The sequence below is a fragment of the Petromyzon marinus genome, unplaced genomic scaffold, assembly GCF_048934315.1.
Source record: "Petromyzon marinus isolate PM22_M1 ecotype Great Lakes invasive population unplaced genomic scaffold, UKy_Petmar_22M1.pri1.0 PM_G_Scaffold_223, whole genome shotgun sequence".
NCBI classification, from domain to species: domain Eukaryota; kingdom Metazoa; phylum Chordata; class Hyperoartia; order Petromyzontiformes; family Petromyzontidae; genus Petromyzon; species Petromyzon marinus.
The window spans coordinates 1-72089 of NW_027422788.1; the positions used below are offsets into that span (position 1 = coordinate 1).

Here is a 72089-nt window from a genome sequence, read left to right on the forward strand (position 1 = left end):
AAACTCGCACGCACGCACGCACAAACAAATAACACGAACAATCCTCTGCATTAGTAATAGGTTTTACCCTTTTGACTGGCACAAAAACTGACACCTTTATTCAAGGCATCGTGTTTGCAATAACCACAACACAAGCAGTCAAAATGCAAACAAAAAAGACAACTCTGATAATAATATTGGCACTGTCCTTGAATTTGATTGGTCCACACCCGAGACGGCTTTTCTTAGAGCCTAATCTCCACTGGCGTTGGACCAGAAGACGCCAAAAGGCGTACAACTCAAAAACAGCGCACCATCAGAGTATTGAGGGCTCGGGGTGAGCATTTACATTATGAGACCTCCTTTGCCAGTAACAAGATATAGTAATAGGTTTTACCTTTTTAACTGGCACAAAAACTGACACCTTTATTCAAGGCATCGTGTTTGCAATAACCACAACACAAGCAGTCAAAATGCAAACAAAAAGACAACTCTGATAATAATATTGGCACTGTCCTTGAATTTGATTGGTCCACACGCGAGACGGCTTTTCTTAGAGCCTAGTCTCCATTGGTGTTGGACCAGAAGACGCCAAAAGGCGTGCAACTCAAAAACAGCGCACCATCAGAGTATCGAGGGCTCGGGGTGAGCATTTACATTATGAGACCTCCTTTGCTATGCATGGGTAGCCAAAGGAACGACAGAGAAATCCAATCACGGCGGCTTTAGGTTCGAAGCCAATTCATGCGCTTTGCCTACTGACACAAATTAGCACGAGGCAGAGGCGATTAAATTTCGATTTGAAGCCTTCGTGACTGCAAGGATTCATCTTCTTTGGTTCTTTCGGTAAAGTCACCATCAATAAAATTCTCACGACGTTTCGGCCATTCTACGTGGTGGTGGTGACTTTACCGAAGGAACCAAAGAAGATGAATCCTTGCAGTCACGAAAGCTTTAAATCGAAATTTAACCTCTACGGGGAGGGATTTCACACAACCTTAAGCACCTGAAGACGGCCTCTTGCGTTGTGGCCGAAACGTCGTGAGAATTTTATCGTGTTATTTTATTATCTTATTATTCTCATTCTACATGGTGGTGACTTTACCGAAAGAACCAGAGGCGACTAGACCGAGAGTGAGCAGACTGAGAGAGTTTGCCGGGCGGACTGATTTCAAGCAATGCTCACATCAGCATCTAACTAGAGATATTTGAGCAGGTGCCACGTGCACTATTTACTTTAAAAATGCTAGCAGTTATGAACACTGTCACAAAAGTAGGCACAGCAACTAGAATATACTTGTAAGAGACCTCTACGTGGATAGCAAGGCTATTTATTATAGTGGAGGGGGGGGGGTATCAAAACTGAAAGTCAGATGACCAGGGCATATTTCCAGGACGCTGACAAGTAAAATACCTTGAAACCCAAAAGATATACCGATGTCTGAAAACTTTAGAGGTGAAAAAATGAGTAGAATATCAAAAAATTAAAACTTCAGAAGGTGCACACGGTTTGAACCATCACCACATGGGGGTCCGCGATTCCAAATGAACTGTAATAATGATAAAAGTACGTGAAAGGAAGACAAGTGTCATTGCATTTGGAATCTCAGAAAAAAACCATAAACAGACCATAGACTATTCTTAGCTCTTTCGGTAAAGTCACGTTGAAGGGAAACAATAAGATAATAAAATATATTTTGTTTAAAATATATTTTATTGTTTCCCTTCAACGTGACTTTACCGAAAGAGCTAAGAATATGAATTACTGCAGTCACGAAAGCTTTAAATCAAAATTTAGACAATAGACTGTACATCAGAACGATTGAAATGAGAACAGAATTATTTCCAGGTATATCAGGGTAGTGTGGAAGGCATCAAAATGAAATGTAAAAAAAAATGTATTGCATGATGATATAAGAAACATTTTTACGCGTTATATATAGGCCTGTAATGTACAAAATATAGTCGCACATGAACACATACACACATATATACAGACGTCTAAAACAAATTGTTATCTTATAAGTCATACCGATAAAATAAACAATTCTAGGTCAAATTTCGATTTAAAGCTTTCGTGACTGCAAGGATGCATCTTCTTTGGTTCTTTCGGTAAAGTCACCACGTAGAATGAGAATAAAATAATCAATTAATAAAACACAATTAAATTCTTACGACGTTTCGGCCACAACACAAGTGGCCCTCTTCAGGTGAAAGGAACAGACCTGTCGTCTGACCTTTATTGTGTTATTTTATTTTATTAATTTATTATTTTATTCTCATTCTACGTGGTGACTTTACCGAAAGAACCAAAGAAGATGAATTCTAGGTCAATAACCAGGAGGTTCTATTGACAAGTCTAAAAGAAACTGCAGGGAAGGTAGGCTTTAAGCCAGCCTTATAAAGGACCGCCATGATAAAACGAATTTTTTATTCTTTGGTTCTTTCGGTAAAGTCACCACCACGTAGAATGAGAATAAAATAATAAATTGATCAAATAAAATAACAAAATAAAATTCTCACGACGTTTCGGCCACAACACAAGCGGCTCCAGCGCTGTCCTCCAGACAGTCTCGTCCCTTCACCTGATGAAGGCCGCTTGTGCTGTGGCCGAAACGTCGTGAGAATTTTATTGTGTTATTTAATTTTATTAATTTATTATTTTATTCTCATTCTACGTGGCGGTGACTTTACCAAAAGAACCAAAGAAGGATGAATCCTTGCAGTCACGAAAGCTTCAAATTGAAACGAATTTTTTGTTCTTTTCCATCAGCTCAAAAGTAATGTTAAAACAAAACCTCTGCTCCTGTCGACGGCGTACACCTCCTTGACGCCGAGCTCGGACAGCGAGCACGACGTATCGAGCAGCTCCGTCTCGCTGGCGTCCCCGAACAGCGCCGTGTGGTGGACGTCAAGCTCGCACTCGTTGCAGATGTCGGGCAGCAGCGCTTGCAGGGCCACGCGCGGGCTCGCCAGAACTACGGTCTTCTTACGCGCTCGCGAGTAGTTCACCATCAGTCGCACCGTTTGCTGAAAAACAAATTAAGTGATGTAATACTCTTTGCTTCTATTCGGTAAAGTCACGTAGGTAAAAAAAATCACGACGTTTCGGCCACAACAACACAAGTCGCCTTCATCAGGTGAAGGGACCGTGCTGTCACGAGGACAGCGTTGGAGTGAAAACAGCCAAGCCCAGGTCGCGTCCTTTAAGCTGTGTGGGAGGAAGCAAAACGCTTTGACAAAGGAATTAGTATAAACATGAGCACGATGTACGTAGGAGGTGCATGGGCCATGACCTGAGCTTGGCTGTTTTCACTCCAACGCTGTCCTCATGACAGCACGGTCCCTTCACCTGATGAAGGCCGCTTGTGTTGTGGCCGAAACGTCGTGATTTTTGTTATTTTATTTTTTACCTACGTGACTTTACCCAATAGAACCAAAGAGTATGGATCCTTGCAGTCACGAAAGCTTCAAATCTAGAATTAAGAGATTTAAGTAGAGGATCGACGAATTGAACGCTGTCGTTAACAAATCCCCTCTTCGTTTACCCTCTTAGGATCCAGCTGTCAACGTTCATCAAATTTCTCCATTTAAAAATGAAATACTGGGCTAGGCTGTGGATTAAGGGGGACTAAAACTGGGTTACACTTGGTCTGAATTACAGTATAAAACCTCACGATGTGCTGTAGTGGAGGTTCAATGGGACAGGAAGCCCACCTCTTCACACAAATAACAATGTTATTGTATTTGTCTCTCAGCCAATGGGGCCTCTGCCTTTGCAGGAAAACTCTGCACCAGTTTCGACCTTGTGGATTGCCCTTTTAAACAAATGCTGTTTCCAGCTGTTGAGAACAGCAGCACCATTAAAGCTATGGTGGATTTAGCAGCAGAAAACAGAAAAACTATACACAAACTCAAGTTTGTGGTGGAGGATCATGGGTAATGAATACATAATACACAGACTGTAAAATTATGTTTTGTCTTTCTGTTCCCCCCCTTGTACTGTGACTCTGTACTGGGCTCATGCTCAGTCCCAACAAAAACCTTTTTGTAATGATGTTTCATCCATTCTGCCTATGGACCTTCCAGACCAATATTTTCCAGCAGTGCAGACAAAGCATGATTTCAGAAAGTAAGCTGGTTTCGAATTTCTGGATCACATCACCAGTATATAACCTGCTTAACAAATGATGCTGTGTAATATTCCATATATCCTGGATGACAGGATGCATGCATTTGTACCCCTGGGGAGAGCCTCTAACTAAGCAAATTCATCGTGTAACTTGTATGATTCACGATAAAGGTTTTTGGGTGAGATCGCGTTATTTATAAATGTGTCGTAAAACCCTCCACCACCCAACATGGCCAAAGCAGTAAACATGTGTCACGTTCACAAAAGACAAAATATTCTAGATTTGAAGCTTTCGTGACTGCAAGGATCCATACTCTTTGGTTCTATTCGGTAAAGTCACGTAGTAGGTAAAAAAATAAAACAACAAAAATCACGACGTTTCGGCCACAACACAAGCAGCCTTCATCAGGTGAAGGGACCAGCCTGTCTAGAGGACAGCGCTGGAGTGAAACACAGCCAAACTTAAAGGTCGTAGTCTGAGCGTGGCTGTGTTTCACTCCAGCGCTGTCCTCGAGACAGGCTGGTCCCTTCACCTGATGAAGGCCGCTTGTGTTGTGGCCGAAACGTCGTGAGAATTTTATTGTTTTATTTTTTTACCTACGTGGTGACTTTACCGAATAGAACCAAAGAGTAAAAGACAATTAGTTCACTACTTTAGCCCATTTGCGCGTAGAAGAGTGAATCCACAACATAATTTACAACATTGTGAATACGACGTTTCGCTGGTGATTAGATCCAGCATCATCGGGCAATTCGCCAGAATGGTGAAGCCCTCTCCGCTTGCTCCCGGTCTTAAATAGAGCAGCAGTAGGGTGACGTCATCATTTAACTCATATCAGGCGCAGCGATTAGAGGTGGATAGGGGGAGGGTATTGTAATTATATAATAGATTGGTAATTATTCAATTGTTATTAATTACTAGTAGTTTCCCCTATAAGGAATTGTAGTTGCAATATATTTAATTTAACAATAAGGGTTACGACACGTTTATAAATAACGCGATCCAACCCAAAAGCCTTTATTATGAATATTGGTCGCGAAAGCCTACGTGTTAAACTTGTAAGATGAAAATAAATGCACCAAAGGTTATCGGTCTGTATCCAGCTATATGCCTCTGTGTCTAGTATACAATAAACAACCATCACAAGATAAAATCTAAGACGTTTTGTCATTTGGTAGAATATCAACTAATGTACCATGGCCTCTGGTACAATTGGGCTTTCACAACATTTACATACTCGCTAAACATTCTAAACTAGCCCCTGATCCTGGTGTACAATGCAAAGCCACCACAGGAGAGAAGATCAAGGCCTTGTTCACTGATCCCCAGGATTAAAGCACCTGCAGTTGCTAAGCATGCTTAAATTACATTTCAGACTAAACAATGCAGAGTAGAATTGGAAATACGTAATAGATTTGGATATCATGGAAAACACATGTCTCTAATTACCAATATCTATCCATATCTCTGTTTAAGAGCATTTCATTATTGTAATTTAATTGTACTTGTGTTGGTGTCAATAAAGTAGGAAATATGGAAACAGTTGCATAAAACTATGACAGTATAGGCTGACCTGGCTATAAATCAAAAGTAAACGCATCTATGCCTCTATGTAAGGAACGAGACAGGAAGACTTCTCCACAAATCTGGATGTCGCCTGATGAAGCTGGTTGTAATTACTGGCAAAACGTCGTACTCAGATTGTAAATGTTGTGGCTTGGCTCCCCAACACACCGGTGTGCTGTACTAGTACACTACACTATACACTACACTATACACTACACTACTATACACTACACTATACACTACTAGACACTACACTATACACTACTATACACTACACTATACACTACACACTACACTATACACTGCTATACACTACACTATACACTACTATACACTACACTATACACTACTATACACTACACTATACACTACACACGAGTGCTGTACTAGTGACGAATCGTCCACGTTCTGTTTACGCGACAGCCCTTACTAGTTGGCTGTGTCGGGTGGTGGCGGGTTTTCACGACACAACATTTATATATTTATACGCGGTCTAACCCAAAAACCTCTATGATGGATATTGGTCGCGAAAGCCTGCTACGTGTTAAACTGACCAACTCCAACTCTGCCTGACCACCACAGTCCTACTCAAATAGTCACACAAAGTGGCTGCATCTTAGCCCTTCGTATTATTCATAAGACTGCCGGTCTCCTTTTACCAATTGAAATCTTACTCCAACCATTCACATATTTCCAAGAGGAAATTTGACTTCCTCATTACTACCAAGTAACGAGGCAGTCAAATTTAAAAGATTTAACAAAAAGCATCGTACGCTTTTCGAAGCAGACTTCAACTTTGCACAGAAGAACGGAACGGTCCAACTCTATCTTCTCAATAAAGCCAAGTATGGCGCGTAAATACTTTGATCTAAAAGCAATCCATCCTTTTCACTGAATGCAAGTGATAAATATAATCACAGCCGGTGAAGTGACGAGAGGGAAATATTTTCCTTTAAAATTAATTAGGTTGCAATGTTTATACAAGTTGCTTAAAAGTAAAACATTTTTAAAATAAGAATGTTTGCATAGCATATTCCACCCATGGATAAGTATTATCATCATCATCCGCATCATCATTCAGTATAAATTTTCTACTGGATGAATGCTAAGTATAGCCTGGTAAAAACATGATCTGCAGGCGAACTGAGCCAAAGCAAAATGTAGTTACTCTTTGTTTTTTTATCAGTAAAGTCACGTATAAATAATAAATAATAAAATAACATAATAGCGTACGACGTTTCGGTTGCAACACAAGCAGCCATCATCAGGTACAGAAGAGCTAAGTTTACGAGAGAGAGGGGAGACACAACCTCAGATGTATACACAGACACCCAAGTAGGGGGGAACTAACACAGATACAACAGGGGACACAGAGAGAGAAGCATACCAGACAAACAGGGTTTAGCAACATTTGGAAACCATATAAAGCAACACAGTCGGTCGGTCAAAACACAATCAACGCGTAGTCCGGTTGATCACGCTATTTCAAAGATTGATAAATTGCAAGTTGTAAACTGGCGGGTAACACCAACCGGTGCATCCAGTGAGGCATGATGTGATAATGGCATTTCATCATGTTTCATTAGTCAAGATACCAAAATCCAACCAAATCCAGTCTCACAAATATTTCCATTCATAAGTAGATTTGACCCGAAGGGGTCAAGGTTTCCCGATGATAACTCATCGCGTGACGGTGTAGTCGGCAGCATGCGTGCAAGGTTCAGAAATGAATCCGGCACATTATCACAAAGGTCAAATCGGAGAGCCATGTATATAACATGGTAATCCACAGATGGACCCTAATACAAAACTGTACAAAATCCTTTTACCTGTAACAACACGTGAGACTTTCTACAAAGTGTCAACAAGCACGACACGGCCGAGGAAATGTGTGAAAGACGCCTAATGCAGAAGCTAACCAATTGAGGCAATGACGTCTAAAATGTACTTAAGGAGAATTTAACTAAAATTGTGTACTGACAATGTACACACATGCTGTGTTAACACACACCCATAGCCACACCTAGCTCAAAGTGTAGTTTCAAACTCTTATAATTCATCTAATAATAGTTATTTGCATGTACGCATGAACCGGGCCACTTTGCTTACACGTCCATTTTTCTAATCAGCTTTGTCACTCCGAGATCTCTACGCAGGTTTCAGCGTGTTTCGACTGTACAAAGTCTTGTCTACGACGAGGCCGCGTCAGCGAATCAACGCTTTACCTCCGGGACAACGGGCTGCATCGGCTTCCTGAGTCGGTCATCAGTGGCGGGCCGAGGCTTTTTAGGAGGAAGGCCGTCACTCCAAGATCTCTACGCAGGTTCCAGCGTGTTTCGACTGTCAAAGTCTTACCTACGACGAGGCCGCGTCAGCGAATCAACGCTTTACCTCCGGGACAACGGGCTGCATCGGCTTCTCCAGTCGGTCATCGCCGGCGGGCCGAGGTTTGAGGAGGGCTGTCCCAGCACCGAGGGCCCCCAGCGGTGTGCTGGGCCCGTACTGTAGAGGCGATGCATCGTCCCTCGATAGCAGCTCCAGGGTGTGGCCGTCAGGGCTCAACCGGTAGGGACCGCAGAGTTCAACCAGGAGGTCCGTCACCGTCCTGCTGCTCACACAGCAACACGTGGGCAGCAGCAGCAGCTCCAAGTCAACGTCAAAGTGTGAGTCGTGCGTAAGGACATTTGTTGTTCCCGACTGAAACCCGACTCGTAATTTAGAAACCAGAAAATTGTTCAAAAGATGCAGCGTGATATTCTTACAGCATGGCTATGAACGCTCGCGGATGCGTTTGTGTCATGTTTACATTCGATGTGTGGAGTGTAATTTAAATTACTGTTTACGGGGCCGTAGCAATGAGTATGGAATGTAAGTAAAAAATTGTACACAATGCATCTTCAAAACACTCACCATCCTAACGTATTACAAGGAGGGGGATCAATCATACGTCTTGTTCACACTCATGGATTTCAAACACGGCTTAACAAGTTAAAACGTGTTGCATGGATACAAAATATACTTTTAATGTTGTATTCAAAATGACCGTAAATGTTTTCCAAGAAATAAAATGGCGTGTTTATTATATCCATAGCGATTATTTGCGCATTTAACAAATCCCAAAAAAAATAACACACCGGCAGATGCAATCACCCAAAAGATGACCACATTACAGACAACTGGAAATAGCTCATTATAAAATTGCTTGCAAAGAGGGCAATTTGACCTCGCGGCCATGAAGATTTATGCTTCGTGAAAATAACACATTTATTTTAATGCATTTAAAACCCGCTGTGTGAGCACAGAAACATTCCACGTGGAGCCAGTTTTACCTGGGATCATTCGCCCACCCACGCAGCACGTCCACCACTCTCATTAAACTCCACTCACCACTCTTATTAAACTCCACTCACCACTCTTATTAAACTCCACTCACCACTCTTATTAAGCGCCACTCACCACTCTTATTAAACTCCACTCACCACTCTCATTAAACTCCACTCACCACTCTCATTAAACTCCACTCACCACTCTTATTAAACTCCACTCACCACTCTTATTAAACTACACTCACCACTCTTATTAAACTCCACTCACCACTCTTATTAAACTCCACTCACCACTCTTATTAAACTCCACTCACCACTCTTATTAAGCTCCACTCACCACTCTTATTAAACTCCACTCACCACTCTCATTAAACTCCACTCACCACTCTCATTAAACTCCACTCATCACTCTTATTAAACTCCACTCACCACTCTTATTAAACTACACTCACCACTCTTATTAAACTCCACTCACCACTCTTATTAAACTCCACTCACCACTCTTATTAAACTCCACTCACCACTCTTATTAAACTCCACTCACCACTCTCATTAAACTCCACTCACCACTCTTATTAAACTCCACTCACCACTCTTATTAAACTCCACTCACCACTCTTATTAAACTCCACTCACCACTCTTATTAAACTCCACTCACCACTCTCATTAAACTCCACTCACCACTCTCATTAAACTCCACTCACCACTCTTATTAAACTCCACTCACCACTCTTATTAAACTACACTCACCACTCTTATTAAACTCCACTCACCACTCTTATTAAACTCCACTCACCACTCTTATTAAACTCCACTCACCACTCTTATTAAACTCCACTCACCACTCTCATTAAACTCCACACACCACTCTCATTAAACTCCACTCACCACTCTTATTAAACTCCACTCACCACTCTTATTAAACTCCACTCACCACTCTTATTAAACTCCACTCACCACTCTTATTAAACTCCACTCACCACTCTTATTAAACTCCACTCACCACTCTTATTAAACTCCACTCACCACTCTTATTAAACTCCACTCACCACTCTCATTAAACTCCACTCACCACTCTTATTAAACTCCACTCACCACTCTTATTAAACTCCACTCACCACTCTTATTAAACTCCACTCACCACTCTTATTAAACTCCACTCACTACTCTTATTAAACTCCACTCACCACTCTTATTAAACTCCACTCACCACTCTTATTAAACTCCACTCACCACTCTCATTAAACTCCACTCACCACTCTTATTAAACTCCACTCACCACTCTTATTAAACTCCACTCACCACTCTTATTAAACTCCACTCACCACTCTTATTAAACTCCACTCACCACTCTCATTAAACTCCACTCACCACTCTCATTAAACTCCACTCACCACTCTTATTAAACTCCACTCACCACTCTTATTAAACTACACTCACCACTCTTATTAAACTCCACTCACCACTCTTATTAAACTCCACTCACCACTCTTATTAAACTCCACTCACCACTCTTATTAAACTCCACTCACCACTCTCATTAAACTCCACACACCACTCTCATTAAACTCCACTCACCACTCTTATTAAACTCCACTCACCACTCTTATTAAACTCCACTCACCACTCTTATTAAACTCCACTCACCACTCTTATTAAACTCCACTCACCACTCTTATTAAACTCCACTCACCACTCTTATTAAACTCCACTCACCACTCTTATTAAACTCCACTCACCACTCTCATTAAACTCCACTCACCACTCTTATTAAACTCCACTCACCACTCTTATTAAACTCCACTCACCACTCTTATTAAACTCCACTCACCACTCTCATTAAACTCCACTCACCACTCTTATTAAACTCCACTCACCACTCTTATTAAACTCCACTCACCACTCTTATTAAACTCCACTCACCACTCTTATTAAACTCCACTCACCACTCTTATTAAACTACACTCACCACTCTTATTAAACTCCACTCACCACTCTTATTAAACTCCACTCACCACTCTCATTAAACTCCACTCACCACTCTTATTAAACTCCACTCACCACTCTTATTAAACTCCACTCACCACTCTTCTTAAACTCCACTCACCACTCTTATTAAACTCCACTCACCACTCTTATTAAACTCCACTCACCACTCTCATTAAACTCCACTCACCACTCTTATTAAACTCCACTCACCACTCTTATTAAACTCCACTCACCACTCTTCTTAAACTCCACTCACCACTCTTATTAAACTCCACTCACCACTCTCATTAAACTCCACTCACCACTCTCATTAAACTCCACTCACCACTCTTATTAAACTCCACTCACCACTCTTATTAAACTACACTCACCACTCTTATTAAACTCCACTCACCACTCTTATTAAACTCCACTCACCACTCTTATTAAACTCCACTCACCACTCTTATTAAACTCCACTCACCACTCTCATTAAACTCCACACACCACTCTCATTAAACTCCACTCACCACTCTTATTAAACTCCACTCACCACTCTTATTAAACTCCACTCACCACTCTTATTAAACTCCACTCACCACTCTTATTAAACTCCACTCACCACTCTTATTAAACTCCACTCACCACTCTTATTAAACTCCACTCACCACTCTTATTAAACTCCACTCACCACTCTCATTAAACTCCACTCACCACTCTTATTAAACTCCACTCACCACTCTTATTAAACTCCACTCACCACTCTTATTAAACTCCACTCACCACTCTCATTAAACTCCACTCACCACTCTTATTAAACTCCACTCACCACTCTTATTAAACTCCACTCACCACTCTCATTAAACTCCACTCACCACTCTCATTAAACTCCACTCATCACTCTTATTAAACTCCACTCACCACTCTTATTAAACTACACTCACCACTCTTATTAAACTCCACTCACCACTCTTATTAAACTCCACTCACCACTCTTATTAAACTCCACTCACCACTCTTATTAAACTCCACTCACCACTCTCATTAAACTCCACTCACCACTCTTATTAAACTCCACTCACCACTCTTATTAAACTCCACTCACCACTCTTATTAAACTCCACTCACCACTCTTATTAAACTCCACTCACCACTCTCATTAAACTCCACTCACCACTCTCATTAAACTCCACTCACCACTCTTATTAAACTCCACTCACCACTCTTATTAAACTACACTCACCACTCTTATTAAACTCCACTCACCACTCTTATTAAACTCCACTCACCACTCTTATTAAACTCCACTCACCACTCTTATTAAACTCCACTCACCACTCTCATTAAACTCCACACACCACTCTCATTAAACTCCACTCACCACTCTTATTAAACTCCACTCACCACTCTTATTAAACTCCACTCACCACTCTTATTAAACTCCACTCACCACTCTTATTAAACTCCACTCACCACTCTTATTAAACTCCACTCACCACTCTTATTAAACTCCACTCACCACTCTTATTAAACTCCACTCACCACTCTCATTAAACTCCACTCACCACTCTTATTAAACTCCACTCACCACTCTTATTAAACTCCACTCACCACTCTTATTAAACTCCACTCACCACTCTTATTAAACTCCACTCACTACTCTTATTAAACTCCACTCACCACTCTTATTAAACTCCACTCACCACTCTTATTAAACTCCACTCACCACTCTCATTAAACTCCACTCACCACTCTTATTAAACTCCACTCACCACTCTTATTAAACTCCACTCACCACTCTTATTAAACTCCACTCACCACTCTTATTAAACTCCACTCACCACTCTCATTAAACTCCACTCACCACTCTCATTAAACTCCACTCACCACTCTTATTAAACTCCACTCACCACTCTTATTAAACTACACTCACCACTCTTATTAAACTCCACTCACCACTCTTATTAAACTCCACTCACCACTCTTATTAAACTCCACTCACCACTCTTATTAAACTCCACTCACCACTCTCATTAAACTCCACACACCACTCTCATTAAACTCCACTCACCACTCTTATTAAACTCCACTCACCACTCTTATTAAACTCCACTCACCACTCTTATTAAACTCCACTCACCACTCTTATTAAACTCCACTCACCACTCTTATTAAACTCCACTCACCACTCTTATTAAACTCCACTCACCACTCTTATTAAACTCCACTCACCACTCTCATTAAACTCCACTCACCACTCTTATTAAACTCCACTCACCACTCTTATTAAACTCCACTCACCACTCTTATTAAACTCCACTCACCACTCTCATTAAACTCCACTCACCACTCTTATTAAACTCCACTCACCACTCTTATTAAACTCCACTCACCACTCTTATTAAACTCCACTCACCACTCTTATTAAACTCCACTCACCACTCTTATTAAACTACACTCACCACTCTTATTAAACTCCACTCACCACTCTTATTAAACTCCACTCACCACTCTCATTAAACTCCACTCACCACTCTTATTAAACTCCACTCACCACTCTTATTAAACTCCACTCACCACTCTTCTTAAACTCCACTCACCACTCTTATTAAACTCCACTCACCACTCTCATTAAACTCCACTCACCACTCTCATTAAACTCCACTCACCACTCTTATTAAACTCCACTCACCACTCTTATTAAACTACACTCACCACTCTTATTAAACTCCACTCACCACTCTTATTAAACTCCACTCACCACTCTTATTAAACTCCACTCACCACTCTTATTAAACTCCACTCACCACTCTCATTAAACTCCACACACCACTCTCATTAAACTCCACTCACCACTCTCATTAAACTCCACTCACCACTCTTATTAAACTCTACTCACCACTCTTATTAAACTCCACTCACCACTCTTATTAAACTCCACTCACCACTCTTATTAAACTCCACTCACTACTCTTATTAAACTCCACTCACCACTCTTATTAAACTCCACTCACCACTCTTATTAAACTCCACTCACCACTCTTATTAAACTCCACTCACCACTCTTATTAAACTCCACTCACCACTCTTATTAAACTCCACTCACTACTCTTATTAAACTCCACTCACCACTCTTATTAAACTCCACTCACCACTCTCATTAAACTCCACTCACCACTCTCATTAAACTCCACTCACCACTCTCATTAAACTCCACTCACCACTCTCATTAAACTCCACTCTCACGCCTTTCCAAATTGACATTTCAATGCTTGTGTAGCACCACAGATGGTACTACGGTACCACGTAGTGTAACACCACAGATGGTACTACGTAGTGTAACACCACATATGGTACTACGTAGTGTAACACCACAGATGGTACTACGTAGTGTAACACCACAGATGGTACTACTAGTGTAACACCACAGATAGTACTACTAGTGTAACACCACAGATGGTACTACGTAGTGTAACACCACAGATGGTACTACGTAGTGTAACACCACAGGTGGTACTACTAGTGTAACACCACAGATGGTACTACGTAGTGTAACACCACAGATAGTACTACTAGTGTAACACCACAGATAGTACTACTAGTGTAACACCACAGATAGTACTACTAGTGTAACACCACAGATAGTACTACTAGTGTAACACCACAGATGGTACTACGTAGTGTAACACCACAGATGGTACTACGTAGTGTAACACCACAGATGGTACTACGTAGTGTAACACCACAGATGGTACTAAGTGGTGTAACACCACAGATGGTAATACGGTACCACGTAGTGTAACACCACAGATGGTACCTCGTAGTGTAACACCACAGATGGTACTACGGTACCTCGTAGTGTAACACCACAGATGGTACTACGGTACCACATAGTGTAACACCACAGATGGTACTAGGGTACCTCGTAGTGTAACATCACAGATGGTACTACGTAGTGTAACACCACAGATGGTACCTCGTAGTGTAACACCACAGATAGTACTACGGTACCACGTAGTGTAACACCACAGATGGTACTACGGTACCAAGTAGTGTAACACCACAGATGGTACTACGGTCCCACGCAGTGTAACACCACAGATGGTACTACGGTACCACGTAGTGTAACACCACAGATGGTACTACGGTACCACGTAGTGTAACACCACAGATGGTACTACGGTACCACGTAGTGTAACACCACAGATGGTACTACGGTACCTCGTACCGTCGGGGTGAAGGGCTACGGGGCTTCTAGGATCCCAGACAGCTGAGCCCCTCACTGGGCAAGGGGCATCAAAGGGGACCTCCCCCAGCCGATCTGGGACCAGTTGAAGACCGAAGCCGAAGACCGGTAGCAGCCAGACAGGACCCTGGGGCCCCTTGCAAGGGCCCCGGGGACGCCGTGCGGGCCGGTGGTGAGACTCTGGGCCGGTGGTGGGACTCTGGGCCGGTGGTGGACTCTGGGCCGGTGGTGGGACTCTGGGCCGGTGGTGGGACTCTGGGCCGCTGGTGGGACTCTGGGGCCAGTGGTGGGACTCTGGGCCGGTGGTGGGACTCTGGGGCCAGTGGTGGGACTCTGGGCCAGTGGTGGGACTCTGGGCCAGTGGTGGGACTCTGGGCCAGTGGTGGGACTCTGGGCCGGTGGTGGGACTCTGGGGCCGGTGGTGGGACTTTGGGCCGGTGGTGGAACTCTGGGCCAGTGGTGGGACTTTGGGCCGGTGGTGGGACTCTGGGGCCGGTGGTGGGACTCTGGGCCAGTGGTGGTGGGACTCTGGGCCAGTGGTGGGACTCTGGGCCGGTGGTGGTGGGACTCTGGGGCACTGGTAGTGGGACTCTGGGCCAGTGGTGGGACTCTGGGGCCAGTGGTGGGACTCTGGGCCAGTGGTGGGACTCTGGGCCGGTGGTGGGACTCTGGGGCTAGTGGTGGGACTCTGGGCCAGTGGTGGACTCTGAGGCCAGTGGTGGGACTCTGGGCCAGTGGTGGGACTCTGGGGCCGCTGGTGGGACTCTGGGGCCAGTGGTTGGACTCTGGGGCCAGTGGTGGGACTCTGGGCCAGTGGTGGGACTCTGAGGTCAGTGGTGGGACTCTGGGGCCGCTGGTGGGACTCTGGGCCTGTGGTAGGACTCTGGGGCCAGTGGTGGGACTCTGGGACTCCCCGGCCCTACGCCCTTATAAGGGCGAGGTCAGAGGAAGCCAGAGTGTAGACCCTGGGTCGGGGTCAGGGGTCAGCCCCCCCTTAGGGTGATCACAGCGGAGGAGCCGAGAGCGTTGCCAGCGTCACGGCACGCCGGGAGTAGGCCGTGTCCCTAGGGCTGTAGCAGCCCATCAGGACTGTCGGGGAGCGCTGTGTTGTAATAAAGGAGTTGTCTATACGAAGGTGTGTCTACGGAACCCATTACGCCTGTGCCAAACTTGGGCGGCCATAAAATGCTTACCCATCCATCGCTTGATCCCCGCAGGAATGGAATGAGTGTGCGTGTGTGTGTAGCGGTTAGCGCTACGCTGCGCTATGAACCTGGCGACCCGGGTTTGATTCCCGCTCACGGCCAACACCGGTGACAATTATCTGAACGGGTCCCGGGCCTCCCCTAGGTCGACTCAGCCTCAAATGAGTACCTGGTGCGGTGGATAAAAACATTGCCACTGGGGAGACAAAGGCGGTCGGGCGTGGTGCTGGCCACCCACCCCCTCGTGTACCGTTCCGGCCTTCATAAGTGCTCACTAACAGCACTTGCCCAACAGTCTGTTAAGGCTACACGGGGGATCTTTGTCTTTGTGTGCTGCTCGCTAACAGCACTTGCCCCTACAGTCTGTTACAGGCTACACGGGGGATCTTTGTCTTTGTGTGCTGCTCGCTAACAGCACTTGCCCCTAAAGCCTGTCACAGGCTACACGGGGGATCTTTGTCTTTGTGTGTGCTCGCTAACAGCACTTGCCCCTACAGTCTGTTACAGGCTACACGGTGGGGGATCTTTGTCTTTGTGTGTGCTCGCTAACAGCACTTGCCCCTACAACTCTGTTACAGGCTACACGGGGGATCTTTGTCTGTTTATCTTTGTGTAAATAATCCAAGTGCACGACAGGCACCTCCCGTCGACTCGGGCCACGTGGTGCACCCCGCCCGGCAGGATGACGTTGAGCTCCACATTGTCCACTGGGGGGCCGTCGCCACCGTCCGGTGGGTCTAAGCTGGGGGTCCCAGTCTGGGACTGGGACCGCATCAGCGGTGGTACCGGCGCACGGGGCTTCATCTTCCTGGCTGCTGCGGAACGACAACAAAATAAAGAGCAGTGGGACGTTGCGCTGCTAGGCCGTTTTAAGGATTTATATTGTTACATCAACAAGGGGGGTTGGGTGTGCAGTCAGGGTTGATGCAGGTACATTCGTTAGGTCAAGGCGAAGCCACTCATTCTCCAACGTCGGTGGACTGGCGTTTTGTTAGGAACAACGAATGATCGGCCACTTAAGAGATCACAAGGCAATGGGGATCAATGCGTCAACATTCAACCCTGACTTAAAACTGCAATTAATCAAGTGATAGGCGTGTGACCGCCCTTACACACATCACTTTCAGATCTCGCATGGCCACGTGCACCTATATTCACAAATTGAAAGGAAATTAATGTATTCATTTAGTGGTTAGCAGCAGTAATGGATGATCATGATGCTTTAAATAAATAAAACATTTCATAAAAACGAAGCAGATGGAACCATTATATTACAAACACAGTAGCTCCATGTGATGCTTATGTAAAACGCAATATCTACGTAAATGCAATTGCCAGTTCAACGTAACACGTTTGCTACTTTGTTGCATGCAATTTCACGTTCACTTAAAATTGGGCAGTGCTCTTTGAATACATCTTGCACTGACTGTGCAAGCCCTGTACCGCCATGAAATTACTACACAGAGAAGTGATATTAAATCACTCTTGACAACAGGATGTTGATGAGTGATTAGCACGTGATGAGTCATTCATTGATCCGTTCATTTTTTTTTAAATCATCTATCAGTATGGTGGGGGGGGGGGGTGTGGTCACTCCGTCAAGTAACCAGTTAACATTATCAAGACACACCTCAGTACATGACTTAAGTGAGTTTAGGGGTGTGATCAGTACGTACGATATAATTTTTGTTTGGGTGAATAATTATCCCGAATGTTTACGATCTGACCACTTACTGCATTCTTGGCGTAATGCAGTAAGAGTGTGAGTGTGTGTATGTGTGTGTATGTATGTGTGTGTCCGGCAAAACAACCCCCTACCTCCTCGCGGTGCCGGACGGGCAACTCTGTCGTGGACAGCGCTGTGGGGGGAGATCCCATTTTGATTGGCTCCTCCCCTCATGGCATATGTGTCCACCACAGGGGCTAAACGGGGGCTCTGGATGGGTGCGAGGGGCTGGGAACCCCTCCACCTTCAATTAATTACCACGAAACCACGAATTAAACTGAAATATGTAACAACTAAGCTTGTAAATTTTGATTTAAAGCTTTCGTGACTGCAGTAATTCATATTCTTAGTTTTTTCGGTAAAGTCACGTTGAAGAGAAACAACAAAATAACAAAATATATATAAAACAATAAAAAATTATCACGACGTTTCGACCATAACTCACACCTGATGATGACCGTTTGAGTTATGGTCGAAACGTCGTGAGAATTTTTTATTGTTTTATATATATTTTGTTATTTTGTTGTTTCTCTTCAACTAAGCTTGTGCCGGAGGCCCCGGGGGGCCAGGCGTCTATGACGTCTCCTGGCCAAACCCCAATTGGCGGAGCCAGGAGATTGAATACCTACCCTCGGGGCTACTCCAGAAACAACGAAAAGCCACTACGGGTGGCCACGTGGAATGTTCGAACGCTCACTGCAGAGGAGAGGCTGCCACTCCTCTGTCGGGAGCTGGACCGGTACCGCCTGGATCTATGCGGCATTCAGGAGGTCCGGTGGACCGGCTCTGGCTCCTGCCACCATGAGGGGTGGACAGTCCTCTACTCGGGGCAGCAGACTGCCAAACAACAGGGTGTGGGTCTTCTTTTGAACAAAAGAATGAAGGGGGCGTGGGAGCGTGGCGGTGAGGTGTGGGAAGCTGTAAGCCCCATGCTACTTTGCGCTCGCCTTCCCATCAACCGGAGGCGAGGAATGGTGGTCGTGGTTACTTATGCCCCCACCGAAGATGAACATCCGTGGAGGGATGCAGGCAAAGCCGATGAGTCAGATGCCTTCTATGACCTCCTGTCACAGGTGCTGGCTAAAGTGGCCCCTCGGGATAGAGTCATCATGTTGGGTGACTTCAATGCCCGAGTTGGTCATGATACTGGCACCTGGTCTGGAGTGATTGGAGGGCATGGGCCAGATCAGCTCAATAACAACGGTAGGAGGCTGCTAGATTTTTGTGCAGCCCATGGGCTTGTAATTACCAACACGCTGTTCCGGCATCGGCGCATCCACACAACATCATGGATGCATGCCGGGTCCAAGCAAGAACATCTGCTGGACTACATAGTGACGGACCAGCGAATGCGAGCCCATGTCCTTGACACCAGGACCTACCGTGGAGCTGATCTGCCCTCTGACCATCGACTAGTCATCTGTAAGATGCGCCTGCCATTCTTCCACTCCGGTGGTGGGTGTACACCCAGGACCCCATTCCAACCTAAAGTGGCCTGGTCTCAGTTATCTGATGAAAGTTGCAAGCGAGAATTTCATCATCGCTTGCGGCTGGGATTGGCATCGTCCCCGACTCCTCCTGATGTCGAGGGTAAATGGGCGAGGTTTAGGACTGTGACTCATGCAGCTGCAATGGCTGCTCTGGGTACGTGGTCCAGACCTCCCCAGACACCCTGGATGACAGAGGAGTTGTTCAGGATGGTTGAGAAAAAGCGACAGGCCCACTGTCATCGGCTACAGAATCCCACGTCAGAGAATGAGGAGGCTTACCGCAGCCTTCGCTCAGAGGTTCGGAGAGCCGTGAGGCGCTGCAAGGATGGGTGGTGGTCGCGGGTTGCTGAGGAGATGGAGTCTGCCTCAGTGGCCCGTGATCACAAATCTCTATTTAACTCCATCAAAAAAGTAACCTGCAGCGCCACACCTATTACCATCATCAGGGGAAAAAACGGTGATCCAATTTCCGACCCCCAGGAACAGGTTCGCAGATTTGCTGAGCATTTCTGTGAGGTTCTGGGGGAGGGAAAATCCCTCAGCCAGGAAAACATCGTGGCACAAAGTGAGGATGACCCTGCTGAGGCTGCGGTGCCTCAAATATTGGATGAAGTCACCCCCTGTGAGTGGCTGGCTGAGGTGCCATCTGCTGAGGAAGTATTGAAGGCGATCCGGAGTCTGAGACCAGGAAAGGCAGCGGGCAGAGATGATCTCCCAAGCAAAATGCTGAGGGAGGGTGGCGTTTGTGCACAGACTGCCCTATATGACATCATAACAACAGTCTGGACCACTGGACGGGTTCCGCAGGATTGGAAGGATGCCCTGGTGGTCCCCCTTTTTAAGAAGGGGGACCGCACAGACTGTAACAACTACAGGGGCATCTCACTCCTCAGTGTGCCGGGAAAGGTCCTGGCAAGGATTATTCAGCATCGCCTTGCCAGGCACGCTGAGGAGAGGCTTGCGGAGCCCCAATGCGGTTTCAGGAAAGGGCGGTCCTGCACAGATGCCATATTTTCTGTCCGTCTGCTACAGCAGAGGTGTAGGGAATTCCAACAAGACCTACATCTCTGCTTTATTGACCTGGTCAAGGCCTATGATACCATCAGTAGGCCTGGGCTCTGGGTCGTTCTTCGTGCTTTTGGAGTACCTGACCCTCTGCTCACGATCATTAAGGACCTTCATGATGGTGAGCGGGCCCGGGTAAAACTACGTGGCCGGGAGTCAGAGCCATTCCCTGTACATCTTGGGGTGCGACAGGGATGTCCTCTGGCTCCCACATTATTTAACATCTATTTTGACCACGTAGTTCGTGAAGCCTTCAATAGCTGTACCGGGGGAATCTCCATATGGTACAGATATAATGGGAGGCTAATCGATGCCCGGGTGCGGTCAAGGGATGGCTCCCTATTGCTCAACCACGTTATGTATGCTGATGATTTGGTAATAGCTGCTCAGTCAGAGGAGGAGTTGGAGACGCTGCTGCTGAGACTGGAGCGTGCCACTAAGAGGTGGGGCCTTACCATCAGCCCCACCAAAACTAAGCACCTGCCTGGGTATTTTGTACCATCGGACACTCCACCCCCACAACTCCCAATCGGTGATGGGGCAGTTGTGGAGAGAGTGGAGAGTTTCCCATACCTGGGCAGTGTGCTTATGACTGGCTCCAGTTTAACAGCAGAGGTCTCACTCCGAATCAGTCGAGCGGCAATATCTTTTCATCGGTTGCGTAACGCTGTGTGGAAGCTACCTGGTCTGTCGCTCCGCACTAAGCTTCAGGTCTTCTCGGCCACGGTCATTCCCTCCCTTCTCTACGCTTGCGAGACGTGGACCCCCCTGGTGGAACATCTTCGCCGGTTAGAAACATTTAGGCTGGCCTGCCTACGATCCATCCTGGGTTTAACCAGACTGGATTGTGTGAGGAGCTCACAAATCCTTGAAAGATCTGGGCAGGGTCCCATCGGTGAGCTCCTCCGGCAGGCAAGGCTGCGATGGCTGGGTCATGTAGCCCGCATGCCCAGCCACCGCATGCCGAAACAGCTTTTGTTTGGCCGGATTGAGGGGGCTGGGCGGGCGCGGCACGGGCTAGAGAAGAGATGGAGTGATGTGGTACAGGAGGACGTGGAGCTGAGTGGACTTGCCGATGACTGGTACCAGCGGTGTCAAGATCGGCCTCTGTGGAGGAGGCTCGTGAAGGATGCTACTGGGCAGTTGGAGGCAGTCGCCCTCCAACAACAATGGAGGGCGGAGGAGCGACGCTCACAACAGCGAGCGGAGCGCCGGGTGGCTAAAGCACAGCAGGTTGGCACAGTAGGGGGCACAGGTGGTGCATCAGCCAATCATCTCAGTCAGTCGACCCGTGGCACCTGGGTCTGCCCCGTGACCTCCTGCCAGCGGGCGTTCGACACTTCACGTGGCCTCAGGGTGCACATAGCCTGGCACAAGCGTCGTGGTGACGTCACCGCCACTTAGTGGCGAATGGCGGTTGTTGTTGTATGTGTGTATGTGAGTGTGTATGTGTGTATGTGAGTGTGTATATGAGTGTGTATGTGAGTGTGTATGTGAGCGTGTATGTGTATATGAGTGTGTATATGAGTGTGTATGTGAGTGTGTATGTGAGTGTGTATGTGAGTGTGTATGTGAGTGTGTGTATGTGTGTGAGTATGTATATGAGTGTGTATGTGAGTGTGTGTGTATGTGAGTGTGTATGTGAGTGTGTATGTGTGTATACAGTCTGTTAAGGTAATATGGGGGATCTTTGTCGTTGTTGTGTATATGAGTGTGTATGTGTATGTATGTGAGTGTGTATGTGTATGTGAGTGTGTGTGTATGTATATGAGTGTGTATATGAGTGTGTATGTGAGTGTGTATGTGTGTATGTATGTGAGTGTGTATGTGAGCGTGTATGTGTATATGAGTGTGTATATGAGTGTGTATGTGAGTGTGTATGTGAGTGTGTATGTGAGTGTGTATATGAGTGTGTATATTAGTGTGTATATGAGTGTGTATGTGTGTATGTATGTGAGTGTGTATGTGTGTATGTATATGTGTGTATGTGAGTGTGTATGTGAGTGTGTATGTGAGTGTGTATATGAGTGTGTATATGAGTGTGAATGTGAGTGTGTATGTGAGTGTGTATGTGAGTGTGTGTGTATATGAGTGTGAATGTGAGTGTGTATGTAAGTGTGTATGTGAGTGTGTATGTGTGTGTGTATATGAGTGTGAATGTGTATATGAGTGTGTATATGAGTGTGAATGTGAGTGTGTATGTGAGTGTGTATGTGAGTGTGTATGTGTGTGTATGAGTGTGAATGTGAGTGTGTATGTGAGTGTGTATGTGTGTGTGTATGTGAGTATGTATGTGAGTGTGTATGTGTATGTGAGTGTGTACATGAGTGTGTATGTGTGTGTGTATGTCAGTGTGTATGTGAGTGTGTATATGAGTGTATATGAGTGTGTATATGAGTGTGTATGAGTGTATGTGAGTGTGTATATAAGTGTGTGAGTGTGTGTGTGTTTGTACAAGGATGTTGCAACCTGCTGTGTACGGTGTACACTGAAGTTATTCTATGTGTAAGCACCTTGGCAGGAGTTTCAAAGGGGGAGGAACAACAACAACAACCTGCTTGCACACACACGGACACACACGGACACACACACGGATACACACACAGACATACACACACAGACACACACACACGGACACACACACACGGACACACACACGGACACACACACACAGACACAATACAACAATGAGTACACACGTGTCAGCCAGAGTGAGCGGACACTGCTCAGATGGATCAACGTTTTCCATCATTAGACCTCCTTTGCCAGTACCAAAATATAATAATAGTGTTTTTTCCCCTTTTTTCTGGCAACAAAACTGAAACCTTTTAACAAGGATTCATGTTACTGCATTAACCACAATACCTGCAGTCAAAATGCAAACAAAACACATACTATGATCATATATGATGCATTGTCCTTGAAACTGATTGGTCCACACCAAGAAAGCCATCCCTTGGTGTGGACCAATCAGTTTCAAGGACAATGCATCATATATTATCATAGTATGTTTTTTTATTATCATAGTATGTGGTTAATGCAGTAACATGAATCCTTGTTAAAAGGTTTCAGTTTTGTTTTGCCGAATCGATTGTTAAAAAGCCACTCGCCATAACAATTACGTCATCCATTGTGATTCACAGCATCTCAATACTACATTGTTCAAGCGTTATGTAACATGCCCGTATTTGTATTCAGCAAGTTATTTAAACATGCGCTTGAGTGTCATAGATTTTACACGTATGTAGAAAATGCAAAGAAATGTGTCAGGCATATTATCACACGTCCTATTAAACCGCTCCCACCGTCTGTGCACACACACGGTGGTGGTGGTACTTTATACTGTAAAACACAGCACTTATAATACACCTTTATAAATGACCGCAGTCGTAAATCGGCCACGTGTATTAACCACGTGGAGCTCATTAACACAGCCACGTTAGCCACGAAAAATCAGACACAGTCGTTCACTCGTAACTTAGAACTTGTAAAATCTATACACGTTACTTTTAAACTACGAATAAGAGTACTGTAATTACGGCAAAAATACATTAGAGGTGCTGTATATCAGAACAATAAATCAAACAATAACACAGCCACGTAAACCACAAACGCCAAAGGCCCCGTTCACCACCACCACAACTTGTGCTAAAATATTCTTGGTTCGTTCGGTAAAGTCACCACGTAGAAGGGAAACAATAAAACAATAAAAATATAAAACAATAAAATAATAAAAATATAAAACAATAAAATTATTATTCTTGGTTCTTTCGGTAAAGTCACATAGAAGGGAAACAATAAAATAATACAAATATAAAATAATACAATTCTCACGACATATCGACTGCAACACAAGCAATCATCATCAGGTGTGAAAACCACAACAAAATATTCTTGCTGTGGTTTTCACACCTGATGATGATTGCTTGTGTTGCAGTCGAAACGTCGTGAGAATTTTGTGTTATATTTTTATTATTTTATAGTTTCCCTTCTACGTGGTGACTTTACCAAAAAGAACCAAGAATAAGAATCCCTGCAGTCACGAAAGCATAAAAATCAAAATGTAACTTGTGCCAAGTTATCAGAGTTACTCATCAATCCGACTTGTTCAACGTATAGCTGCTACGGCTTCAAAGATTATCACAAACAACAATCATTAAACATAAATAAGGGAGCCCAGAACACCCCACCACCACCAACAACCACACCACCATCAACGTATAGCTGCTACGGCTTCAAAGATCGTCACAAACAACAATCATTAAACATAAATAAGGGAGCCCAGAACACCCCACCACCAACAACAACCACACCATCATCAACGTATAGCTGCTACGGCTTCAAAGATTGTCACAAACAACAATCATTAAACATAAATAAGGGAGCCCAGAACACCCCACCACCACCACCAACAACCACAACAACCACACCATCATCACGGACGACATAAACTTGTTTACTTCACACCACGCAACAACTTTACAAACTGTTGTTGTTGTTTACGAATGCGACCTCGCAGAACCGCAAGAGTTTGTGACGCTGTGCAAGCAAGCAGCAGCATCACCATCTATTTATAATTAATATCGTGAACAAAACAAGTACAAACTTCTCCGTCTCTCTCCACTTCCACACTTGCAACCAACCCCACTTCCTCCACGTGCTGCTGCTGCTGCTCACACAGACAGCGACAACAGCAGCAGCGTGCGACAAAAGGTAGCCATTACCACGTGCTGGTGATCACGTGCTGGTGGTGGTGGTGCTGGTCACGTGGTTGTTTGTAGTCGTGGATTTTGTCTTAACGGGGTCTCCAGACAAAACCTTGTAACTCCACAGGCTGCTGGCTGCTGCTGCTGGCTGCTCCCTGGAAGCCGGGAGGCGGGCGGGCGGGGCGGGCGGGAGCGTGAACAGAACTCGACGGCAGTGTGGCCGGGACCTCGGTTACGGTCGGTCTCAGACGGGCCCCGTCACCGCTGCGTAGTCCCGTCGTCGTGTGCGCGAAGGGGCCCACGGAGCGGATGAGCGAGAGAAGGGGAGAGAGAGAGAAGGGGAGAGAGAGATTATGGGAGCTGTGAGAGAGAGAGCGAAGTGGAGTTGATGAGAGCGGCAGGAGGAGGGGGAGGGAAGGGACGAGGAGGGGGCGGTGCCGTAGTGGGCGGGGTCACACTACGGCACCGCCCCCTCCTCGTCCCTAGTGTGACCCCACCCACTACGGCACCGCCCCCTCCTCGTCCCTAGTGTGACCCCGCCCACTACGGCACCGCCCCCTCCTCGTCCCTAGTGTAACCCCGCCCACTACGGCTCCGCCCCTCCTCGTCCCTAGTGTGACCCCGCACACTATGGCTCCGCCCCCTCCTCGTCCCTAGTGTGACCCCGCCCACTACGGCTGAGACTTGAAGCCAACTCGGTGTGTGGGGGTGGGTGGTTACTAAAACAAACATTCAGATTTATTAGTGCAGCAAAGCGCTTCATAAACTCAAGCCGTGTTTAATTTTACCAGGGTAAGGCTCACTGGGCTCTGTTAGATCTGCTTTAATTTATTTCTCTTTCCAGAAGAGATCTGCATATCGTCGCAAATGATGGGTCAACCAAATTGGCTTATCGTGGGTAAATTTGTAAGACGCTAATGCAGGGTGGTTTAAAAAAATGTGGACCCAATTTCAAAGCGGTATATTTCACGATGGCAACAACACGTTACAATTACACAACAAGTTACAAACGTAACAGTAGGGGTCTTCCCCCTTTTTTCTGACAACAAAACTGAAACCTTTTTAACAAGGATTCATGTCTACTGCATTAACCACAATACCTGCGGTCAAAATGCAAACAAAAAACATACTATGATCATATATGATGCATTGTCATTGGTGTGGACCAATCAGTTTCAAGGACAATGCCACATATATTATCATAGTATGTTTTTGTTTGCATTTTGACTGCAGGTATTGTGGTTATGCAGTAGACATGAATCCTTGTTAAAAAGGTTTCAGTTTTGTTGCCAGAAAAAAGGGGAAAAACCCCTATTGTTACATTTTGGTACTGGCAAAGGAGGTCTAATGAAGTTACAAACGCTTTAATGAGTTATCAAGATTTACTAACCATTTTATAAATTCTCTATGTGCCCTCCACCAACATCGAGACGATAGTTGAATTCGTCCCAAACGCCTCTCAAAGCGAAGTCTTCTCTTCCACTGAAGTCACCGCTTGCCGTGATTCTGTTTTTGAGGTCATCCAGATGAGTCGCTGATGGTAGCACCAAAATCACTCTACGGGTCTTTGACGTATCACCACAAGGACAAGTCGCAGGGTGTGGCCGGTGAATGACTGAGGCTAGGGGATGTTTGTGCGCTGGCAGAAGCATCTAGCGGTTATCATTTTAAACTCTATGCCCCGCCGTTTCAAGTGGTATTGCCCGATGACGTTGGATGTAATTACCAGCGTAACGTCACAGTACTAATCAAACTGTAAATGTTGTGGATTCACTCTTCAACCACCACCGGTGTGGGGCTAAAGTAGTGAACTAATTGTCTTTTTTCAACGTGACGCTTTTTTTTGCTGATTGGCCGTGTCGGGTGGTGGAGGGTTACGACACAGTTATAAATAACACCATCTAACCCAGAAAACCTTTATTGTGGATTATTATGAAGAGTTCGTGGTTTGCAGAGATGTAGCGATTTCAAATCGGGTCAATGTATTTGAAACACCCTGCTCTAAAATCCTGACCCGAACCTTAATAACAATACGATTATATTAAAACATTATAGCAATGCATTGATAAAAATTACATATTTACAGTGGTGGTAAATATTCAACATGCAAAAATAATGTGCGGTGCTTCGAAAAGTATTGCATTTGCATCTTCCGGCATAATTATGAAGACAACCTAGACTGGATCAGCCCATCATCTGTCGGGGGTAGATACAATAGGTAACACACTGTGGAGGAGAAGTCAACAGTGGTTGCCTTTATGTGTTTACTTGCCCCCGCCATAGTAACGTCGAATTTCCACCACGTGGCTCAGAGCTCTTAAACGGGAGATGAGCACCGCCTAAATGCTCACTTTGTAAAAAAAATATTTTTGAGATCAGAACGCATCAGTACAAATACAATATTACAGTAGAGTTCACATTGCAGCAGTACACAGACAAGTCACAATCATTCATTGTTATTATTTTATCCAGGCTAGATTGCAGGATTCAATCCATGCAACCTATCTTGGCCACGGATCAGTAACGAAGGGATGGGGAACCTTACGACTTCGGCTGATTGTTGATCCTTCAACAACAGCCTTGTGCCATTGTAATGTTTTTTATTTAACGTAAAGGCATTTATAATGTTTTTTAACTTTATATTTTGAAAAGTAATGTCCGTTTGTGTTGACCCTGCAACCACAGCCTTCCGATTAATTATTAGACGGTTGGCTATTTTATCATTCGTTATTTTACAATAATTAACTTTACTTCTGAACAATCACTTCGCTGTCTCCTGTAAATCGTTCATTGAATGTTTTTGATCTTTTTATTCTGAATCTGCTCGTGTAAAATCGATGTTTTCATTTTATTAAAAAATTTGAGCGATGCATCAATGCGTTTGTTTTTGTCAATTTCCCCGTGTCTAATCGGCACCAGTGATTCTGTCAAATTCGCTTCAGAACGATGGACCCACAAATCAACTTTGGTTACAGCCTGCTTTGTCGAGTCTTAGAAGATGTGCAGTTTGTGGATTAACGCTCCACGATTAATTGGTGATGTACAGTGGGATGATGTATGAAGAAATATTTCATACTGTGGGAATTGCAGGTTAAACTTCACAGACTGTACCCAGTCTTTGGGGGGTAGGGGAGGGAAAATGTCCTTCCTTGTTATAGTAATAGGTTTTACCCTTTTAATTGGCACAAAAACTGACACCTTTATTCAAGGCATCATGTTTGCAATAACCACAACACAAGCAGTCAAAATGCAAACAAAAGCGACAACTCTGATAATAATATGCACTGTCCTTGAATTTGATTGGGTAAAGCTATTACTATATCTTGTTACTGGCAAAGGAGGTCTCATAATGTAAATCTTTCCTTGTTGTTAAACTCCAACCCTCGCTGTGACCCTGTTGAAGCAACGCTGGATGGCGCCCTATTCCCATTGTAGATCCTGAACTCGCGCTGTGCAGAGTGGTCCTGATGTCTTGTGACTCCCAAAATTAATTGACCCCTAACATATTTGTCATTTGCATGTTAAATGTTGGGTTTTAAATAAAGCCTCCCATTACAATATTAAGCTTTAGAGAATTCAATTAAGAACGCGAGACATTTGGACCACCCTGTATCTGTAGCCTGGAATTCCACGTTGCTGATGGTGGCCAGTTTACATTGGTTGGCTTCTCACAAAGTGATGCTCAATATACACAATAAATATGAAAATAATGGAAGATAAAAACATCTCGCATTCTGAAGGATTTCAGCTCAAAGTTCAGCTTTAAATGTGACCTGTTTTGTTGCCAGAAAAAAATGGGAAAACCTATTCTCATATAAATCAGCTAATGAACTGTCATTCCACTGAATTTGTATCTGAGATATAGACAGGGTTTTCATAATAAATTGATGGTGGATAAAACCAGCAAGTGGCAAATTCCGCAACAGGTTACTTTATAAATTTCTATAAATCTCGGAATGAAATGTGCGTGTGTGTTGCGGTTTTTCTGTTTAATTTTTGTTAAAAAAAAGTTACTTATTAACTTTGTACCCAGTGGTGTTGACAAGAATCAATGATCAAAGTTAATGACACACCCACAAATGAAAAGACGGCTGATAAGTTAAAGAGCCAAGCTCCATACTCTTTGGTTCTATTGGGTAAAGTCACGTAGGTAAAAAAATAAAATAACAAGCCAAGCTCCATTGGAAGTCGACAGTGACCAGTCATTTTATTGTCGAGATACGTTACACAAGTGCGCTACTTGGCGGGCTGCAGGCCAACAGTGGCCGTTGAAGATGAGATCAGATTGCTTCATTGATGTTTTGTTTCATCATTAGACCTCCTTTGCCAGTACCAAAATATAATAACAGGGGTTTTCCTCCTTTTTTTCTGGCAACAAAACTGAAACCTTTTTAACAAGGATTCATGTTACTGCATTAACCACACACAATACCTGCAGTCAAAATGCAAACAAAAAAACATACTCTGATAATATATATGTGGCATTGAAGCCTCGACCCAATTGGTGCTCGACCAGATGACGCCAAAAGGCTCAAAAGAAAGCCGTCCCTTGGTGTGGACCAATCAGTTTCAAGGACAATGCATCATCATATATTATCATAGTATGTTTTATTTTTGCATTGAGACTGCAGGTATTGTGGTTAATGCAGTAACATGAATCCTTGCAAAAAGGTTTCAGTTTTGTTGCCAGAAAAAAGGGGGAAAACCCCAATTATTATTATAGTTGTTTTGTTATTACTGGATTGGAGTCTCTCTCGGAGCCATGCCAGCATCACCACAGTTTAAACACTCGCACACAGATCATACATTCGAGATTTTGCCTCTACGGTGCAGTGTTCTTTAGATGGAAGCTTTCAATTTACGTGTGTACAGAATGTGAAAATTCCAGTAGCTAAATATATATTTGTGTGTGTGTGTAAAGAAGGATGACCATTGTGTGGGTGGAAGGCACCTAGCCCTGAAAGACACTGGTAACTGTCAGTCGATAAGGTATGTTACAATATACAGGAGTACTATCTGTATACTTGATGTATACTGCACGTACAAAACCCCTTTTGGCAATGTGCTGTTTGGATGAGGGCCCTCTCCACGCTGTCTGGGTCATGGACACGATTTTGCAGGATGGTAAAGGCAGAGAGTCATAGACGTGGCAGTTTTAGAAGTGCAGCACAATTTATTTTACTTCGCTGTCATCTGCTGCCCACAAAACTCGTCTTTAATAAGTGTCGTTTGTTTTTTATTAACATAAAATAGTCACGTTCCACAAGGTGCTCCAGATGTCTTGTGACCCCCCCCCCACACACTTAATTATCTTCATACGGTATATATTTTATGTAAGGTTTATTTAGAAACAGAAATTAATACGCAAATGAAACACATTTTCCGGGGTCAGTTAATTGGGGGTTATAAGACATCTGGACCGTCCTGTATAGTACACAACAGAGAGTCTGCTGTATTGTCACGTGGCTAAACTCTTAGTACTGGTCCTGATTTAAGATGGTATATACAGCATGGGGCAGTAAAGACACATTTGAGAAAAGCATACTGTATACAGTAGTGTATTGTTAAAGTTAATTAAAATAACATACAGTATATCTCCATATATATAAAAGGCAAAGTTGTGATTGTGTCAGTTTAACACGTAGCAAGCTTTCGCGACCAATATTATTCATAATAAAGGTTTTTTTTTACCCTCCACCACCCGACACGGCCAATCAGCAAATAAATGAGTGAACTAATTGTCTTTTGTCAACGTGACACTTATTTTTTGCTGATTGGCCGTGTCGGGTGGTGGAGGGTTACGACACAGTTATAAATAACGCGATCTAACCCAGAAAACCTTTATTGTGGATTATTATGAAGAGTTCGTGGTTTGCAGAGATGTAGCGATTTCAAATCTGGTCGACCTATTTGAAACACACTGCTCTAAAATCCTGACCCGAACCTTAATAACAATACGATTGATTAAAACATTATAGCAATGCATTGATTAAAATTACATATTTACAGTGGCGGTAAATATTCAACATGCAAAAATAATGTGCGGTGCTTCGAAAAGTATTGTATTTGCATCTTCTGGCATAATTATGAAGACAACCTAGACTGGATCAGCCCATCATCTGTCGGGGGTAGATACAATGAGTAACACACTGTGGAGAAGTCAACAGTGGGGTTACTTGCCCCCGCCATAGTAACGTCGAATTTCCACCACGTGGCTCAGAGCTCTTAAACGGGAGATGAGCACCGTCTAAATGCTCACTTTGGAAAATTTTTATTTTCGAGATCAGAACGCATCAGTACAAATACAATATTACAGTAGAGCTCACATTACAGCAGTACACAGACAAGTCACAATCATTCATTATTATTATTTTATCCAGGCGAGATTACAGGATTTAATCCATGCAACCTATCTTGGCCACGGATCAGTAACTAAGGGATGGGGAACCTTACGATTTCGGCTGATTGTTGATCCTTCTACAACAGCCTTGTGCCATTGTAATGTTTTTTTTTAATGTAAAGGCATTTATAATGTTTTTTAACTATATATTTTTAAAAGTAATGTCCGTTTGTATTGACCCTGCAACCACATCCTTCCGATTAATTATTAGACGGTTGGCTATTTTATCATTCGTTATTTACGATAATTAACTTTACTTCTGAACAATCACTTTGCTGTCTCCTGTAAATCGTTCATTGAATGTTTTTGATCTTTTTATTCTGAATCTGTTCGTGTAAAATCGATGTTTTCATTTCATTAAAAAATTTGAGCGATGCATCAATGCGTTTGTTCTTGTCAATGTCCCCGTGTCTAATCGGCACCAGTGATTCTGTCAAATTCGCTTCAGTACGATGGACCCACAAATCAATTTTGGTTACAGCCTGCTTTGTCGAGTCTTAGAAGATGTGCAGTTTGTGGATTAACGCTCCACGATTAATTGACGATGTACAGTGGAATGATGTATGAAGAAATATTTCATACTGTAGGAATTGCAGGTTTAACTTCACAGACTGTATCCAGTCTTTGGGGGGTAGGGGAGGGCAAATGTCTTTCCTTGTTATAGTAATAGGTTTTACCCTTTTAACTGGCACAAAAACTGACACCTTTATTCAAGGCATCATGTTTGCAATAACCACAACATAAGCAGTCAAAATGCAAACAAAAGCGACAACTCTCATAAAAATATGCACTGTCCTTGAATTTGATTGGGTAAAACCTATTACTATATCTTGTTACTGACAAAGGAGGTCTCATAATGTAAATCTTTCCTTCTTGTTAAACTCCAACCCTCGCTGCGACCCTATTGAAGCAACGCTGGGTGGCACCCTATTCCCATTGTAGATCCTGAACTCGTGCTGTGCAGAGTGGTCCTGATGTCTTGTGACTCCCAAAATTAATTGACCCCGAACATATTTGCATATTAAATGTTGCGTTTTAAATAAAGCCTCCTATTACAATATTAAGCTTTAGAGGAGACATGAGACATTTGGACCACCCTGTATCTGTAGCCTGGAATTCCACGTTGCTGATGGTGGCCAGTTTACATTTTTTGGCTTCTCACAAAGTGATGCTCAATATACACAATAAGTATGAAAATAATGGAAGATAAAAACATCTCACATTCTGAAGGATTTCAGCTCAAAGTTCAGCTTTAAATGTGACCTGTTTTGTTGCCAGAAAAAATGGGAAAACCTATTTTCATATTAATCAGCCAATGAACTGTCATTACACTGAATTTGTATCTGAGATATAGACAGGGTTCTCATAATAAATTGATGGTGGATAAAACCAGCAAGTGGCAAATTCTGCAACAGGTTACTTTATACATTTCTATAGATCTCGGAATGAAATGTGCGTGTGTGTTGCGGTTTTTTCTGTTTAATTTTTGTTTAAAAAAATTGTTACTTATTAACTTTGTACCCAGTGGTGTTGACAAGAATCAATTATCAAAGTTAATGACACACCCACAAATGAAAAGACGGCTGATAAGTTAAAGAGCCAAGCTCCATTGGAAGTGGACAGTGACCAGTCATTTTATTGTTGAGATACGTTACACAAGTGCGTTACTTGGCGGGCTGCAGGCCAACAGTAGCCGTTCAAGATGAGATCAGATTGCTTCATTGATGTTTTGTTCATCATTAGACCTCCTTTGCCAGTACCAAAATATAATAATAGGGTTTTTCCTCTTTTTTTCTGGCAACAAAACTGAAGCCTTTTTAGCAAGGATTCATGTCTGCATTAACCACAATACCTGCAGTCAAAATGCAAACGAAAAAACATACTATGATAATAAATATGTGGCATTGAAGCCTCGACCCAATTGGTGCTCGACCAGATGACGCCAAAAGGCTCAAAAGAAAGCCGTCCCTTGGTGTGGACCAATCAGTTTCAAGGACAATGCATCATCATATATTATCATAGTATGTTTTATTTTTGCATTTTGACTGCAGGTATTGTGGTTAATGCAGTAGACATAAATCCTTGTTCTATGGGAGCCTTTAACATTGAAGTCTATGGGAGCCTTTAGCATTGAAGTCTATGGGAGCCTTTAACATTGAAGTCTATGGGAGCCTTTAATATTGAGGTCTATGGGAGCCTTCAACATTGAAGTCTATGGGAGCCTTTAACAGTGAAGTCTATGGGAGCCTTTAACATTGAAGTCTATGGGTGCCTTTAACATTGAAGTCTGTGGGAGCCTTTAACATTGAAGTCTGTGGGAGCCTTTAACATTGAAGTCTATGGGAGCCTTTAACATTGAAGTCTATGGAAGCCTGTAACATTGACGTCTATGGGAACCTTTAACATTGAAGTCTATGGGAGCCTTTAATATTGAAGTCTATTTGAGCCTGTAACATTGAAGTCTGTGGGAGCCTTTAACATTGAAGTCTATGGGAGCCTTTAACATTGAAGTCTGTGGGAGCCTTTAACATTGAAGTCTATGGGAGCCTTTAACATTGAAGTCTATGGGAGCCTTTAACATTGAAGTCTATGGGAGCCTTTAACACTGAAGTCTATGGGAGCCTTTAACATTGAAGTCTATGGGAGCCTTTAACATTGAAGTCTATGGGAGCCTTTAACATTGAAGTCTATGGGAGCCTTTAACATTGAAGTCTATGGGAGCCTTTAACATTGAAGTCTATTGGAGTCTTTAACATTGAAGTCTATGGGAGTCTTCAACATTGAAGTCTATGGGAGCCTTTAATATTGAAGACTATGGGAGCCTTTAACATTGAAGTCTATGGGAGCCTTTAACATTGAAGTCTATGGGAGCCTTTAACATTGAAGTCTATGGGAGCCTTTAACATTGAAGTCTATGGGAGTGTTCTATGTTGAACTTCTTTCGCTCCGTACGTGGCCAGCCATGCAAACCCACTGGCGGCATTCACAAAACAGACCCAGCTCCCGTACCTCTGATTAGCACGGTTGGCCACGTAGGGTGCGAAAGAAGTTCAGGGCACGTACAGCCCTCGCGACAGGGAGCTTCGAGGCGCGTCGTCAGGGCCGTCATTTGCGACATGGCCGGATAGCTTCTGAAAAACAGCTGCACGGCTCGGTGGGCATCAGGCGGTGAAATAAACAAAAAGAGTCTCCAGTGAGCGGAGAGCGAGAGGAGAGGCGGAGAGGCACGGACGCTCAGGCGCGGCGTTCGGTCTCACCACAGGATGGTGGCGGGCGGCCACACCAACACCGAGCACTCCATGTACACCGCCTCTCCCTCTCTCGCTCTGTACATCCTGTCTGGCTCCGACAGCATCTGCAGGGCGCTGGCTATGTGAGGCTGTCGTCGGGGGGCTGCCGCGTCCCCCCCTACGAGTCGTGGAGGGGGGGGGGGTCATAGAAGGCGATTCGCACAAAGTGGGTTTTTTAAAAATATAAAAAAATCGATTTTCAGAACCCTCTCTCTCTCCCTCTCGCCTGCAAGGTTCTGCGGCTCGCAGTGGTTGTTTCTCGCGTTGGCCTCTCGTCACCGTGGCGGTCACGTGGATTTCTCCCTCCGGGTCCTTCCGGGCGTCTCTCCCCCCGCGCCGCACTCAGAATCGACGTCGCGCGTTTCAAAGCGTTTGGGCCGCAAAACAAAAAAATGTCCGCGCCCGCTGACGACGGCGACGGCCCGGTCGCCGGTGAAAAAGCGCCACGTAGCTCGGTGGGGCCCTTACCTGCCGGTCAAACACAAAAACAAAGTTTTTCGCAGTTTTAGTTTTCCTAACGAGGGGACGCCGGCCCGGCCCCCGGGGGTCGACGTGGGGGGGGTCACGCTGGGGTCGCGGGTCGTGAGCGACAACTCCGTTGTTGTCCGCCCGGCGGTGGGAGTGAGCTCACCGCGGTGCTTCCCGTCTAGGCGGGTGGCACGTGGTGGGGTGAAGTGTGGGACACTTCAAGAGGTTTGGCTGGCGTGGCGGAGGAGTGGGGTCCAACGTGCCCTGCCTAGAGGGGAGCTCCCTACAGCGCTCTGTGCAGTGAAGGACCTCCTCCTTATCCTCCTCCCCCTCCTCCTCCTCGTCCTCCTCATCCTCCTCCTCATCCTCCCCCTCATCCTCCTCCCCCTCCTCCTCCTCCTCCCCCTCCTCCCCCTCCTCCTCATCCTCCTCCCCCTCCTCCCCCTCCTCCTCATCCTCCTCATCCTCCTCCCCCTCCTCCTCCTCATCCTCCTCCCCCTCCTCCTCCTCCTCCTCCCCTTCCTCCTCCCCCTCCTCATCCTCCTCCTCCCTCCTCCTCCTATTCCTCCTTCCGCCAACAGGGGCACGAGCAAGTACTTGCAGTGCTGCACCTTAACAAACTGCGTACTCAACTGGGCCCTGTACATGTGTATGTGTGTGTGTGATGTCGCAACCGTGCACCTTTCCGTCGTGTGTCCGGAGGTTGCTGCTTTGCTGCATACACCTGATGTGAGCTTCTTTGGTACCGTACGTGGCCAGAGATGATAACCGCAGCTGTGGGCGAAAATACAGCAGAGTGTTAGTAGGGTCTCTGTGTGAGTAGTGTGTGGGTCTCTGTGTGAGTAGTGTGTGGGTCTCTGTGTGAGTAGTGTGTGTGTCTCTCTGTGAGTAGTGTGTGGGTCTCTGTGTGAGTAGTGTGTGGGTCTCTGTGTGAGTAGTGTGTGTGTCTCTCTGTGAGTAGTGTGTGGGTCTCTGTGTGAGTAGTCTGTGGGTCTCTGTGTGAGTAGTGTGTGGGTCTCTGTGTGAGTAGTCTGTGGGTCTCTGTGTGTGAGTAGTGTGTGGGTCTCTGAGTGAGTAGTGTGTGGGTCTCTGTGTGAGAAGTCTGTGGGTCTCTGTGTGTGAGTAGTGTGTGTAGTGTGTGTGTCACACAGATACCTACAAGTGTTTCGAGTACTCGGCCCCGCTTGAACGTCGAAGTGCTTCGTTGAAGCCATCATTTGCAAGAGCCGGAGCGCTTCTGAAAAAAAAAAGCGCCACGAAGCTCAGTGGGCATTGCCTGGTGAAGTCAAAAGAGTCGAGTTTAGTCGATGGCCTTTAGTGGGAGTAGCGTTGAGAGGGGGCATCGTCTCAAGTGTGGTAGCGGCGCTGTTTGCTACTCACGGTCAAGGGGCAGGGCGAAGGGGTTGTGACGACGGTCGCCCAGCACAACGACCAGCAAGGCCACTAAACGGGTGGTGGTGGAGAAAGTCTCCATTGGGGGGAGGTGGCAGATGGTCGGCCTGGCGGCTTCCTTCACTTGGCTAGGAGGGGTGAAGGGGAGGGAGTAGGAGGAGCAGTGGGAATGATATTTATTTAGACTGCAAGAGGAGGAATCCAAAGCGCTACGAAGCTCTTTTTGTCACAGATGTCCAGCTGTGGCACTGGGTCAGAACATGACAACAAACACAAAACAAAAACACGGCGTGAGTGCAGAGTTACAGGAAGAGTAAAACAAATCACTTTAAAAATATATATACTAATAAAACTAACCAATGTTTAATGTTGCCACGGGAAGCACACCACCGTGCTACATAGCTCTTTTTTAAGAAGAGACCTTGGCCCATAAATGGTGGGCTGATATCAAGTGGACATTCAGGGCAAAATACTCTAAACGCGTGGCGTTTCGGAATGCGGAGGGGGAAAAACCGGAGGACTCTGGGAGAAAAATCCACGCGGCCGCGGGGAGCGAGAAACGTCAACCCCAAAGAAAGAGCAGGGAGTGTCAGGGTCGGTATCAAACCCCACGACCTCCTGTACACCAGGTGACAACCATGCCGGGTTAAAGACCTCCTCCTTCACAAGGGACAATTGGATGCATGCCTAAGGCTCCCTCGCTGATGGACACGTTCCTCCTGTGTTGAGCAAAATGTTTAGGTTCTCATCGTTTCGCAGAGGCTGCATTTTTTGCCACCGCAGAAAACGAACGTTGGGGGAAACGCCTCCTCGCATCGGACTCTTTCTTTTTTTGCTAAAGTCACGTAGGTAAAAAAAATCTATAAAATAAATAAATGAAAAAAACAACTCAATTAAAATCACGTTTCGGAGGCAGCAGCACAAGCTTCCGTCTTGAGGTGGAAACCGTCACGGCAAAATTGCTGCATCAGGTGAAGAGAACTCTAAGACACCCGAGATTGTATACAGGTTAAGGGGGGGGGGGAGAGACAAGAAGGGCCGTGGGGGGGGGCTAAGTTAAGCCACCTTCTGTTATGCTGCAGGGGGTTGGGGACGGAGAGATGGCCGTGTGCAGGTTGAAGAGCGTTACACACGTGAACCAGAGGCAGAAGGCAGTAGTTAAGCTGACAAACTGGTTGCCTTGCGGAGCATACTGCTGTAAACTATAAGGCTGCTAAAGTTTAACTTGGGTTTAACTTTATTTTTTTTACCAGCGCGACTTTACCGAAAAAAAGCTAAAGACTATGAATCCTTGCACATCACGAAAGCTTCAAATCTAGCGCCTCACATCGTGTTAGTTTGGCACCGATGTTCGTGCTGATGTTTTAAACTAGATCAATAAAACAACATTGATTACAGCCCCAGCTCAGGTTATTTTCCCATCAATGAAACAGCCCCTGGAGTGAGAGCACCTTCCAGGATATAAACCAACACTGCCGCACGTCTGTCCAAGAGCTGTGTAAAAAAACAATTGAGTTGAAAAAAATGTCAAGCCGACAGGGAAAGGGGCTCCTGGCAAGTGTGACCACCAGCCAGGTCGATGTATTGGTAATGAGAATGTGCAATTGTTTTTGTCCTTGGAAACACGAACTATGAATAAAACGAGATATTCTTAGCTATTTCGGTAAAGTCACGTTGAAGGGAAACAATAAAATAATAAAATATATATAAAACAATAAAATTTCTCACGACGTTTCGACCATAACACAAACGGTCGTCATCAGGTCGAAACGTCGTGAGAATTTTAATTATTTTATATATATTTTATTATTTTATTGTTTCCCTTCAACGTGACTTTACCGAAAGAGCTAAGAATATGAATGACTGCAGTCACGAAAGCTTCAAATCAAAATTTAAAACGAGATACTCACAGAGTTTACGCTTCTGAATGTGCCCTTGTTCAAGCGGTTCACTCGGCCTAAGAGGCAGACGCATGGTAAATTATTGGGCGGCACTTTGTAAGCTCCTAAGGTAGACAAAGTGAGCTTGAACACGACGCGCTCGAGTGAAGTCTTTGAGCGACGCATCACCACGTTGACACGCGTGCATCGCAAACAATTAAAGTTTAAAACACGCAGCAAAGATTCGTTACAAAAAGCCGAGCGGCAGCCTTCACGCATCCTTTGGAAGCTTGCTAACCCACAACATAACCTAGAGACCATCTTCCAGGTCTCCATGGAGACCATCGCATGACAGCAGCATCTGTAGCCGGCCAAAGTGCCGCCTCGGCCGGCTGGGCAATCTAGCCGAGACCGGTGACACTCCCGGAATAGGCCTCAACGCGGCACTCACCAGCGCAACGCTGCGTAGGTGCTGGGGAGGGGGTCTTGAGCTATATCCTCCTTCGTGGTGAGGTTACAAACAAAACAATGTCCTCGTGTTGTCGTGGTGGAGGAGGAGATTCGACGTTCCGTGCCTCGAATCACGGGCAGGCGACTCGGCGGGGCTGTTATCACGTGAGGCCTTAGCAGGGCGCTTTTATAAATCGTAGTGTGGATAGGCGAACACGCAGTGCGAGCGAGGCTCAGATTCTGTAGAATTGATAAACACTGCCCATAGACTCAGCACTGCCCATAGACTCAACACTGCCCATAGACTCAGCACTGCCCATAGACTCAGCACTGCCCATAGACTCAACACTGCCCATAGACTCAACACTGCCCATATACTCAACACTGCACCATAGACTCAACACTGCCCATAGACTCAACACTGCCCATAGACTCAGCACTGCCCATAGACTCAACACTCCCCATAGACTCAACACTGCACCATAGACTCAACACTGCACCATAGACTCACCACTGTGATCTCTACATTGGGTCAAACTTAACATATCTTAATGTTCGACGGCTTGTGCACCAGATCTTATTTATTCACGATGTACTTACAAAAAATTCCGCAGACTACCTACTGGATCTCCTCTCTGTTTCAAAGAACAAATTTGACCTCAGGTCTTCGCTCATTTACCAGCTTCACATTCCCTATTGCCGTACAAAAACAGGAGGAAGGGCCTTTGCTATTGATGCCCCCAGGGTCTGGAATGCTATTGCCAATAAACTGCAACTTGAATCACTACCTATGAGATCTTCACTCAAAACTGCTCTAGAGGAGTTGTACACCCCTAGCTGCCACTGCTATTCAGTGGCCTAAAATACGGCTCTAGATTTTGGTGTTATAATTTATTTATGTAGTTTATTGTTAAAAATTCGGTCACAGTCCCTATGATCACTGTTACATTGCATGTATCGCTTTTATTTTGGTGATTTCGAAAACGTTTTTTTTTTTGGCCATGTTTTTGTTTATTGTAGTACGGAATTAGACTGATGTCCTTAATCTTAGTTGTCTTGTGGTTGTTGTTGTTGTTATTTTGACTTGCATCCCACTGGGATTTTTTGCACACAGCGTTGGTGTACGGTGCTATTTCAGGAATATTTTTTATGTTTTTTTCCCTGGATTTTCTGTTTGCACAGTCACATAATCACTTTAAGATGTTTTCTTGTTCATGTTTTTTTGTTTGTTGTGGTTGCACCCGATTCAAGAGCCGAATGGCTCACAGGGCTATACCAAGTAAATGAAACTATGAACTACGACCTCCTGTAGACCAGGCGAGGTTTTTCAAATTTCCCGCGCTTTTTGTGACTCCGGGTCACGTGGCCCCGGCTGCCTCCCCCCACCCTCGCGCCCTCGGCAGCGCCTCTCAGTCCCTGAAGGCCACCGCGAGGTTGTTTTGTTAACAAAGTAAATAATCTCCTCATCGTGTACATGTACACACATGTGTGTGTGTAGAGAGAGAGTCACGAGTGATAGATAATTAATAATTAAGCTGAAGTTAGCCGTCCAAGTGGGAACGTGAAGAGTTTGCAGCGTTGGTTTTGGTGACGGTTTGTTTTTGGCGGGAAAAGTGGAAACGGCTGCGCTGGGGGCTCGCGTGAGGTAAACTTTTAATTAAACACAACTCTTAAATTACTCGCCTAATGTTTATTTTATCATCGTAATATACACGGCGTTTAATATTTGCGCAGGTTGAGCACGTTTAGGGCGACGGGGGGGAGCGGTGGCACAATGGTTAGCACGCATTGACCAGCGTGGTGAAGTATGGTCAGGTCGCATTGACCAGGGTGGTGAAGTATGGTCAGGTCACATTGACCAGGGTGGTGAAGTATGGTCAGTACACATTGACCAGAGTGGTGAAGTATGGTCAGTCCACATTGACCAGGGTGGTGAAGTATGGTCAGTACACATTGACCAGAGTGGTGAAGTATGGTCAGTACACATTGACCAGAGTGGTGAAGTATGGTCAGTACACATTGACCAGGGTGGTGAAGTATGGTCAGTACACATTTACCAGAGTGGTGAAGTATGGTCATTCCACATTGACCAGAGTGGTGAAGTATGGTCAGTACACATTGACCAGGGTGGTGAAGTATGGTCAGGTCACATTGACCAGGGTGGTGAAGTATGGTCAGGTCACATTGACCAGCGTGGTGAAGTATGGTCAGGTCACATTGACCAGGGTGGTGAAGTATGGTCAGGTCACATTGACCAGCGTTGTGAAGTATGGTCAGTACACATTGACCAGGGTGGTGAAGTATGGTCAGTACACATTGACCAGAGTGGTGAAGTATGGTCAGTACACATTGACCAGAGAGGTGAAGTATGGTCAGTACACATTGACCAGCGTGGTGAAGTATGGTCAGTACACATTGACCAGCGTGGTGAAGTATGGTCAGTACACATTGACCAGCGTGGTGAAGTATGGTCAGTACACATTGACCAGGGTGGTGAAGTATGGTCAGTACACATTGACCAGCGTGGTGAAGTATGGTCAGTACACATTGACCAGCGTGGTGAAGTATGGTCAGTACACATTGACCAGCGTGGTGAAGTATGGTCAGTACACATTGACCAGCGTGGTGAAGTATGGTCAGGTCACATTGACCAGGGTGGTGAAGTATGGTCAGGTCACATTGACCAGCGTTGTGAAGTATGGTCAGTACACATTGACCAGGGTGGTGAAGTATGGTCACTACACATTGACCAGAGTGGTGAAGTATGGTCAGTACACATTGACCAGAGAGGTGAAGTATGGTCAGTACACATTGACCAGCGTGGTGAAGTATGGTCAGTACACATTGACCAGCGTGGTGAAGTATGGTCAGTACACATTGACCAGCGTGGTGAAGTATGGTCAGTACACATTGACCAGGGTGGTGAAGTATGGTCAGTACACATTGACCAGCGTGGTGAAGTATGGTCAGTACACATTGACCAGCGTGGTGAAGTATGGTCAGTACACATTGACCAGCGTGGTGAAGTGTGGTCAGTAAACATTGACCAGCGTGGTGAAGTATGGTCAGTACACATTGACCAGGGTGGTCAAGTATGGTCAGTGCACATTGACCAGGGTGGTGAAGTATGGTCAGTACACATTGACCAGCGTGGTGAAGTATGGTCAGTCTACATTGACCAGCATGGTGAAGTATGGTCAGTACACATTGACCAGAGTGGTGAAGTATGGTCAGTACACATTGACCAGCGTGGTGAAGTATGGTCAGTCCGCATTGACCAGCGTGGTGAAGTATGGTCAGGTCGCATTGACCAGCGTGGTGAAGTATGGTCAGTACACATTGACCAGGGTGGTGAAGTATGGTCAGTCCACATTGACCAGCGGTGTGAAGTATGGTCAGTACACATTGACCAGGGTGGTGAAGTATGGTCAGTACACATTGACCAGCGTGGTGAAGTATGGTCAGTACACATTGACCAGGGTGGTGAAGTATGGTCAGAACACATTGACCAGCGTGGTGAAGTATGGTCAGTACACATTGAACAGCGTGGTGAAGTATGGTCAGGTCACATTGACCAGCGTGGTGAAGTATGGTCAGTACACATTGACCAGGGTGGTAAAGTATGGTCAGGTCACATTGACCAGCGTGGTGAAGTATGGTCAGTACACATTGACCAGCGTGGTGCAGTATGGTCAGTACACATTGACCAGGGTGGTGAAGTATGGTCAGTCCACATCGACCAGCGTGCTGAAGTATGGTCAGTACACATTGACCAGGGTGGTGAAGTATGGTCAGTACACATTGACCAGCGTGGTGAAGTATGGTCAGTACACATTGACCAGCGTGGTGAAGTATGGTCAGTACACATTGACCAGGGTGGTGAAGTATGGTCAGTACACATTGACCAGAGTGGTGAAGTATGGTCAGTACACATTGACCAGGGTGGTGAAGTATGGTCAGTACACATTGACCAGGGTGGTGAAGTATGGTCAGTACACATTGACCAGCGTGGTGAAGTATGGTCAGGTCGCATTGACCAGGGTGGTGAAGTATGGTCAGTACACATTTACCAGAGTGGTGAAGTATGGTCAGTACACATTGACCAGCGTGGTGAAGTATGGTCAGGTCACATTGACCAGCGTGGTGAAGTATGGTCAGTACACATTGACCAGAGTGGTGAAGTATGGTCAGGTCACATTGACCAGGGTGGTGAAGTATGGTCAGTACACATTGACCAGGGTGGTGAAGTATGGTCAGTACACATTGACCAGCGTGGTGAAGTATGGTCAGGTCACATTGACCAGCGTGGTGAAGTATGGTCAGTACACATTGACCAGCGTGCTGAAGTATGGTCAGGTCACATTGACCAGCGTGGTGAAGTATGGTCAGTACACATTGACCAGCATGGTGAAGTATGGTCAGGTCACATTGACCAGAGTGGTGAAGTATGGTCAGGTCACATTGACCAGGGTGGTGAAGTATGGTCAGTACACATTGACCAGAGTGGTGAAGTATGGTCAGTACACATTGACCAGCGTGGTGAATTATGGTCAGGTCACATTGACCAGAGTGGTGAAGTATGGTCAGGACACATTGACCAGGGTGGTGAAGTATGGTCAGTACACATTGACCAGGGTGGTGAAGTATGGTCAGTACACATTGACCAGGGTGGTGAAGTATGGTCAGGTCACATTGACCAGGGTGGTGAAGTATGGTCAGTCCACATTGACCAGCGTGGTGAAGTATGGTCAGTACACATTGACCAGAGTGGTGAAGTATGGTCAGTACACATTGACCAGCGTGGTGAAGTATGGTCAGGTCACATTGACCAGCGTGGTGAAGTATGGTCAGTACACATTGACCAGAGTGGTGAAGTATGGTCAGTACACATTGACCAGGGTGGTGAAGTATGGTCAGTCCACATTGACCAGCGTGGTGAAGCATGGTCAGTACACATTGACCAGAGTGGTGAAGTATGGTCAGTACACATTGACCAGCGTGGTGAAGTATGGTCAGGTCACATTGACCAGCGTGGTGAAGTATGGTCAGTACACATTCACCAGAGTGGTGAAGTATGGTCAGTACACATTGACCAGGGTGGTGAAGTATGGTCAGTACACATTGACCAGCGTGGTGAAGTATGGTCAGTACACATTGACCAGCGTGGTGAAGTATGGTCAGTACACATTGACCAGGGTGGTGAAGTATGGTCAGTACACATTGACCAGCGTGGTGAAGTATGGTCAGTACACATTGACCAGCGTGGTGAAGTATGGTCAGGTCACATTGACCAGCGTGGTGAAGTATGGTCAGTACACATTGACCAGGGTGGTGAAGTATGGTCAGGTCACATTGACCAGCGTGGTGAAGTATGGTCAGTACACATTGACCAGAGTGGTGAAGTATGGTCAGTACACATTGACCAGAGTGGTGAAGTATGGTCAGTCCACATTGACCAGCGTGGTGAAGTATGGTCAGTACACATTGACCAGGGTGGTGAAGTATGGTCAACCCACATTGACCAGGGTGGTGAAGTATGGTCAGTTCACATTGACCAGAGTGGTGAAGTATGGTCAGTACACATTGACCAGGGTGGTGAAGTATGGTCAGTACACATTGACCAGCGTGGTGAAGTATGGTCAGGTCACATTGACCAGCGTGGTGAAGTATGGTCAATACACATTGACCAGCGTGGTGAAGTATGGTCAGGTCACATTGACCAGCGTGGTGAAGTATGGTCAGTACACATTGACCAGCGTGGTGAAGTATGGTCAGGTCACATTGACCATCGTGGTGAAGTATGGTCAGTACACATTGACCAGCGTGGTGAAGTATGGTCAGTACACATTGACCAGCGTGGTGAAGTATGGTCAGTCCACATTGACCAGGGTGGTGAAGTATGGTCAGTACACATTGACCAGCGTGGTGAAGTATGGTCAGTCCACATTGACCAGCGTGGTGAAGTATGGTCAGTACACATTGACCAGGGTGGTGAAGTATGGTCAGTCCACATTGACCAGAGTGGTGAAGTATGGTCAGTACACATTGACCAGGGTGGTGAAGTATGGTCAGGTCACATTGACCAGCGTGGTGAAGTATGGTCAGTACACATTGACCAGGGTGGTGAAGTATGGTCAGTACACATTGACCAGCATGGTGAAGTATGGTCAGTCCGCATTGACCAGAGTGGTGAAGTATGGTCAGTACACATTGACCAGAGTGGTGAAGTATGGGCAGTACACATTGACCAGAGTGGTGAAGTATGGTCAGGTCACATTGGCCAGGGTGGTGAAGTATGGTCAGGTCACATTGACCAGCGTGGTGAAGTATGGTCAGTACACATTGACCAGCGTGGTGAAGTATGTTCAGTACACATCGACCAGGGTGGTGAAGTATGGTCAGTCCACATCGACCAGCGTGGTGAAGTATGGTCAGTACACATTGACCAGGGTGGTGAAGTATGGTCAGTACACATTGACCAGCGTGGTGAAGTATGGTCAGTACACATTGACCAGCGTGGTGAAGTATGGTCAGTACACATTGACCAGGGTGGTGAAGTATGGTCAGTACACATTGACCAGAGTGGTGAAGTATGGTCAGTACACATTGACCAGCGTGGTGAAGTATGGTCAGGTCGCATTGACCAGCGTGGTGAAGTATGGTCAGTACACATTGACCAGAGTGGTGAAGTATGGTCAGTACACATTGACCAGCGTGGTGAAGTATGGTCAGGTCACATTGACCAGCGTGGTGAAGTATGGTCAGTACACATTGACCAGGGTGGTGAAGTATGGTCAGTACACATTGACCAGCATGGTGAAGTATGGTCAGTACACATTGACCAGGGTGGTGAAGTATGGTCAGTACACATTGACCAGCGTGGTGAAGTATGGTCAGTACACATTGACCAGGGTGGTGAAGTATGGTCAGTACACATTGACCAGGGTGGTGAAGTATGGTCAGTACACATTGACCAGCGTGGTGAAGTATGGTCAGTACACATTGACCAGCATGGTGAAGTATGGTCAGTACACATTGACCAGGGTGGTGAAGTATGATCAGTACACATTGACCAGGGTGGTGAAGTATGGTCAGGTCACATTGACCAGCGTGGTGAAGTATGGTCAGTACACATTGACCAGCGTGGTGAAGTATGGTCAGGTCACATTGACCAGGGTGGTGAAGTATGGTCAGTACACATTGACCAGGGTGGTGAAGTATGGTCAGGTCACATTGACCAGCGTGGTGAAGTATGGTCAGTACACATTGACCAGCGTGGTGAAGTATGGTCAGGTCACATTGACCAGGGTGGTGAAGTATGGTCAGTACACATTGACCAGGGTGGTGAAGTATGGTCAGTACACATTGACCAGCATGGTGAAGTATGGTCAGTACACATTGACCAGGGTGGTGAAGTATGGTCAGTACACATTGACCAGCGTGGTGAAGTATGGTCAGTACACATTGACCAGGGTGGTGAAGTATGGTCAGTACACATTGACCAGGGTGGTGAAGTATGGTCAGTACACATTGACCAGCGTGGTGAAGTATGGTCAGTACACATTGACCAGTGTGGTGAAGTATGGTCAGGTCACATTGACCAGCGTGGTGAAGTATGGTCAGTACACATTGACCAGCGTGGTGAAGAATGGTCAGTACACATTGAACAGCGTGGTGAAGTATGGTCAGGTCACATTGACCAGCGTGGTGAAGTATGGTCAGTACACATTGACCAGGGTGGTAAAGTATGGTCAGGTCACATTGACCATCGTGGTGAAGTATGGTCAGTACACATTGACCAGCGTGGTGAAGTATGGTCAGTACACATTGACCAGGGTGGTGAAGTATGGTCAGTCCACATCGACCACTGTGGTGAAGTATGGTCAGTACACATTGACCAGGGTGGTGAAGTATGGTCAGTACACATTGACCAGCGTGGTGAAGTATGGTCAGTACACATTGACCAGCGTGGTGAAGTATGGTCAGTACACATTGACCAGGGTGGTGAAGTATGGTCAGTACACATTGACCAGAGTGGTGAAGTATGGTCAGTACACATTGAGCAGGGTGGTGAAGTATGGTCAGTACACATTGACCAGGGTGGTGAAGTATGGTCAGTACACATTGACCAGCGTGGTGAAGTATGGTCAGGTCGCATTGACCAGGGTGGTGAAGTATGGTCAGTACACATTTACCAGAGTGGTGAAGTATGGTCAGTACACATTGACCAGCGTGGTGAAGTATGGTCAGGTCACATTGACCAGCGTGGTGAAGTATGGTCAGTACACATTGACCAGAGTGGTGAAGTATGGTCAGGTCACATTGACCAGGGTGGTGAAGTATGGTCAGTACACATTGACCAGGGTGGTGAAGTATGGTCAGTACACATTGACCAGCGTGGTGAAGTATGGTCAGGTCACATTGACCAGCGTGGTGAAGTATGGTCAGTACACATTGACCAGCGTGGTGAAGTATGGTCAGGTCACATTGACCAGCGTGGTGAAGTATGGTCAGTACACATTGACCAGCGTGGTGAAGTATGGTCAGGTCACATTGACCAGAGTGGTGAAGTATGGTCAGGTCACATTGACCAGGGTGGTGAAGTATGGTCAGTACACATTGACCAGAGTGGTGAAGTATGGTCAGTACACATTGACCAGCGTGGTGAAGTATGGTCAGGTCACATTGACCAGAGTGGTGAAGTATGGTCAGGACACATTGACCAGGGTGGTGAAGTATGGTCAGTACACATTGACCAGGTTGGTGAAGTATGGTCAGTACACATTGACCAGGGTGGTGAAGTATGGTCAGTACACATTGACCAGGTTGGTGAAGTATGGTCAGTACACATTGACCAGGGTGGTGAAGTATGGTCAGTCCACATTGACCAGCGTGGTGAAGTATGGTCAGTACACATTGACCAGAGTGGTGAAGTATGGTCAGTACACATTGACCAGCGTGGTGAAGTATGGTCAGGTCACATTGACCAGCGTGGTGAAGTATGGTCAGTACACATTGACCAGAGTGGTGAAGTATGGTCAGTACACATTGACCAGGGTGGTGAAGTATGGTCAGTCCACATTGACCAGCGTGGTGAAGCATGGTCAGTACACATTGACCAGAGTGGTGAAGTATGGTCAGTACACATTGACCAGCGTGGTGAAGTATGGTCAGGTCACATTGACCAGCGTGGTGAAGTATGGTCAGTACACATTGACCAGAGTGGTGACGTATGGTCAGTACACATTGACCAGGGTGGTGAAGTATGGCCAGTACACATTGACCAGCGTGGTGAAGTATGGTCAGTACACATTGACCAGCGTGGTGAAGTATGGTCAGGTCACATTGACCAGCGTGGTGAAGTATGGTCAGTACACATTGACCAGGGTGGTGAAGTATGGTCAGTACACATTGACCAGCATGGTGAAGTATGGTCAGTACACATTGACCAGGGTGGTCAAGTATGGTCAGTACACATTGACCAGCGTGGTGAAGTATGGTCAGTACACATTGACCAGGGTGGTGAAGTATGGTCAGTACACATTGACCAGGGTGGTGAAGTATGGTCAGTACACATTGACCAGCGTGGTGAAGTATGGTCAGTACACATTGACCAGCGTGGTGAAGTATGGTCAGGTCACATTGACCAGCGTGGTGAAGTATGGTCAGTACACATTGACCAGCGTGGTGAAGTATGGTCAGTACACATTGAACAGCGTGGTGAAGTATGGTCAGGTCACATTGACCAGCGTGGTGAAGTATGGTCAGTACACATTGACCAGGGTGGTAAAGTATGGTCAGGTCACATTGACCAGCGTGGTGAAGTATGGTCAGTACACATTGACCAGCGTGGTGAAGTATGGTCAGTACACATTGACCAGGGTGGTGAAGTATGGTCAGTCCACATCGACCAGCGTGGTGAAGTATGGTCAGTACACATTGACCAGGGTGGTGAAGTATGGTCAGTACACATTGACCAGCGTGGTGAAGTATGGTCAGTACACATTGACCAGCGTGGTGAAGTATGGTCAGTACACATTGACCAGGGTGGTGAAGTATGGTCAGTACACATTGACCAGAGTGGTGAAGTATGGTCAGTACACATTGACCAGGGTGGTGAAGTATGGTCAGTACACATTGACCAGGGTGGTGAAGTATGGTCAGTACACATTGACCAGCGTGGTGAAGTATGGTCAGGTCGCATTGACCAGGGTGGTGAAGTATGGTCAGTACACATTTTCCAGAGTGGTGAAGTATGGTCAGTACACATTGACCAGCGTGGTGAAGTATGGTCAGGTCACATTGACCAGCGTGGTGAAGTATGGTCAGTACACATTGACCAGAGTGGTGAAGTATGGTCAGGTCACATTGACCAGGGTGGTGAAGTATGGTCAGTACACATTGACCAGGGTGGTGAAGTATGGTCAGTACACATTGACCAGCGTGGTGAAGTATGGTCAGGTCACATTGACCAGCGTGGTGAAGTATGGTCAGTACACATTGACCAGCGTGGTGAAGTATGGTCAGGTCACATTGACCAGCGTGGTGAAGTATGGTCAGTACACATTGACCATGGTGGTGAAGTATGGTCAGGTCACATTGACCAGCGTGGTGAAGTATGGTCAGTACACATTGACCAGAGTGGTGAAGTATGGTCAGTACACATTGACCAGAGTGGTGAAGTATGGTCAGTCCACATTGACCAGCGTGGTGAAGTATGGTCAGTACACATTGACCAGGGTGGTGAAGTATGGTCAACCCACATTGACCAGGGTGGTGAAGTATGGTCAGTACACATTGACCAGAGTGGTGAAGTATGATCAGTACACATTGACCAGGGTGGTGAAGTATGGTCAGTACACATTGACCAGCGTGGTGAGCGTGGTGAAGTATGGTCAGGTCACATTGACCAGCGTGGTGAAGTATGGTCAATACACATTGACCAGCGTGGTGAAGTATGGTCAGGTCACATTGACCAGCGTGGTGAAGTATGGTCAGTACACATTGACCAGCGTGGTGAAGTATGGTCAGGTCACATTGACCAGCGTGGTGAAGTATGGTCAGTACACATTGACCATGGTGGTGAAGTATGGTCAGTACACATTGACCAGCGTGGTGAAGTATGGTCAGTACACATTGACCAGGGTGGTGAAGTATGGTCAGTACACATTGACCAGCGTGGTGAAGTATGGTCAGTCCACATTGACCAGCGTGGTGAAGTATGGTCAGTACACATTGACCAGGGTGGTGAAGTATGGTCAGTCCACATTGACCAGAGTGGTGAAGTATGGTCAGTACACATTGACCAGGGTGGTGAAGTATGGTCAGGTCACATTGACCAGCGTGGTGAAGTATGGTCAGTACACATTGACCAGGGTGGTGAAGTATGGTCAGTACACATTGACCAGCATGGTGAAGTATGGTCAGTCCGCATTGACCAGAGTGGTGAAGTATGGTCAGTACACATTGACCAGAGTGGTGAAGTATGGGCAGTACACATTGACCAGAGTGGTGAAGTATGGTCAGGTCACATTGACCAGGGTGGTGAAGTATGGTCAGGTCACATTGACCAGCGTGGTGAAGTATGGTCAGTACACATTGACCAGCGTGGTGAAGTATGTTCAGTACACATCGACCAGGGTGGTGAAGTATGGTCAGTCCACATCGACCAGCGTGGTGAAGTATGGTCAGTACACATTGACCAGGGTGGTGAAGTATGGTCAGTACACATTGACCAGCGTGGTGAAGTATGGTCAGTACACATTGACCAGCGTGGTGAAGTATGGTCAGTACACATTGACCAGGGTGGTGAAGTATGGTCAGTACACATTGACCAGCGTGGTGAAGTATGGTCAGTACACATTGACCAGGGTGGTGAAGTATGGTCAGTACACATTGACCAGAGTGGTGAAGTATGGTCAGTACACATTGACCAGCGTGGTGAAGTATGGTCAGGTCGCATTGACCAGCGTGGTGAAGTATGGTCAGTACACATTGACCAGAGTGGTGAAGTATGGTCAGTACACATTGACCAGCGTGGTGAAGTATGGTCAGGTCACATTGACCAGCGTGGTGAAGTATGGTCAGTACACATTGACCAGGGTGGTGAAGTATGGTCAGTACACATTGACCAGCATGGTGAAGTATGGTCAGTACACATTGACCAGGGTGGTGAAGTATGGTCAGTACACATTGACCAGCGTGGTGAAGTATGGTCAGTACACATTGACCAGGGTGGTGAAGTATGGTCAGTACACATTGACCAGGGTGGTGAAGTATGGTCAGTACACATTGACCAGCGTGGTGAAGTATGGTCAGTACACATTGACCAGCATGGTGAAGTATGGTCAGTACACATTGACCAGGGTGGTGAAGTATGATCAGTACACATTGACCAGGGTGGTGAAGTATGGTCAGGTCACATTGACCAGCGTGGTGAAGTATGGTCAGTACACATTGACCAGCGTGGTGAAGTATGGTCAGGTCACATTGACCAGGGTGGTGAAGTATGGTCAGTACACATTGACCAGGGTGGTGAAGTATGGTCAGGTCACATTGACCAGCGTGGTGAAGTATGGTCAGTACACATTGACCAGCGTGGTGAAGTATGGTCAGGTCACATTGACCAGGGTGGTGAAGTATGGTCAGTACACATTGACCAGGGTGGTGAAGTATGGTCAGTACACATTGACCAGCATGGTGAAGTATGGTCAGTACACATTGACCAGGGTGGTGAAGTATGGTCAGTACACATTGACCAGCGTGGTGAAGTATGGTCAGTACACATTGACCAGGGTGGTGAAGTATGGTCAGTACACATTGACCAGGGTGGTGAAGTATGGTCAGTACACATTGACCAGCGTGGTGAAGTATGGTCAGTACACATTGACCAGCGTGGTGAAGTATGGTCAGGTCACATTGACCAGCGTGGTGAAGTATGGTCAGTACACATTGACCAGCGTGGTGAAGTATGGTCAGTACACATTGAACAGCGTGGTGAAGTATGGTCAGTACACATTGACCAGGGTGGTGAAGTATGGTCAGTACACATTGACCAGCGTGGTGAAGTATGGTCAGTACACATTGACCAGGGTGGTGAAGTATGGTCAGTACACATTGACCAGAGTGGTGAAGTATGGTCAGTACACATTGACCAGGGTGGTGAAGTATGGTCAGTACACATTGACCAGGGTGGTGAAGTATGGTCAGTACACATTGACCAGCGTGGTGAAGTATGGTCAGGTCGCATTGACCAGGGTGGTGAAGTATGGTCAGTACACATTTACCAGAGTGGTGAAGTATGGTCAGTACACATTGACCAGCGTGGTGAAGTATGGTCAGGTCACATTGACCAGCGTGGTGAAGTATGGTCAGTACACATTGACCAGAATGGTGAAGTATGGTCAGGTCACATTGACCAGGGTGGTGAAGTATGGTCAGTACACATTGACCAGGGTGGTGAAGTATGGTCAGTACACATTGACCAGCGTGGTGAAGTATGGTCAGGTCACATTGACCAGCGTGGTGAAGTATGGTCAGTACACATTGACCAGAGTGGTGAAGTATGGTCAGTCCACATTGACCAGCGTGGTGAAGTATGGTCAGTACACATTGACCAGGGTGGTGAAGTATGGTCAACCCACATTGACCAGGGTGGTGAAGTATGGTCAGTACACATTGACCAGAGTGGTGAAGTATGGTCAGTACACATTGACCAGGGTGGTGAAGTATGGTCAGTACACATTGACCAGCGTGGTGAAGTATGGTCAGGTCACATTGACCAGCGTGGTGAAGTATGGTCAATACACATTGACCAGCGTGGTGAAGTATGGTCAGGTCACATTGACCAGCGTGGTGAAGTATGGTCAGTACACATTGACCAGCGTGGTGAAGTATGGTCAGGTCACATTGACCAGCGTGGTGAAGTATGGTCAGTACACATTGACCAGCGTGGTGAAGTATGGTCAGTACACATTGACCAGCGTGGTGAAGTATGGTCAGTACACATTGACCAGGGTGGTGAAGTATGGTCAGTACACATTGACCAGCGTGGTGAAGTATGGTCAGTCCACATTGACCAGCGTGGTGAAGTATGGTCAGTACACATTGACCAGGGTGGTGAAGTATGGTCAGTCCACATTGACCAGAGTGGTGAAGTATGGTCAGTACACATTGACCAGGGTGGTGAAGTATGGTCAGGTCACATTGACCAGCGTGGTGAAGTATGGTCAGTACACATTGACCAGGGTGGTGAAGTATGGTCAGTACACATTGACCAGCATGGTGAAGTATGGTCAGTCCGCATTGACCAGAGTGGTGAAGTATGGTCAGTACACATTGACCAGAGTGGTGAAGTATGGGCAGTACACATTGACCAGAGTGGTGAAGTATGGTCAGGTCACATTGACCAGGGTGGTGAAGTATGGTCAGGTCACATTGACCAGCGTGGTGAAGTATGGTCAGTACACATTGACCAGCGTGGTGAAGTATGTTCAGTACACATCGACCAGGGTGGTGAAGTATGGTCAGTCCACATCGACCAGCGTGGTGAAGTATGGTCAGTACACATTGACCAGGGTGGTGAAGTATGGTCAGTACACATTGACCAGCGTGGTGAAGTATGGTCAGTACACATTGACCAGCGTGGTGAAGTATGGTCAGTACACATTGACCAGGGTGGTGAAGTATGGTCAGTACACATTGACCAGATTGGTGAAGTATGGTCAGTACACATTGACCAGCGTGGTGAAGTATGGTCAGGTCGCATTGACCAGCGTGGTGAAGTATGGTCAGTACACATTGACCAGAGTGGTGAAGTATGGTCAGTACACATTGACCAGCGTGGTGAAGTATGGTCAGGTCACATTGACCAGCGTGGTGAAGTATGGTCAGTACACATTGACCAGGGTGGTGAAGTATGGTCAGTACACATTGACCAGCATGGTGAAGTATGGTAAGTACACATTGACCAGGGTGGTGAAGTATGGTCAGTACACATTGACCAGCGTGGTGAAGTATTGTCAGTACACATTGACCAGGGTGGTGAAGTATGGTCAGTACACATTGACCAGGGTGGTGAAGTATGGTCAGTACACATTGACCAGCGTGGTGAAGTATTGTCAGTACACATTGACCAGCATGGTGAAGTATGGTCAGTACACATTGACCAGGGTGGTGAAGTATGATCAGTACACATTGACCAGGGTGGTGAAGTATGGTCAGGTCACATTGACCAGCGTGGTGAAGTATGGTCAGTACACATTGACCAGCGTGGTGAAGTATGGTCAGGTCACATTGACCAGGGTGGTGAAGTATGGTCAGTACACATTGACCAGGGTGGTGAAGTATGGTCAGGTCACATTGACCAGCGTGGTGAAGTATGGTCAGTACACATTGACCAGCGTGGTGAAGTATGGTCAGGTCACATTGACCAGGGTGGTGAAGTATGGTCAGTACACATTGACCAGGGTGGTGAAGTATGGTCAGTACACATTGACCAGCATGGTGAAGTATGGTCAGTACACATTGACCAGGGTGGTGAAGTATGGTCAGTACACATTGACCAGCGTGGTGAAGTATGGTCAGTACACATGGACCAGGGTGGTGAAGTATGGTCAGTACACATTGACCAGGGTGGTGAAGTATGGTCAGTACACATTGACCAGCGTGGTGAAGTATGGTCAGTACACATTGACCAGCGTGGTGAAGTATGGTCAGGTCACATTGACCAGCGTGGTGAAGTATGGTCAGTACACATTGACCAGCGTGGTGAAGTATGGTCAGTACACATTGAACAGCGTGGTGAAGTATGGTCAGTACACATTGACCAGGGTGGTGAAGTATGGTCAGTACACATTGACCAGCGTGGTGAAGTATGTTCAGTACACATTGACCAGGGTGGTGAAGTATGGTCAGTACACATTGACCAGAGTGGTGAAGTATGGTCAATACACATTGACCAGGGTGGTGAAGTATGGTCAGTACACATTGACCAGGGTGGTGAAGTATGGTCAGTCCACATCGACCAGCGTGGTGAAGTATGGTCAGTACACATTGACCAGGGTGGTGAAGTATGGTCAGTACACATTGACCAGCGTGGTGAAGTATGGTCAGTACACATTGACCAGCGTGGTGAAGTATGGTCAGTACACATTGACCAGGGTGGTGAAGTATGGTCAGTACACATTGACCAGAGTGGTGAAGTATGGTCAGTACACATTGACCAGGGTGGTGAAGTATGGTCAGTACACATTGACCAGGGTGGTGAAGTATGGTCAGTACACATTGACCAGCGTGGTGAAGTATGGTCAGGTCGCATTGACCAGGGTGGTGAAGTATGGTCAGTACACATTTTCCAGAGTGGTGAAGTATGGTCAGTACACATTGACCAGCGTGGTGAAGTATGGTCAGGTCACATTGACCAGCGTGGTGAAGTATGGTCAGTACACATTGACCAGAGTGGTGAAGTATGGTCAGGTCACATTGACCAGGGTGGTGAAGTATGGTCAGTACACATTGACCAGGGTGGTGAAGTATGGTCAGTACACATTGACCAGCGTGGTGAAGTATGGTCAGGTCACATTGACCAGCGTGGTGAAGTATGGTCAGTACACATTGACCAGCGTGGTGAAGTATGGTCAGGTCACATTGACCAGCGTGGTGAAGTATGGTCAGTACACATTGACCAGGGTGGTGAAGTATGGTCAGGTCACATTGACCAGCGTGGTGAAGTATGGTCAGTACACATTGACCAGAGTGGTGAAGTATGGTCAGTACACATTGACCAGAGTGGTGAAGTATGGTTAGTCCACATTGACCAGCGTGGTGAAGTATGGTCAGTACACATTGACCAGGGTGGTGAAGTATGGTCAACCCACATTGACCAGGGTGGTGAAGTATGGTCAGTACACATTGACCAGAGTGGTGAAGTATGGTCAGTACACATTGACCAGGGTGGTGAAGTATGGTCAGTACACATTGACCAGCGTGGTGAAGTATGGTCAGGTCACATTGACCAGCGTGGTGAAGTATGGTCAATACACATTGACCAGCGTGGTGAAGTATGGTCAGGTCACATTGACCAGCGTGGTGAAGTATGGTCAGTACACATTGACCAGCGTGGTGAAGTATGGTCAGGTCACATTGACCAGCGTGGTGAAGTATGGTCAGTACACATTGACCAGCGTGGTGAAGTATGGTCAGTACACATTGACCAGCGTGGTGAAGTATGGTCAGTACACATTGACCAGGGTGGTGAAGTATGGTCAGTACACATTGACCAGCGTGGTGAAGTATGGTCAGTCCACATTGACCAGCGTGGTGAAGTATGGTCAGTACACATTGACCAGCGTGGTGAAGTATGGTCAGGTCGCATTGACCAGGGTGGTGAAGTATGGTCAGTACACATTTTCCAGAGTGGTGAAGTATGGTCAGTACACATTGACCAGCGTGGTGAAGTATGGTCAGGTCACATTGACCAGCGTGGTGAAGTATGGTCAGTACACATTGACCAGAGTGGTGAAGTATGGTCAGGTCACATTGACCAGGGTGGTGAAGTATGGTCAGTACACATTGACCAGGGTGGTGAAGTATGGTCAGTACACATTGACCAGCGTGGTGAAGTATGGTCAGGTCACATTGACCAGCGTGGTGAAGTATGGTCAGTACACATTGACCAGCGTGGTGAAGTATGGTCAGGTCACATTGACCAGCGTGGTGAAGTATGGTCAGTACACATTGACCAGGGTGGTGAAGTATGGTCAGGTCACATTGACCAGCGTGGTGAAGTATGGTCAGTACACATTGACCAGAGTGGTGAAGTATGGTCAGTACACATTGACCAGAGTGGTGAAGTATGGTCAGTCCACATTGACCAGCGTGGTGAAGTATGGTCAGTACACATTGACCAGGGTGGTGAAGTATGGTCAACCCACATTGACCAGGGTGGTGAAGTATGGTCAGTACACATTGACCAGAGTGGTGAAGTATGGTCAGTACACATTGACCAGGGTGGTGAAGTATGGTCAGTACACATTGACCAGCGTGGTGAAGTATGGTCAGGTCACATTGACCAGCGTGGTGAAGTATGGTCAATACACATTGACCAGCGTGGTGAAGTATGGTCAGGTCACATTGACCAGCGTGGTGAAGTATGGTCAGTACACATTGACCAGCGTGGTGAAGTATGGTCAGGTCACATTGACCAGCGTGGTGAAGTATGGTCAGTACACATTGACCAGCGTGGTGAAGTATGGTCAGTACACATTGACCAGCGTGGTGAAGTATGGTCAGTACACATTGACCAGGGTGGTGAAGTATGGTCAGTACACATTGACCAGCGTGGTGAAGTATGGTCAGTCCACATTGACCAGCGTGGTGAAGTATGGTCAGTACACATTGACCAGGGTGGTGAAGTATGGTCAGTCCACATTGACCAGAGTGGTGAAGTATGGTCAGTACACATTGACCAGGGTGGTGAAGTATGGTCAGGTCACATTGACCAGCGTGGTGAAGTATGGTCAGTACACATTGACCAGGGTGGTGAAGTATGGTCAGTACACATTGACCAGCATGGTGAAGTATGGTCAGTCCGCATTGACCAGAGTGGTGAAGTATGGTCAGTACACATTGACCAGAGTGGTGAAGTATGGGCAGTACACATTGACCAGAGTGGTGAAGTATGGTCAGGTCACATTGACCAGGGTGGTGAAGTATGGTCAGGTCACATTGACCAGCGTGGTGAAGTATGGTCAGTACACATTGACCAGAGTGGTGAAGTATGGTCAGTACACATTGACCAGCGTGGTGAAGTATGGTCAGGTCGCATTGACCAGCGTGGTGAAGTATGGTCAGTACACATTGACCAGAGTGGTGAAGTATGGTCAGTACACATTGACCAGCGTGGTGAAGTATGGTCAGGTCACATTGACCAGCGTGGTGAAGTATGGTCAGTACACATTGACCAGGGTGGTGAAGTATGGTCAGTACACATTGACCAGCATGGTGAAGTATGGTCAGTACACATTGACCAGGGTGGTGAAGTATGGTCAGTACACATTGACCAGCGTGGTGAAGTATGGTCAGTACACATTGACCAGGGTGGTGAAGTATGGTCAGTACACATTGACCAGGGTGGTGAAGTATGGTCAGTACACATTGACCAGCGTGGTGAAGTATGGTCAGTACACATTGACCAGCATGGTGAAGTATGGTCAGTACACATTGACCAGGGTGGTGAAGTATGATCAGTACACATTGACCAGGGTGGTGAAGTATGGTCAGGTCACATTGACCAGCGTGGTGAAGTATGGTCAGTACACATTGACCAGCGTGGTGAAGTATGGTCAGGTCACATTGACCAGGGTGGTGAAGTATGGTCAGTACACATTGACCAGGGTGGTGAAGTATGGTCAGGTCACATTGACCAGCGTGGTGAAGTATGGTCAGTACACATTGACCAGCGTGGTGAAGTATGGTCAGGTCACATTGACCAGGGTGGTGAAGTATGGTCAGTACACATTGACCAGGGTGGTGAAGTATGGTCAGTACACATTGACCAGCATGGTGAAGTATGGTCAGTACACATTGACCAGGGTGGTGAAGTATGGTCAGTACACATTGACCAGCGTGGTGAAGTATGGTCAGTACACATTGACCAGGGTGGTGAAGTATGGTCAGTACACATTGACCAGGGTGGTGAAGTATGGTCAGTACACATTGACCAGCGTGGTGAAGTATGGTCAGTACACATTGACCAGCGTGGTGAAGTATGGTCAGGTCACATTGACCAGCGTGGTGAAGTATGGTCAGTACACATTGACCAGCGTGGTGAAGTATGGTCAGTACACATTGAACAGCGTGGTGAAGTATGGTCAGTACACATTGACCAGGGTGGTGAAGTATGGTCAGTACACATTGACCAGCGTGGTGAAGTATGGTCAGTACACATTGACCAGGGTGGTGAAGTATGGTCAGTACACATTGACCAGAGTGGTGAAGTATGGTCAGTACACATTGACCAGGGTGGTGAAGTATGGTCAGTACACATTGACCAGGGTGGTGAAGTATGGTCAGTACACATTGACCAGCGTGGTGAAGTATGGTCAGGTCGCATTGACCAGGGTGGTGAAGTATGGTCAGTACACATTTACCAGAGTGGTGAAGTATGGTCAGTACACATTGACCAGCGTGGTGAAGTATGGTCAGGTCACATTGACCAGCGTGGTGAAGTATGGTCAGTACACATTGACCAGAGTGGTGAAGTATGGTCAGGTCACATTGACCAGGGTGGTGAAGTATGGTCAGTACACATTGACCAGGGTGGTGAAGTATGGTCAGTACACATTGACCAGCGTGGTGAAGTATGGTCAGGTCACATTGACCAGCGTGGTGAAGTATGGTCAGTACACATTGACCAGAGTGGTGAAGTATGGTCAGTCCACATTGACCAGCGTGGTGAAGTATGGTCAGTACACATTGACCAGGGTGGTGAAGTATGGTCAACCCACATTGACCAGGGTGGTGAAGTATGGTCAGTACACATTGACCAGAGTGGTGAAGTATGGTCAGTACACATTGACCAGGGTGGTGAAGTATGGTCAGTACACATTGACCAGCGTGGTGAAGTATGGTCAGGTCACATTGACCAGCGTGGTGAAGTATGGTCAATACACATTGACCAGCGTGGTGAAGTATGGTCAGGTCACATTGACCAGCGTGGTGAAGTATGGTCAGTACACATTGACCAGCGTGGTGAAGTATGGTCAGGTCACATTGACCAACGTGGTGAAGTATGGTCATTACACATTGACCAGCGTGGTGAAGTATGGTCAGTACACATTGACCAGCGTGGTGAAGTATGGTCAGTACACATGGACCAGGGTGGTGAAGTATGGTCAGTACACATTGACCAGGGTGGTGAAGTATGGTCAGTACACATTGACCAGCGTGGTGAAGTATGGTCAGTACACATTGACCAGCGTGGTGAAGTATGGTCAGGTCACATTGACCAGCGTGGTGAAGTATGGTCAGTACACATTGACCAGCGTGGTGAAGTATGGTCAGTACACATTGAACAGCGTGGTGAAGTATGGTCAGTACACATTGACCAGGGTGGTGAAGTATGGTCAGTACACATTGACCAGCGTGGTGAAGTATGGTCAGTACACATTGACCAGGGTGGTGAAGTATGGTCAGTACACATTGACCAGAGTGGTGAAGTATGGTCAGTACACATTGACCAGGGTGGTGAAGTATGGTCAGTACACATTGACCAGGGTGGTGAAGTATGGTCAGTCCACATCGACCAGCGTGGTGAAGTATGGTCAGTACACATTGACCAGGGTGGTGAAGTATGGTCAGTACACATTGACCAGCGTGGTGAAGTATGGTCAGTACACATTGACCAGCGTGGTGAAGTATGGTCAGTACACATTGACCAGGGTGGTGAAGTATGGTCAGTACACATTGACCAGAGTGGTGAAGTATGGTCAGTACACATTGACCAGGGTGGTGAAGTATGGTCAGTACACATTGACCAGGGTGGTGAAGTATGGTCAGTACACATTGACCAGCGTGGTGAAGTATGGTCAGGTCGCATTGACCAGGGTGGTGAAGTATGGTCAGTACACATTTTCCAGAGTGGTGAAGTATGGTCAGTACACATTGACCAGCGTGGTGAAGTATGGTCAGGTCACATTGACCAGCGTGGTGAAGTATGGTCAGTACACATTGACCAGAGTGGTGAAGTATGGTCAGGTCACATTGACCAGGGTGGTGAAGTATGGTCAGTACACATTGACCAGGGTGGTGAAGTATGGTCAGTACACATTGACCAGCGTGGTGAAGTATGGTCAGGTCACATTGACCAGCGTGGTGAAGTATGGTCAGTACACATTGACCAGGGTGGTGAAGTATGGTCAGTACACATTGACCAGCGTGGTGAAGTATGGTCAGTACACATTGACCAGCGTGGTGAAGTATGGTCAGGTCACATTGACCAGCGTGGTGAAGTATGGTCAGTACACATTGACCAGCGTGGTGAAGTATGGTCAGTACACATTGAACAGCGTGGTGAAGTATGGTCAGTACACATTGACCAGGGTGGTGAAGTATGGTCAGTACACATTGACCAGAGTGGTGAAGTATGGTCAGTACACATTGACCAGGGTGGTGAAGTATGGTCAGTACACATTGACCAGAGTGGTGAAGTATGGTCAGTACACATTGACCAGGGTGGTGAAGTATGGTCAGTACACATTGACCAGGGTGGTGAAGTATGGTCAGTCCACATCGACCAGCGTGGTGAAGTATGGTCAGTACACATTGACCAGGGTGGTGAAGTATGGTCAGTACACATTGACCAGCGTGGTGAAGTATGGTCAGTACACATTGACCAGCGTGGTGAAGTATGGTCAGTACACATTGACCAGGGTGGTGAAGTATGGTCAGTACACATTGACCAGAGTGGTGAAGTATGGTCAGTACACATTGACCAGGGTGGTGAAGTATGGTCAGTACACATTGACCAGGGTGGTGAAGTATGGTCAGTACACATTGACCAGCGTGGTGAAGTATGGTCAGGTCGCATTGACCAGGGTGGTGAAGTATGGTCAGTACACATTTTCCAGAGTGGTGAAGTATGGTCAGTACACATTGACCAGCGTGGTGAAGTATGGTCAGGTCACATTGACCAGCGTGGTGAAGTATGGTCAGTACACATTGACCAGAGTGGTGAAGTATGGTCAGGTCACATTGACCAGGGTGGTGAAGTATGGTCAGTACACATTGACCAGGGTGGTGAAGTATGGTCAGTACACATTGACCAGCGTGGTGAAGTATGGTCAGGTCACATTGACCAGCGTGGTGAAGTATGGTCAGTACACATTGACCAGCGTGGTGAAGTATGGTCAGGTCACATTGACCAGCGTGGTGAAGTATGGTCAGTACACATTGACCAGGGTGGTGAAGTATGGTCAGGTCACATTGACCAGCGTGGTGAAGTATGGTCAGTACACATTGACCAGGGTGGTGAAGTATGGTCAACCCACATTGACCAGGGTGGTGAAGTATGGTCAGTACACATTGACCAGAGTGGTGAAGTATGGTCAGTACACATTGACCAGGGTGGTGAAGTATGGTCAGTACACATTGACCAGCGTGGTGAAGTATGGTCAGGTCACATTGACCAGCGTGGTGAAGTATGGTCAATACACATTGACCAGCGTGGTGAAGTATGGTCAGGTCACATTGACCAGCGTGGTGAAGTATGGTCAGTACACATTGACCAGCGTGGTGAAGTATGGTCAGGTCACATTGACCAGCGTGGTGAAGTATGGTCAGTACACATTGACCAGCGTGGTGAAGTATGGTCAGTACACATTGACCAGCGTGGTGAAGTATGGTCAGTACACATTGACCAGGGTGGTGAAGTATGGTCAGTACACATTGACCAGCGTGGTGAAGTATGGTCAGTCCACATTGACCAGCGTGGTGAAGTATGGTCAGTACACATTGACCAGGGTGGTGAAGTATGGTCAGTCCACATTGACCAGAGTGGTGAAGTATGGTCAGTACACATTGACCAGGGTGGTGAAGTATGGTCAGGTCACATTGACCAGCGTGGTGAAGTATGGTCAGTACACATTGACCAGGGTGGTGAAGTATGGTCAGTACACATTGACCAGCATGGTGAAGTATGGTCAGTCCGCATTGACCAGAGTGGTGAAGTATGGTCAGTACACATTGACCAGAGTGGTGAAGTATGGGCAGTACACATTGACCAGAGTGGTGAAGTATGGTCAGGTCACATTGACCAGGGTGGTGAAGTATGGTCAGGTCACATTGACCAGCGTGGTGAAGTATGGTCAGTACACATTGACCAGCGTGGTGAAGTATGTTCAGTACACATCGACCAGGGTGGTGAAGTATGGTCAGTCCACATCGACCAGCGTGGTGAAGTATGGTCAGTACACATTGACCATGGTGGTGAAGTATGGTCAGTACACATTGACCAGCGTGGTGAAGTATGGTCAGTACACATTGACCAGCGTGGTGAAGTATGGTCAGTACACATTGACCAGGGTGGTGAAGTATGGTCAGTACACATTGACCAGAGTGGTGAAGTATGGTCAGTACACATTGACCAGCGTGGTGAAGTATGGTCAGGTCGCATTGACCAGCGTGGTGAAGTATGGTCAGTACACATTGACCAGAGTGGTGAAGTATGGTCAGTACACATTGACCAGCGTGGTGAAGTATGGTCAGGTCACATTGACCAGCGTGGTGAAGTATGGTCAGTACACATTGACCAGGGTGGTGAAGTATGGTCAGTACACATTGACCAGCATGGTGAAGTATGGTCAGTACACATTGACCAGGGTGGTGAAGTATGGTCAGTACACATTGACCAGCGTGGTGAAGTATGGTCAGTACACATTGACCAGGGTGGTGAAGTATGGTCAGTACACATTGACCAGGGTGGTGAAGTATGGTCAGTACACATTGACCAGCGTGGTGAAGTATGGTCAGTACACATTGACCAGCATGGTGAAGTATGGTCAGTACACATTGACCAGGGTGGTGAAGTATGATCAGTACACATTGACCAGGGTGGTGAAGTATGGTCAGGTCACATTGACCAGCGTGGTGAAGTATGGTCAGTACACATTGACCAGCGTGGTGAAGTATGGTCAGGTCACATTGACCAGGGTGGTGAAGTATGGTCAGTACACATTGACCAGGGTGGTGAAGTATGGTCAGGTCACATTGACCAGCGTGGTGAAGTATGGTCAGTACACATTGACCAGCGTGGTGAAGTATGGTCAGGTCACATTGACCAGCGTGGTGAAGTATGGTCAGTACACATTGACCAGCGTGGTGAAGTATGGTCAGGTCACATTGACCAGGGTGGTGAAGTATGGTCAGTACACATTGACCAGCGTGGTGAAGTATGGTCAGTACACATTGACCAGCGTGGTGAAGTATGGTCAGTACACATTGACCAGGGTGGTGAAGTATGGTCAGTACACATTGACCAGCGTGGTGAAGTATGGTCAGTACACATTGACCAGGGTGGTGAAGTATGGTCAGTACACATTGACCAGGGTGGTGAAGTATGGTCAGGTCACATTGACCAGCGTGGTGAAGTATGGTCAGTACACATTGACCAGCGTGGTGAAGTATGGTCAGGTCACATTGAACAGCGTGGTGAAGTATGGTCAGTATACATTGACCAGCGTGGTGAAGTATGGTCAGTACACATTGAACAGCGTGGTGAAGTATGGTCAGTACACATTGACCAGGGTGGTGAAGTATGGTCAGTACACATTGACCAGCGTGGTGAAGTATGGTCAGTACACATTGACCAGGGTGGTGAAGTATGGTCAGTACACATTGACCAGGGTGGTGAAGTATGGTCAGTACACATTGACCAGCGTGGTGAAGTATGGTCAGTACACATTGACCAGGGTGGTGAAGTATGGTCAGTACACATTGACCAGCGTGGTGAAGTATGGTCAGGTCGCATTGACCAGGGTGGTGAAGTATGGTCAGTACACATTGACCAGGGTGGTGAAGTATGGTCAGTACACATTGACCAGGGTGGTGAAGTATGGTCAGTACACATTGACCAGCGTGGTGAAGTATGGTCAGTACACATTGACCAGCATGGTGAAGTATGGTCAGTACACATTGACCAGGGTGGTGAAGTATGATCAGTACACATTGACCAGGGTGGTGAAGTATGGTCAGGTCACATTGACCAGCGTGGTGAAGTATGGTCAGTACACATTGACCAGCGTGGTGAAGTATGGTCAGGTCACATTGACCAGGGTGGTGAAGTATGGTCAGTACACATTGACCAGGGTGGTGAAGTATGGTCAGGTCACATTGACCAGCGTGGTGAAGTATGGTCAGTACACATTGACCAGCGTGGTGAAGTATGGTCAGGTCACATTGACCAGCGTGGTGAAGTATGGTCAGTACACATTGACCAGCGTGGTGAAGTATGGTCAGGTCACATTGACCAGGGTGGTGAAGTATGGTCAGTACACATTGACCAGGGTGGTGAAGTATGGTCAGTACACATTGACCAGCGTGGTGAAGTATGGTCAGTACACATTGACCAGGGTGGTGAAGTATGGTCAGTACACATTGACCAGCGTGGTGAAGTATGGTCAGTACACATTGACCAGGGTGGTGAAGTATGGTCAGTACACATTGACCAGGGTGGTGAAGTATGGTCAGGTCACATTGACCAGCGTGGTGAAGTATGGTCAGTACACATTGACCAGCGTGGTGAAGTATGGTCAGGTCACATTGAACAGCGTGGTGAAGTATGGTCAGTATACATTGACCAGCGTGGTGAAGTATGGTCAGTACACATTGAACAGCGTGGTGAAGTATGGTCAGTACACATTGACCAGGGTGGTGAAGTATGGTCAGTACACATTGACCAGCGTGGTGAAGTATGGTCAGTACACATTGACCAGGGTGGTGAAGTATGGTCAGTACACATTGACCAGGGTGGTGAAGTATGGTCAGTACACATTGACCAGCGTGGTGAAGTATGGTCAGTACACATTGACCAGGGTGGTGAAGTATGGTCAGTACACATTGACCAGCGTGGTGAAGTATGGTCAGGTCGCATTGACCAGGGTGGTGAAGTATGGTCAGTACACATTTACCAGAGTGGTGAAGTATGGTCAGTACACATTGACCAGCGTGGTGAAGTATGGTCAGGTCACATTGACCAGCGTGGTGAAGTATGGTCAGTACACATTGACCAGAGTGGTGAAGTATGGTCAGGTCACATTGACCAGGGTGGTGAAGTATGGTCAGTACACATTGACCAGGGTGGTGAAGTATGGTCAGTACACATTGACCAGCGTGGTGAAGTATGGTCAGGTCACATTGACCAGCGTGGTGAAGTATGGTCAGTACACATTGACCAGGGTGGTGAAGTATGGTCAGTACACATTGACCAGGGTGGTGAAGTATGGTCAGTACACATTGACCAGCGTGGTGAAGTATGGTCAGTACACATTGACCAGCATGGTGAAGTATGGTCAGTACACATTGACCAGGGTGGTGAAGTATGATCAGTACACATTGACCAGGGTGGTGAAGTATGGTCAGGTCACATTGACCAGCGTGGTGAAGTATGGTCAGTACACATTGACCAGCGTGGTGAAGTATGGTCAGGTCGCATTGACCAGGGTGGTGAAGTATGGTCAGTACACATTGACCAGGGTGGTGAAGTATGGTCAGGTCACATTGACCAGCGTGGTGAAGTATGGTCAGTACACATTGACCAGCGTGGTGAAGTATGGTCAGGTCACATTGACCAGGGTGGTGAAGTATGGTCAGTACACATTGACCAGGGTGGTGAAGTATGGTCAGTACACATTGACCAGCATGGTGAAGTATGGTCAGTACACATTGACCAGGGTGGTGAAGTATGGTCAGTACACATTGACCAGCGTGGTGAAGTATGGTCAGTACACATTGACCAGGGTGGTGAAGTATGGTCAGTACACATTGACCAGGGTGGTGAAGTATGGTCAGTACACATTGACCAGCGTGGTGAAGTATGGTCAGTACACATTGACCAGCGTGGTGAAGTATGGTCAGGTCACATTGACCAGCGTGGTGAAGTATGGTCAGTACACATTGACCAGCGTGGTGAAGTATGGTCAGTACACATTGAACAGCGTGGTGAAGTATGGTCAGTACACATTGACCAGGGTGGTGAAGTATGGTCAGTACACATTGACCAGCGTGGTGAAGTATGGTCAGTACACATTGACCAGGGTGGTGAAGTATGGTCAGTACACATTGACCAGAGTGGTGAAGTATGGTCAGTACACATTGACCAGGGTGGTGAAGTATGGTCAGTACACATTGACCAGGGTGGTGAAGTATGGTCAGTACACATTGACCAGCGTGGTGAAGTATGGTCAGGTCGCATTGACCAGGGTGGTGAAGTATGGTCAGTACACATTTACCAGAGTGGTGAAGTATGGTCAGTACACATTGACCAGCGTGGTGAAGTATGGTCAGGTCACATTGACCAGCGTGGTGAAGTATGGTCAGTTCACATTGACCAGAGTGGTGAAGTATGGTCAGGTCACATTGACCAGGGTGGTGAAGTATGGTCAGTACACATTGACCAGGGTGGTGAAGTATGGTCAGTACACATTGACCAGCGTGGTGAAGTATGGTCAGGTCACATTGACCAGCGTGGTGAAGTATGGTCAGTACACATTGACCAGCGTGGTGAAGTATGGTCAGGTCACATTGACCAGCGTGGTGAAGTATGGTCAGTACACATTGACCAGCGTGGTGAAGTATGGTCAGGTCACATTGACCAGAGTGGTGAAGTATGGTCAGGTCACATTGACCAGGGTGGTGAAGTATGGTCAGTACACATTGACCAGAGTGGTGAAGTATGGTCAGTACACATTGACCAGCGTGGTGAAGTATGGTCAGGTCACATTGACCAGAGTGGTGAAGTATGGTCAGGACACATTGACCAGGGTGGTGAAGTATGGTCAGTACACATTGACCAGGTTGGTGAAGTATGGTCAGTACACATTGACCAGGGTGGTGAAGTATGGTCAGGTCACATTGACCAGGGTGGTGAAGTATGGTCAGTCCACATTGACCAGCGTGGTGAAGTATGGTCAGTACACATTGACCAGAGTGGTGAAGTATGGTCAGTACACATTGACCAGCGTGGTGAAGTATGGTCAGGTCAAATTGACCAGCGTGGTGAAGTATGGTCAGTACACATTGACCAGAGTGGTGAAGTATGGTCAGTACACATTGACCAGGGTGGTGAAGTATGGTCAGTACACATTGACCAGGGTGGTGAAGTATGGTCAGTACACATTGACCAGGGTGGTGAAGTATGGTCAGTACACATTGACCAGCGTGGTGAAGTATGGTCAGTACACATTGACCAGCATGGTGAAGTATGGTCAGTACACATTGACCAGGATGGTGAAGTATGATCAGTACACATTGACCAGGGTGGTGAAGTATGGTCAGGTCACATTGACCAGCGTGGTGAAGTATGGTCAGTACACATTGACCAGCGTGGTGAAGTATGGTCAGGTCACATTGACCAGGGTGGTGAAGTATGGTCAGTACACATTGACCAGGGTGGTGAAGTATGGTCAGGTCACATTGACCAGCGTGGTGAAGTATGGTCAGTACACATTGACCAGCGTGGTGAAGTATGGTCAGGTCACATTGACCAGGGTGGTGAAGTATGGTCAGTACACATTGACCAGGGTGGTGAAGTATGGTCAGTACACATTGACCAGCATGGTGAAGTATGGTCAGTACACATTGACCAGGGTGGTGAAGTATGGTCAGTACACATTGACCAGCGTGGTGAAGTATGGTCAGTACACATTGACCAGGGTGGTGAAGTATGGTCAGTCCACATCGACCACTGTGGTGAAGTATGGTCAGTACACATTGACCAGGGTGGTGAAGTATGGTCAGTACACATTGACCAGCGTGGTGAAGTATGGTCAGTACACATTGACCAGCGTGGTGAAGTATGGTCAGTACACATTGACCAGGGTGGTGAAGTATGGTCAGTACACATTGACCAGAGTGGTGAAGTATGGTCAGTACACATTGACCAGGGTGGTGAAGTATGGTCAGTACACATTGACCAGGGTGGTGAAGTATGGTCAGTACACATTGACCAGCGTGGTGAAGTATGGTCAGGTCGCATTGACCAGGGTGGTGAAGTATGGTCAGTACACATTTACCAGAGTGGTGAAGTATGGTCAGTACACATTGACCAGCGTGGTGAAGTATGGTCAGGTCACATTGACCAGCGTGGTGAAGTATGGTCAGTACACATTGACCAGAGTGGTGAAGTATGGTCAGGTCACATTGACCAGGGTGGTGAAGTATGGTCAGTACACATTGACCAGGGTGGTGAAGTATGGTCAGTACACATTGACCAGCGTGGTGAAGTATGGTCAGGTCACATTGACCAGCGTGGTGAAGTATGGTCAGTACACATTGACCAGCGTGGTGAAGTATGGTCAGGTCACATTGACCAGCGTGGTGAAGTATGGTCAGTACACATTGAACAGCGTGGTGAAGTATGGTCAGGTCACATTGACCAGCGTGGTGAAGTATGGTCAGTACACATTGACCAGGGTGGTAAAGTATGGTCAGGTCACATTGACCAGCGTGGTGAAGTATGGTCAGTACACATTGACCAGCGTGGTGAAGTATGGTCAGTACACATTGACCAGGGTGGTGAAGTATGGTCAGTCCACATCGACCACTGTGGTGAAGTATGGTCAGTACACATTGACCAGAGTGGTGAAGTATGGTCAGTACACATTGACCAGCGTGGTGAAGTATGGTCAGTACACATTGACCAGCGTGGTGAAGTATGGTCAGTACACATTGACCAGAGTGGTGAAGTATGGTCAGTACACATTGACCAGTGTGGTGAAGTATGGTCAGTACACATTGACCAGGGTGGTGAAGTATGGTCAGTACACATTGACCAGGGTGGTGAAGTATGGTCAGTACACATTGACCAGCGTGGTGAAGTATGGTCAGGTCGCATTGACCAGGGTGGTGAAGTATGGTCAGTACACATTGACCAGGGTGGTGAAGTATGATCAGTACACATTGACCAGGGTGGTGAAGTATGGTCAGGTCACATTGACCAGCGTGGTGAAGTATGGTCAGTACACATTGACCAGAGTGGTGAAGTATGGTCAGGTCACATTGACCAGGGTGTTGAAGTATGGTCAGTACACATTGACCAGGGTGGTGAAGTATGGTCAGTACACATTGACCAGCGTGGTGAAGTATGGTCAGGTCACATTGACCAGCGTGGTGAAGTATGGTCAGTACACATTGACCAGCGTGGTGAAGTATGGTCAGGTCACATTGACCAGCGTGGTGAAGTATGGTCAGTACACATTGACCAGCGTGGTGAAGTATGGTCAGGTCACATTGACCAGAGTGGTGAAGTATGGTCAGGTCACATTGACCAGGGTGGTGAAGTATGGTCAGTACACATTGACCAGGGTGGTGAAGTATGGTCAGTACACATTGACCAGGGTGGTGAAGTATGGTCAGTACACATTGACCAGAGTGGTGAAGTATGGTCAGTACACATTGACCAGGGTGGTGAAGTATGGTCAGTACACATTGACCAGGTTGGTGAAGTATGGTCAGTACACATTGACCAGGGTGGTGAAGTATGGTCAGTACACATTGACCAGGTTGGTGAAGTATGGTCAGTACACATTGACCAGGGTGGTGAAGTATGGTCAGGTCACATTGACCAGGGTGGTGAAGTATGGTCAGTACACATTGACCAGCGTGGTGAAGTATGGTCAGTACACATTGACCAGAGTGGTGAAGTATGGTCAGTACACATTGACCAGAGTAGTGAAGTATGGTCAGGTCACATTGACCAGCGTGGTGAAGTATGGTCAGTACACATTGACCAGAGTAGTGAAGTATGGTCAGTACACATTGACCAGGGTGGTGAAGTATGGTCAGTACACATTGACCAGGGTGGTGAAGTATGGTCAGTACACATTGACCAGCATGGTGAAGTATGGTCAGTACACATTGACCAGGGTGGTGAAGTATGATCAGTACACATTGACCAGCATGGTGAAGTATGGTCAGTACACATTGACCAGGGTGGTGAAGTATGATCAGTACACATTGACCAGGGTGGTGAAGTATGGTCAGTACACATTGACCAGGGTGGTGAAGTATGGTCAGTACACATTGACCAGCGTGGTGAAGTATGGTCAGGTCGCATTGACCAGGGTGGTGAAGTATGGTCAGTACACATTTACCAGAGTGGTGAAGTATGGTCAGTACACATTGACCAGCGTGGTGAAGTATGGTCAGGTCACATTGACCAGCGTGGTGAAGTATGGTCAGTACACATTGACCAGAGTGGTGAAGTATGGTCAGGTCACATTGACCAGGGTGGTGAAGTATGGTCAGTACACATTGACCAGGGTGGTGAAGTATGGTCAGTACACATTGACCAGCGTGGTGAAGTATGGTCAGGTCACATTGACCAGCGTGGTGAAGTATGGTCAGTACACATTGACCAGCGTGGTGAAGTATGGTCAGGTCACATTGACCAGCGTGGTGAAGTATGGTCAGTACACATTGACCAGCGTGGTGAAGTATGGTCAGGTCACATTGACCAGAGTGGTGAAGTATGGTCAGTACACATTGACCAGCGTGGTGAAGTATGGTCAGGTCACATTGACCAGAGTGGTGAAGTATGGTCAGTACACATTGACCAGCGTGGTGAAGTATGGTCAGGTCACATTGACCAGAGTGGTGAAGTATGGTCAGGACACATTGACCAGGGTGGTGAAGTATGGTCAGTACACATTGACCAGGTTGGTGAAGTATGGTCAGTCCACATTGACCAGCGTGGTGAAGTATGGTCAGTACACATTGACCAGAGTGGTGAAGTATGGTCAGTACACATTGACCAGCGTGGTGAAGTATGGTCAGGTCACATTGACCAGCGTGGTGAAGTATGGTCAGTACACATTGACCAGAGTGGTGAAGTATGGTCAGTACACATTGACCAGGGTGGTGAAGTATGGTCAGTCCACATTGACCAGCGTGGTGAAGCATGGTCAGTACACATTGACCAGAGTGGTGAAGTATGGTCAGTACACATTGACCAGCGTGGTGAAGCATGGTCAGTACACATTGACCAGCGTGGTGAAGTATGGTCAGTACACATTGACCAGAGTGGT

The 72089-nt window shown here is 46.5% G+C and overlaps 1 protein-coding gene and 1 long non-coding RNA gene across 4 annotated transcripts; both read right to left on the reverse strand.

Moving 5' to 3' along the window:
- Positions 1–11: 11 nt before the first annotated feature.
- Positions 12–25804, reverse strand: LOC142913084 (protein cordon-bleu-like). Its single transcript, XM_076060767.1, has 4 exons — positions 25430–25804; positions 17065–17239; positions 8070–8286; positions 12–3009 (listed from the first exon to the last, which is right to left on the reverse strand). The coding sequence occupies exons 2-4, from the start codon at positions 17226–17228 to the stop codon at positions 2749–2751; spliced, it is 642 nt and encodes a 213-aa protein (XP_075916882.1). The 5' UTR covers positions 17229–17239; positions 25430–25804; the 3' UTR covers positions 12–2748.
- Positions 25805–34671: 8867 nt separating this feature from the next.
- LOC142913085 (uncharacterized) lies at positions 34672–39505 on the reverse strand. Of its 3 annotated transcripts, none has more exons than XR_012934474.1 (6): positions 39293–39505; positions 38872–38918; positions 36950–37089; positions 36729–36806; positions 36251–36343; positions 34672–35219 (listed from the first exon to the last, which is right to left on the reverse strand). It is a non-coding gene; the product is annotated as an uncharacterized LOC142913085 (long non-coding RNA). The 3 variants fall into 3 exon arrangements; XR_012934473.1 differs by lacking the exon at positions 34672–35219 and adding an exon at positions 35229–35569; XR_012934475.1 differs by lacking the exons at positions 34672–35219; positions 38872–38918 and adding an exon at positions 35229–35569.
- Between the last annotated feature and the right edge of the window lie 32584 nt (positions 39506–72089).

Bases quoted from the DNA above. Each gene is read 5' to 3' on its own strand.
- LOC142913084 (XM_076060767.1), bottom strand. From the start codon at position 17,228: ATGAAGCCCCGTGCGCCGGTACCACCGCTGATGCGGTCCCAGTCCCAG. The intron at 8,287-17,064 runs GTGCCTGTCGTG...CTGTGTGAGCAG, and splicing joins GTGGCCCGAGTCGACGGGAG to CAGGACGGTGACGGACCTCC. The intron at 3,010-8,069 runs GTAAAGCGTTGA...TTTGTTTTTCAG, and splicing joins TGCAGCCCGTTGTCCCGGAG to CAAACGGTGCGACTGATGGT.